General features: G+C 42.8%; 3 protein-coding genes and 1 non-coding gene across 11 annotated transcripts; 1 reads left to right on the forward strand and 3 right to left on the reverse strand.

The window, feature by feature from the left end:
- Window positions 1-1942: 1942 nt before the first annotated feature.
- Window positions 1943-41284, reverse strand: CBX5 (chromobox 5). 3 transcript variants are annotated; one of them, XM_059683127.1, is made up of 5 exons: window positions 41108-41284; window positions 21614-21792; window positions 16391-16577; window positions 12848-12948; window positions 1943-9893 (listed from the first exon to the last, which is right to left on the reverse strand). In XM_059683127.1, exons 2-5 carry the CDS (start codon window positions 21748-21750, stop codon window positions 9743-9745), a joined length of 576 nt encoding a protein of 191 aa, XP_059539110.1. In that variant the 5' UTR covers window positions 21751-21792; window positions 41108-41284; the 3' UTR covers window positions 1943-9742. The 3 variants fall into 3 exon arrangements, with proteins under 3 accessions (XP_059539110.1, XP_059539112.1, XP_059539111.1); XM_059683129.1 differs by lacking the exon at window positions 41108-41284 and adding an exon at window positions 24594-24680; XM_059683128.1 differs by lacking the exon at window positions 41108-41284 and adding an exon at window positions 24353-24576.
- LOC132229048 (small Cajal body-specific RNA 11) lies at window positions 22504-22639 on the reverse strand. Its single transcript, XR_009451618.1, has one exon. It is a non-coding gene; the product is annotated as a small Cajal body-specific RNA 11 (non-coding RNA).
- Window positions 41285-41783: 499 nt separating the features above from the next.
- Window positions 41784-48493, forward strand: HNRNPA1 (heterogeneous nuclear ribonucleoprotein A1). 5 transcript variants are annotated; one of them, XR_009451224.1, is made up of 12 exons: window positions 41784-41917; window positions 42463-42579; window positions 42879-43025; window positions 43151-43361; window positions 43452-43544; window positions 43625-43717; window positions 44237-44311; window positions 44533-44691; window positions 45241-45396; window positions 45622-45687; window positions 48088-48161; window positions 48356-48493. XR_009451224.1 is itself a non-coding variant. In XM_059683124.1 (11 exons), exons 1-10 carry the CDS (start codon window positions 41903-41905, stop codon window positions 45675-45677), a joined length of 1122 nt encoding a protein of 373 aa, XP_059539107.1. In that variant the 5' UTR covers window positions 41784-41902; the 3' UTR covers window positions 45678-45687; window positions 48088-48341. The 5 variants fall into 5 exon arrangements, 4 of the variants coding, with proteins under 4 accessions (XP_059539107.1, XP_059539106.1, XP_059539108.1 ...); XM_059683124.1 differs by lacking the exon at window positions 48356-48493 and having other exon boundaries at window positions 48088-48341; XM_059683123.1 differs by lacking the exons at window positions 48088-48161; window positions 48356-48493 and adding an exon at window positions 45924-46636.
- Window positions 48494-51462: 2969 nt separating this feature from the next.
- Window positions 51463-58841, reverse strand: NFE2 (nuclear factor, erythroid 2). Of its 2 annotated transcripts, none has more exons than XM_059683130.1 (3): window positions 58615-58841; window positions 53935-54104; window positions 51463-52722 (listed from the first exon to the last, which is right to left on the reverse strand). In XM_059683130.1, exons 2-3 carry the CDS (start codon window positions 54046-54048, stop codon window positions 51715-51717), a joined length of 1122 nt encoding a protein of 373 aa, XP_059539113.1. In that variant the 5' UTR covers window positions 54049-54104; window positions 58615-58841; the 3' UTR covers window positions 51463-51714. The 2 variants fall into 2 exon arrangements, with proteins under 2 accessions (XP_059539113.1, XP_059539114.1); XM_059683131.1 differs by lacking the exon at window positions 58615-58841 and adding an exon at window positions 54334-54745.
- Window positions 58842-70680: the final 11839 nt, after the last annotated feature.

The raw sequence follows: 70680 nt of genomic DNA on the forward strand, positions 1-70680 counted from the left end.
GGTTGGAATTAAATATCCAAATTGAAGCTGTTTGTGGAATTTAACGGGGGTGGTGGTGGGGGTAGAGAGAACATGGGGTGGAGAGACCAGAAATGAGAAGGAAAAAGACAGAGAGAAAAACATACATAATATAGTAGACAAAGGGGAGAAACCATTAAAAAAAAAATACAGATGCACAAATACAGAAGCTGAGAGGAGGGAGCCAGCACCTGGAAAGCAAGATGTTCCAGCAGCAGAGGGGGGAGGGGAAGCAGAGTGGGAGGAGGAAACAAAGGCAAAAGAGCCAAGGACCTGAGGACAGACCCTTCCCTTCCTGTGCCGGCAGCTTGGCTGTGACTTTCAGCAGGTGAGTTCACGAGGTTTCTCACTCTGCTGGACTTCTTTCCGCCACCTCTGCTGGAGGAACAGCCCGTGTCCGTGTGCACGCTCACACACCAGTTGGCTCCAGCTTTTGCCTTGTCTGCCCCCCCTCCTCTGCCCCAGGTCACACTCAAGGTTTGAGTAGCAGCTTGGCATGTCCACAGGCTGAACTGCGCCCTCTGCACACTCACATGCAGCAGCCAACACTAGGCTCTCCCCCAGCTCACACTTCCTCACAAAGGCAGAGGCTGCCTGGGGGCTGCTTACTCTAACAGGGCGATTCCCAGCTGTGTGCTCAGTGATCCAGCTAAGCACAGGCTCCCACAGTGAGCCTCCATTTTCCCCAGCTGTCAGTGCTGCATCGATTTCACTGGCTCTGCAGCCCTTTAGTGGAGACAAAAGGGGAGGCAGCACTGCCCAGCTCTGGGCTTCTCCAGAGCTCCGAGTGGCAAGACTCCTGGGAGAAGAGTTACGAGTGATGAAGAAGAGCTCATCTGAATGAGTGCCGTGCAGGCAGACCCCCGACATCCTGGAGGGAAACAAACACCACGACCGCGCTGTTCAGGAGTGGCAGTGCGGGTGTCAAACGCTGGCGTCTCGGATGGGCCCTCGACAGAGACAAAGTGGCGCGAGAGAACTGGAAAGAGATTGAAAGGGAAGGGGCAAGCAGTCCCAGGCTTCAGAGTTAGGGAATAAATAATGTCCAGAAGGTCTGGCTCTCAAGTGGACCAAATGGCTCTCCTACCCCATGTTTATGGGTTCATGGACCATTAAACCAGCCAGTCTACAGATGTCTTCATAAGACTTTACGACATTAGACCGAGGAGACCCTATAACTCAGCAGCAAGAAGGGAGAATTAGATAAGAGATGGTGGAAACAAGAGGGCTCAGCCCTTCGGAGTCACATCTCAGTGGGAGGATGTCTGGGTTCCGAAACCCCTGTCTTGCTCACTTTTGTCTTCTGCGAGTTTCTGCCCATCTCCATTCGTCACAACTGCACCAGGCTTGTATTACCCAGTAAATTCTTGATAATCTACATACTCTTTCCCCCTCTAATCCAACTTCCACTTGCCCCCACCCCCACCATACTCCTGATCTACAATCACTTGGTCCTCAGAGAACAGTTTCTTTGGTATTTATGAAGTAAATCAGAAAGATAATAAAGTTATATTTACAAACACACATTTTGGGATTTTCAAACCTGATTTAGATTGTCAATATGGTTTCCCACAAATTCTAACCAGGAGCTGACTCTTTTAGGAGTCCCTGGATTCCTGGAGGGTAATGTTTATTCTTTGAGCCATTGGGAGCACAGACAAGCAAGGACACCAGGAAGGCATACAACCTGAATTGGTTAAGGGAATTGAGTAAGGAATAGGATACACACATTCTTATTCCCTCAAACTTGCGCCACCCTGTGGCTATTTGCAGAAAGCCAGGGACCAACAATCCTTAGAAAAAAGCCCTTGTTCTCCAAAACTCACTGCTCTTTTAGAAAGACGTGTGACTACTGGCTGACATTGCAGGACCCAAATTACGGAAGGGGTGTACGACCCAGCTCTTCAAACCACCACTCAGGATCCATATTTGAAAAGCAACCAGTTTATTAGAATCAATACAAGAGTATGAAAAGAGGGAAAACAGGAGGGTAGAAGAGGGGGAGAGAATGAGGTCTGCATTGGATGTCAGTTGTGGAAACACATAAATTGCCTACTTTGGAACATTTACATTTAAAAGGTGAACATATATATATATATATATATCACTTATTCTAAAAAAAAAATTAAAAATCAAAAGCAGAAATGTTTGGCTGAAATAAAACCAAGAAACACAACCAATACTCCCCCACAAACCAAAAAGTCCAGAGAGAATTTAATTTTCCATTCAGAAATCTGGCTATAAAGTGTGATTTGTTTTGCTACTCAGTTTTGCTACTGAGAAACCCAGCCTCTTGAGTCGCTTAGAGCCCATCTGTGGGAAGGCTGTGGGCCATGGGTGAGTCAACTCCTGGCTACTTGGCAGGATGTCAGCCAGTGCTCTTCATCCTCCAGAACTCCACAGAACATGTTGCCGCCAGTGCTGGGTGAACAGAGGAGCAGAGTCCACAAAACACGGAGAACCGGAATGTGACGGCAGCAGGCGGCCAGGACCTTGTGCTTTTTCATGGGTTACACATCTAGGGCCAAGGAGGGGAAAGGAGAAAGAGCCCTGTTGGGAAGAGGAGCTGGGTGAGCCCCTAAACTGAGATGGAGAGTAAGGCTCTTGAGCCCACACCTGGGCAAATAGGAAGTGTCCAAAATTCTCCCAAACTACAGGAAAAAGTCAGTCGGGTTCACTGTGGACACTGCGATGCTGAACACAGTGAACTGGATGAAGCTTTAAAGCATAGCAATGCCCAACTCCAAGTATTAAACATGCCTCTAGAAAAAATTTCCTAGTGTGGCTCTTTTGGGGTGGGTGGGTGGAGGAAGTGGTTTTGTTTTTCAAACCAGGTGGTTTCTGTGGGGAGGTGGAGGCTTGGGTACAGGTACCATGAAGGGCTGCAGTGTCCCAGTTGTCTGGGGGTTAGTTTGGGGAGTGATAAGCAACAATATAAATCAAACCCAATGTCTTTACTTTGCTTCTGAGACAGCTCGAGTCTGTTCCAAGTCCCTGGGGCATGGGACCTTAATTCCCAACCTGCAGAGAGAAACAAGCAGTAGCTCCCCTGCCTGGTGATCCCTGAATCCAACGCTCTTGGGTCTAAAACAGCCTCTCTGTGGATGCGAGATACAGAAAATACTAAGTGCCTTCCCCCTAAACATCCTAAGTCTGGACTATTAAGACTCCAACATTCACAAAAACACTGTCAACATCTGAACTAGCAGCTTTGATGAGGGGTGGGGGGCAGAAAACTTTCTGAGCTCCAACCATGGGACAGCTCAGTGAGGACTAAAGCCTATGTCAGGCCTGGACTTAGGCTCAAAGCGTCCTCCATTGAGGACCCTAAAGTATTCTATCAACTTTTTTGATTTACAATGCCTCACAACACCCCTGTGAGGTAGGTCAGTATTATTACCCCCATTTGACAGATGGGGAACTGAGGCATTGAAAGGAGTGACTTGCCCAAGGTCAGCCATTATGAATCAGTTGAGGAGGTTGGCACACACAGTCAGCATCCACTCAATTCTTATTCCACTCCCCTGAGCATCTGCTTTCTTAGAGTGCACTTGGGAGCAAAAGGAAGCCAGTTAAGTACACATCGCTCTGCAAACTAGATCAACTCAAGCAACCCACACATATTAACTGAGGGCGATTATGTATCTAGCATATGTGAGGAACCTTGGAGAAACAAACTGCTTCTGAAAGCCATATGTTAATAGATGTTTTGAAAATAAAATTACATTTAAAACAGTAAGGTGAAGGACTAAGTCACACTGATTTCCCAAAGTTCTGCATCGAGTAATCCAAATTCCTAAAATCCAGAATGAAGCAAGACCGCACTCAACCAGAAAGATTAGAACCATTCCCCCAGCAGTGGTCTTGGTAGTGCTCTGAGCTGCAAGGTTGGTGGGGAAAGGCTAACAATAGTGGTGACAGCAGCCACATCTCTACAGGCTAAACCAGGAGCATAGGAACCCAGCACCACCAACCTCCCTCCTGCAGCTTCTAGAAGACAATTCTAGAAAACAGAATCTTACCAACCTTTCTAGACTCAGCTCATCTTCTGGAATTGCGGCATCTTCATAAACAGCTCAAGATTAAGGATATAAATGGTGACCCCCTACTGTTCATTTCAGAGAGAGGGGATAAAGTATTCTCTATAACTAGTCATAAGACTCTTATAATATTCTTTCCTCCTGCCATAACACTTTAACAAAAAGCAAGCAAAAAACACGTTCCCCCGCTCCGTTGGATTTACAGTGGATTCTGGTAGAAATCATTATGACCCTCTTCCTAAAACTAGGGGGGACTGGGGCGTTAGACTAAATCCACAGCCTGCCTTGGCTTAGAATCAAATACTAAACCCATACCTCCTTGCAGTGGCCAGAGCAGCAAGACCCTACATACATCAGAAGCTCAAAGAATGATTTATCAACACACACAGTATATATTCAGGGATACTCTACTTCCGGGAAGGACCAACCATTCCAAGACCTAAATATAAACCTTTTCTCATTGATTGCTGATCACACCAAGTCCAAATGATGAAGTCCAAGACCAATTAACAGTGGCAATGACAGTTCAGATTCAGTCTGTGTTTGGAACTCCTCAAAGTGTGACAAACTGGCCACTGGGGCCCGGATCAACTGTGAGGGTCACACCTGCCAATGCCAGGGGACATCACACACACAAACACAGAATGGCAAGATTAAAAGTTCATTGCATTCAATTTGACCTAATTTCTTGATAATAGTTTCCTATTAGACTTTCTGATTAATACTGATGGCTCTTACCTAGGCTGTGATAATTAGGTTTTGATCTATTGTGACATTAATGATCACAATCAGTTGACTTTGAAATTGTCTTAATTAATGGCTCTTCCCTTGTAGGCTGCCTCCAGTGCAGTTCTGTCCCGCCTCCCCCCAGCCCAACCCCCGCCTTATTTTAACTCCTTCTCCTACTGATCTGAGACAAATAGCATTTGGAGAATCACTTTCTTTCCATCAACCAAGATTTTAAAACATTTCTCTGAGAAGCAGTATATTAAGTGAAATGAGGATTGGGATGAAAAGGCGAGAGAACATGCTGCCAATGAATAGGAAGAAATCCATCTTAAAAACAGCCAAAGTCAAGCATGTTAGAGGCAATGACAAGTCGAAGTAACTCTAGAAAGACAAGATGAGGTAGTTTAAAATTTAAGAAATCCAGCGCAAGCAAAAAGAAACTAAGATTGTTTTTATGAAACGATCCCAAAAACCTTCTCCCTTTAGTTTTCCAGGAGTTATTCTAATTCTTGGGAATTCTGACTTCTAAATAGTAGCCAATTCTCAATTGTCCAGGCAGAAAAAAATATCTTTTTTTGGTGGTCAGAGCTAAAAAATTTCTCAAGGTCAGACTGTTACTCAGTAAGGCTAGGCCTCACCCAAACTGATTAAACAGAAAATTCCAGGATACGTATGTTCATGGGTTTCCACATAATTGAGACAAGTCTGCTGAGAAATCACCATCTCGCAGTGCTGGATAAAACCACACCGCCCAGAGCAGATGCCCAGGCGCCAACAGGTGTGCCCAAGCCTTCTTTACAGTAAACCTCCCATCACTGTCAAAAATGTCCCTGTTTTAGGCTTAAAGCTAGCCTCGTGTTCATTCCTCCAAAAGAAAAGAGAACATGAAAAAGGCGTGAGAAACTGATTAAATGTCTATGAGGAATAAATGTTACAGAACCCACAATAACATAGCAACTCACAATTGGATCTGCAACACAGTATTCTCCACAATAAGGATTAACTATACCATTACTTTGGCAAAGAGCCTATATTAGGGATCAAAATCTGGGGTTCTCAATCCCCACTCACCTGTTGTTCTCTCTCAGTAATAGCAGCATTTCTAACTAACCTTCAGTTCTTTTTATTTTCTGGAATAAAACAAGCCCTTGTGGTCTATCTATGACCAGTTAACTCAGCTCATCCAAGGTCACAGGTCTTTTCCACATGTCAACCAATTGTTAGCCTCCTACTTTAGGGCCACAAACTGTATCAACAGCTGTCTCTGCCTCCAAATCAGAAATGTGTATCCACTTAAAGCATTTATTACACTGAATATTAATAGTCAGTTTACCCCACACCAGTATGACAGTTCTTTGAAGTCAGGAAGTGCATCTTTTTGAACTTTGTATCCCCTGGGCCAAAAAATGTTGAATGAATGTTGATATACACTAGTGTAGCTGGATATGGATGGCTGAATACAAACCTGCCACTATTAATTGGATAGAGGTACCCAATTCTTAGCATATGCTCTTGGATGCATGGCTTGGTAAAGTCTGTTTTTGAAAACATAACTTTGACAATTAGTGGTAAAGCCAACATGAAATTGGAATACTGGGTCCAGACCTTTCCTTTTTCTGCTTTGCTACAGGTATGCTTGCTTGGTGGTCTGATTACAAAGGTACAGACCTCAACACTAAATTTTTAGTCTAAAAATTTTTAGTCTAAAAATCTAAACCTAAAGAATGGAGTCATGGGTGCAAAATAAGCTTTTCCTTTGACCTAATTTGTGAGAAACAACTTCTACATTTTAAATTTAATGACATAACCCTTCCTGGGGTTCTCATGTCACTTTAGGCCTGTAATGTCAGATGCTAAGGGCAAAGACAATCACTCTCCAACCCAAAACAGATCCCGCTGTATGTCAGGTGAGCTGGTCTAAACACAGATCCAACAAAATCACAGGAAGAAAATCCCAAGCACCTCCTCCAAGGCCCTATGATGTGATCTAATAAATTGAAAGTAAATGGACGCCAGGGTGGCTACAGAACAGGAACAAAAAGTTAAGAATAACTGCCCAGGCTATGGGAACAGACCAACCTTTCATGAAAAAACAAAAGATAACACACAGATATGGCTGGGGGGACAGCCAAGGACCATCAGACTTTTGTGTTCGAGAGCACCACAGGTCCAAATGCTCCCGAGCAGACAAAAACTGCCTGCCTCTCTCTAGGTTAAAAATGGGTGCTTCCATCGGGGCTGATGTTTCTAACAGTTGATCTTAATGTGAGGGTATCAGTCCTGCCCAGAGCTCAGAAAAGTGGCTACACTGACCTTGGTAGACTGCTGGGCAAAGCTTTACTCCATTCTGTGAAAGAGAGATCCTTGAATGTTGATCACTAAAGAAATTATTAGAAAAATGTTTTCAAAGAACTCAACACAGCAAAAACATACTGAGCATCTAAGACCTAGATGTTTGAGTGCTTAGCCCATGGCTATTAACTCTTCTAAGAGAAAACCCCATGAAAACAAGTTTCTGTTTGAGGGTGCAATTCTCCAAGGGCCTGGACAGCTTCTCAACATTAAGAAAAGCTTGAGGCCTAGGAGGGCATCTGGTTTCCTTTCTGCTGAGGGCTGAAAGCAGGACTGGCTTCTGGCTCCCTACATTCCTATAGAAGCAGCTGTGGACAGGCAGGAGAGGGAGAGAACAAAAGTTGTTTTGGTGGCACTCAGTATTAAGACCTTGATTCAATAAACTGTGGACAGAAAAAGGTGAGCAAAAAGTAAGGTACTGAATGTATAATACTGGGGTTGTTAAAAGAAAATCAGATTTTGATAAATGGCTACATGGTTAAGCAGTCATTTTCTCCACCTGCCAACTGAGACCCAGATCACTTCCTCAGGGGCTCTGGCCCACTCTAGTCCTATGCTTATATATCCTAATTGATATCCCCGATTATCAGTATGACAAATCAATTTCCTGACCACCCTTTCTTGTGAATGCCCATCAGATTAGTAGTAACAACTGTCAATTACCTAGCACTTGATCTAGGCCTTTAATTCTTTCAGAGAGTAAAGGAAGATGAAGATAAAACCCTTACCTACTTGAGATATGGGTAAGTTCTTACCTAATCACAATACCATTCAGAAGGATTTTCCTGGATGACTTAAACCAAAATCTTCATGGTTCCAGTCTGTCATGTCACTGCATCAACAGCTGTCTTTTCAACTGTGCAGTATAATTTTTGACATAATTTATAGAAGCACACAGAATTCAATCAACAGCTAAGCAGGGAAGCAATGTTAACAAATGCTATGAATGGGTATATGATTTGCATATTATTCAGCTCAGTTCATCTGTGGACTAGAAGCAATCTATTCATTCCCCTCATTACTCAAAATAACCTAGAAATGGTTGAATACTCCTGCCAGCTATGTTTTAAAAATCAAAGCAACAACAAAAACAACGTTGATGACTGGTGAACTCGAGTTAAGGCTATTTCAAGCATTTATTCTTATTCCCTCAGCTTTGGGCTAGGACAAGGATGCTCAAAACCCTACTATTTCCTTACTTTTAGTTTTGAATTTTTAGCCTCACCCCCCCCCCCAAAAGAAAAAAAGAATAAAGAGAAGTAGGGCATTTCTTAGCAGATAGACAGGTTATCAGAAAAATAAATTCTCAATATAATGGCAAAACAGGAGGAAGCTAAAAGGAAAACGGTTGTGTCAACATGCTAATGCCAGGGCCTGTCATCTTCTGAGGTGATAGTCTTCCATGGAAACACATTTTTAAAAAGATACAGAGTTTTAGGGTGGAAAAAGGAAGAGCATTGGGGATCTTGGCAAATCCAGGAGTCAACAAAGCAGGACATTTATGACTATAAACACTATGAATATTTAAAACTGATAGTGTTGCCAATGGCTCCCCTCCAAGAATTCCTCACTGAAAATAATGGCATACAGGGGAAACTGGTGTCCACTGAGAAGTGAGGGTCAGGTTCGAAGCCTCTTTGGTTAACAGGAATGCTTTGGGAGGCCACAGAAGTTGGCAGGGTTGGAGGGTGCCTAGCACCTTGGCACAAGCAAGCACCAGGCAGTCACTCACACCTACATAAATATATAGTCCAAATGTGAGGAACGGAAGGAAACAATACATATATACCATATGTAATAATAAAGACAACTGTAGCCTACCCCGTCAGCTTCATGTCCTAATAGCTAAAAAGCTCCACAGTTATTAATCTTGTCATTTTATGACAGACTACACCAACTTACAGAAGCAGAATCGGGGATTGCTAAGAAACAAAGCCACAAGTCCTGGGGCTAAAAGGAGTGCCTTGACAAATGTGAATGTAAAATTTCAAGTCCTCCAAGGATGGAGCTACTCTGGGAGGATGGGTGAAGATGAACAACAGAGGGTGGCCCAGAAGACCACACCAGAAACCCTGTATTCTCCTGGGTAGAGCTGAATGAGGTTGGGAAAGCCCCAACAGGTAGGCAGTTGCTATCGGCTATTTAAAAAGACGGGTAACATCTTTTCCATCCCAAGATCTCAAGCAAAGGCTAGCTGGTCATCAACATGTTTTAAGAACCAATTTTACCATCATTGTAACAAAATCCCCCAAATCTAAAAGTGACCAACCCTGAAAAGATCAAGACTCTCAGGTGATTAAAAAGTTAAAACTCATCTTGAGGTCACAGGGGAGCAGAAGAAAGAGATCAGGGCAAAGGAAAAAATTGTGGGAATTTTACACACAGTATGCAAATGCCTGGTCTTCACAGAGAGACACTAATCATGAATCAGACCATCCGTTATGTTACAAGAAAACCAATACCAACATTTCTCCTGTGGAGCACAGTGATAAGCACATTTTTGTATGAATGTGTTTAGGATAGAAGGGGTAGGTAGGAGGGAGAGGAGGCAGGGAGGTGAATGTATTATGTACAAAGAGAAATGACAGAGACCACCCCCTTCTTTAGCTCTTTGCTGTTTCTTTCTCTTTGTTTTCCGCATCCTCAGGATATGCATGCCACGTCAGTCTCTCTTCATAAAATGCTATCACAATCTGTGGACATTTTACATTAGCTTCTTTTGCAAGAACCAGGTCTGCTTCATCTGTGTCTTTCCTGGGGAGAAAGAACAGGAAAGAGACTTAAGAGAAGAGGAAGTAAGATTGAGTCTGTCCAAATATAGGTTCCTGTACTTAGTTAACTTGATTTCCTCTTCATCCTGATTTCAAAGTGAGAAGAAGCCTACCAGTTCAACAATTTCTTTTTAAAATTTTTATTAAATTTATTGGGGTCTAATTCAGTATTTTCAAGGAGAAATTTAAGTAAATTAATTAAATGATGGTAGTCCACCTCTTATTTGTGGTTTCACTTTCTGCAGTTGGTTACCCAAAGTCAACAGTGGTCCACAAATATTAAATGGAAAATTCCAGAAATAAATAATTCCTAAGTTTTAAATTGTGTGCCATTCTGATTAGCATGATGAAATTTCGTGCCAGCCTGCCTAGGATTTAAAATCATCCCTTTGTCCAGTGTATCCACGCTATACATAAAGATATCTTGAGCCCAGCCAGTGTGGCTAAGTGGTTGAGCATCGACCTATGAATCAGGAGGTCATGGTTTGATTCACAGTCAGGGCACACATGCCCGGGTTCCGGGCTCAGTTCCCAGTTGAGGGGGAGAGAGGGAATGTGTGCAGGAGGCAGCCAATCAATGATTCTCTCTCATCATTAATGTTTCTAACTCTCTCTCATTCTCCTTTCCTCTCTGAAATCAATAAAAATATCTTAGAGAGAGAGAGAAAGAGAGAGCACATAAATCTGATTACAGTAAACTGTTCTATTTTATCATAGATTATTGTTGTTAACCTCTTATGGTGCCTAATTTATAAATGTACACTATCATAGGTATGTATGTATAGGAAAAAAACATAGTACATATAGGGTTCCATACTATTTGCAGTTTTCAGGCATCCAGTGGGCAAGAAGGGGGGAGAGGTTGGAATGTATCCACCACAGATAAGGGAGGATGACTGTATTACTAACTATTGCATTAGTGAATATCACTTAACTACTACATCAGACAAAAACAGCAATCTTCACAGCTAGAATTTAGTTGGGAAATAGCAGGTGTAATCAAAAGGCTGAAAATTATATAAATTCTGTTCCCATAATTTTTATTTGTATGTGTGAGCATGTGCACAAACACACAATCAAACCTACATTCACTCCTACTGATTATGCATAAAGTGATCAATCCAGTTTCTGGATCAAGTGAAAGCGTCCTAACCCTCCTCATCTGGTGTCCTTTTAAACATTCTTTATCCTTTTAGCCAGAACTGTGGATTGGAACAATAAGAGAACAGAAATTTAAGTCAGCAACAGTACTTATGACAGGAAGAAGAGTAGGAAAAATGTAAAATCTAGTACTAAAATGAAATGTAGGAATTAACCTGCAAAGTTCAATTATCCAAGTTACATAGGCTCTACTATAATATATAACAAAAAATACAGCAAGTTTCTTAACCAGGATTCCAAATCAAGGAAAAAAATTTGTAATTAAAATTCCACTGAGATATGAGTAAAGACAACTACGTCCTTGTCTAGAAAATGGAAATGTTTAATTCATAAAGGTAAGTATTATGTGTGAGAAGAAGAGGGGAAAACTCATGGCTTAGAGAAGATACTCAAATTTGGACGGTGGTGCAAAGAGCTAGTTAATATGTGACTATAAACCATAAGTAGCACACATGATGGAGTGGGAAAAGCAGTCAACACAGCTCCTTACTTCTGAAAGAGTATAGTGACTCTCCAAAAAATAGGTTTTTGGGTAATTTACCAGCAAAATTTTGATCAAATAGCCCTAGCTGGTCTTTCTCAGTGGTTAGAGCATTGGCCCTCAGACTGAAAGGTCACGGGTTCAATTCTGGTCAAAGGCAGGCTTGATCCCCAGTGCTGTTTGGGGTGAGAGCAGGAGGCAACTAATCAATAGATCTCTCTCACATGGATGTTTTTCTCTTCCTCTCCCCCTCCCTTCTAAAAATCAATGAAGAAAATATCCCTGGGTGAGGATTAACAACAACAACAAAAATGGCCAAATTGCTGCTCAGAGAAAAGAAGAACCCAGGAACTTCGTAGGGGATCATCCCTGGCAGGCAGGCTGGCCCCACCCCAGGATCAAATAAAATGTTACACCTTTTGATTATACATTTAAGATAATTAGCTTCCTAAGTGGTACTAGAGCATGAACCCTCTATTTAGAGACCAAACCTAAATCATAAGCTCAGAGCACTTGGATAGAGAAGGTAGTGGGGCCAGACCATAAAACACCCTGTCTTTTAGAAACCAAATTGAGGGGAAGTAACTACACTTTCCTCTAAGAGCCATTCCCTCCACTGGATGAAATTCTTGTGCTTTGGCCAGTATTATCCTTAATTTTTCTCTTTTATTATTATTTTTCTCTTTTAGACATTATTCAGTGGTCTTGGTCCTCAGTGATGGCAGAAAGCCCACTCGCTCCTATCCTATGGCCACAGGCTCATGGTCTAAGGCAGTGGTTCTCAACCTGTGGGTCGCGAACCCTTTGGCAGTCACAGAGGTCGCCTAAGACCATCCTGCATATCAGATATTTACATTACGATTCGTAACAGTAGCAACATTACAGTTATGAAGTAGCAACGAAAATAATTTTATGGATGGGTCACAACATGAGGAACTGTATTTAAAGGGCCAGCAGGTTAAGAACCACTGGTCTAATGGTAAATGATTCAGAACTGTGTAAAGAAAAAAGTGGTTAGGTCATGTTTATGTTTCCCACCTCAAATCTACCCTTGTCTGGAATCTGGGCTAATATAATTTGGCTTAATACCAAAACTTGAGAATGTCTTGAATTCTTTAATTCATTCCAAACCATAATTCTCATTTAATACAGATAGTTGGTGTCAAATAAAGGTCCTTGACAATCAAAATATTTGGTTGGGAAATACTCAGTCTTCCCTCCCTATCTTCCATACAAATTCAAGTCACTGGCAAAAGAAACCCCACAATTGTAGAGTAATATCCAATCGCTCTCACCATTTCATTAGGAACATTAAATCGCCACAGGAATCTGTCGCCCCAATGATCTTTTCCGGTTCCAGTCCTCTCTCAAAGCCCCGAGCAATATCATTGCTTTGCTATAAACAGAAGATGAAGAAAAGTTACAGCTGGGTAAAAGTTAAAACCTATTTCTCAGCTTAGCAAAGCACAACCTAATTTAATATCACCAGATACCGTTTTTGTAATAAAATTCTTAAAATTTAAGAAATACAATACTGCATCACCCAGTGACAGTGATGTCAAAAGATATTTTTGCAAGAAGATGCAGTTGTCCCGCCAGTATTCCTTCAAGATTAGGAGTGGCCCCTAAAACTCTTTAATATCCCGGAGTCATCACCTAGGAACTCCTCTAATCCAATCTCCTTAATGATATCAATTGCTTCTGAGATGATAAACAAGTCCATGTTTACCCAAACTAGACCCTTTTTTATATTATAAATTTCAAGTATACCACATCTCTCAATCTTTACTTTTTTAGACTTTTAGTTTACCTTAACACTGACCAATATTTTTAATACTTCTTTTCACAAAGTCATCCATATTTATGAAAGAACAGAGGTACGAATGATTCAAGGAAGTATCATAAAACAACAAATTTCTTTCAGAGTTCACACAATGCATTACGCATGCTCTTGAAGAGGCCCTGGTCTGTGCCTATCCGCTCCTAATGTGGGTGAGTCATTAGCATTAGAGAACAGAACTGGAAGTGATTAAAAACAAACAAGCTGATTATTCTCTAGGGGAGTATTCAAATTTGGCCAGAATGCAATCGAGGTAAGGACTACAGGGTCTGATCCAGGTCTGAGGCACTGGTGAGAACAAAATTTTATGCAAAGCAGGTAATTTTTAATTTTGTTCTTTGTTTGTTTCAGAGAGAAGGGGGAGAGGGAGAAACATCAATTTGTTGCCTCCTGCATGCACCCCAACTGGGATCAAACCCAAAACCTGGGTATGTGCCCTGACTGGGAATCGAATCTGACACTTTTTGGTGTGCAAAGTGATGTTCCAACCAACTAAGTCACACCAGACAGGGCACAAAGCAGGTGACTTTAAAAACCTTATTATGGAAGATAAAGACTGCACAAATGAACTCACATCTGATGTCTGATTTTCATAAAATCTCTTTGATCTGACATTCACCTCCCTTGCTCTCTTCTGAGACATACAAACATTCAGGGTCCAGGTGGTCTCCAAAGATACCAGAACCCACACTGGGAAGGAAATTCCATGCATGGATCAAGGGAGACACTGACTCAAAAACATAGCCTTTTTGGGGAGCTCTTAAGGGGAGGAGGTTCCCAGATGTGCACACAGATGGTCACAGCTGGAATGCTGGCACATGAACTGAGTCGTAAATCATAGCTGGCAGCTGAAAACAGTTTGCCACATAAGGAGGGAGGGGAAGAAAAATGTTCAAGCTGCTGAATAGGTGACGAGGCGAGGAAAATGCAAAAATCATCACACAGGCAGTAATCTTAAATCAGGCATAATGCCAACTGACAAATTTCTTCTGCAGTGGTCAAAAGAAAGAAAGGCAATCCCCTCCTGTACCTTTAAAACTTACATCACCTATCTTCCTAGCTGCCTAGATGACAGCCACCAGCACTGTTGAGAATGCTGTTGGGGCCCCAGATGAACATTACAATATGAGGGACGAGTGGGGACTGTTTTCAAGGTCGGCAGCATCAGAACCTGGCCTAGGAACAAAACTCTGCTTTGGCCAGTAGCTCTAAGCCAGACTGTTCCTTTTTAAAAAGTCAGAAACCTTAGGTTGAGGATATAAACACTGTATGTCACAAATGGCTAGTTAAAGTCTTATGCTGTGTTGTTTTCGGTCTCTTTACTTAGCTGGAGAATTAGTCAAATGACAAAAGCCAGAATACAAAGGACTAATAAAAAAGAAGAAGGTATTTTAAGTGTACACCTGAAACGTATATATTAACCAAGGTTACCCCAATAAATTTTAAAAAGAAAAAACCAAATCTTAGCTCCTTAGAGAAAGGCATTCTCAAATTCTTTATCAGCAGTTTATTATAACGATATAGTTTATCACAATGATATACACACCTCACCAGAATAGAGCAGTTTTAAAAATAAGGTAAAAATAAAATCAATGAGGGAAGCAAATAAGGAGACAGCCACAAACCCAGAGTCCTTTTTCACTTGCAGCCTCCAATCTTTCACTCTTATATCAATTCTTTTGGGAAAGCTGGTCTCCCATTTTCTCTAGATCCAACCCACAGAAATTGAATTTAACTGGTCTAGGGTACATTTTTGGCTCTGGAGGTTTTTAAAAGCACACTCCCCACACCCCCGTGGTTCTAATGTACAGCCAGAGCTGAGAACTAATGCTCTAGAAAGACAGGTATCCAAGTAGAATGAAGATAAACAGGGATGCTTATGACATTGATGCTAGAAGATTCAGAAGCAGACTTACGCTTTTATTTTATTAAACTTTAAGGGTATGATACATCCTTCACCACAAAACGCTTCATGACCTTGAAATAAAGGAAAGGAGTGGAAGCTTGAAGGGGGTGTATATGTATATGTATATGTATATGTATATGTATATGTGTGTGCACTGATGGAAAAGATATAGATGAAAAAAGAGGCACTAACACTGCTCATGCTGGTAATTTGAGATCTAAAGCAGCTGAATAAAACTAAAATTTTCTAAACAGACTTTCCAAACTGAACAATAAAAAGATTTCAAAAAGAGATGAAGTCCTGGCAAGTGTGGCTCAGTTGGCTGGAGCATCATCTCGTGCAACAAAAGGTTGTGGGTTCAGTTCCCAGTTGGGGCACATAACTACATTTCGTGTTTGATCTCTGGCCCTAGTCGAGGCGCAGCCAATCAATGTTTCTCTCTCATATTGATGTCTCTCTTTCTTTCTCTCCCTCCCCGCTTCTCCTTTCTCTCTCTAAAAAAAAATAAAAATGAACGTGTCCTTGAGTGAGCAAGGATAAAAAAGGATGAAATTAATTTCTTATGTAAAGTACATAAAAATAAGATCTAAAAAGAATATACATGTCAATGAACTATACACTTTAAAATGGTTAATTGTATACATGTGAATTTCATCTCAATGAAAAAAATGAAAGAATATAAAGGATTGAAAATAAGGGACTATCTTTGGAACAAAAGAAAAAAGAAAGTAAAACAGTAAATGTTTTAAAGCCCTTTTCTATCCTTAAAATTCACCAAAAACCATTCTTCTTTAAGACAGCTTAGCCTTGTTTGAAGACAGACAGTGGCCGAATGTTTTATAGGGATTTAATTTTGCCACCTTAATATAATTCAGTGTACACATATTACATTTCTCATTCAGCCAGGAGGGGGCACTGTCGTTAATCAACATACCTCCCTAGGAGCTCTTTTGTTCAACTATTTTACCTTGAAGGCCATCCTTAGAACAGAAATAAACAAAATGAGGCTCTTTTTTTGGGGGGGGGGGGGGGGGGGGGAAGCACGGGGTGGCAAAAGAATAGTTTGTGGGAAAAGGGGGAAAGAAAACTTACCTCTCTCTTTTTTTTGGATTTGATATCATCAGTACTGTTCGAGAAACTGGATTTCCTCTTGTTAGTTTCTGACTTCTCCCTGGGTTTGTTATTTTCACCCTCCTTCATCTTCTTATACTTTTTCATAAACTCAGAAATTAGCTCAGGGCAATCCAAATTTTTCTCAGGTTCCCAAGTATTGTGCTCCCTGGACAAGAACAGAGAAAAGAATTAGGGGGGAGAGGGGAGAAATCTAATGCCTTAGTTTAAAAAGGACAAATAGCCCTGACCGGTTTGGCTCAGTGGATAGAGTGTCAGCCTGTGGACTGAAGGGTTCCAGGTTCGATTCCGGTCAAGGGCATGTACCTTGGTTGCGGGCACATCCCCAGTGGGGGGTGTGCAGGAGGCAGCTGATCAATGTTTCTCTCTCATCGATGTTTCTAGCTCTCTATCCCTCTCCCTTCCTCTCTGTAAAAAAATCAATAAAATATATTTTTAAAAAAAAATAAAATAAAATAAATAAATAAAAAGGACAAATAGACAAAAGGGAAAGAGATCCTACACTTAAAAGGAACAAATTTAATCCTAGGAATCTATCCAAGAAAAAAATGAAAAAAATTATATACCCACAAAAAAACTTGTACACAATTATTTATAACAGCATTTTAATAGCCAAAAGTTAAAAACAATTCAAATGTCCATGAACTGGTGAATGGATAAACAAAATCTGGTATATCTACACAATGAACTTCCATCCAACAGCAAAAAGGAACACAATACTAATTAGTACACGCTACAACATGGAAGAACAAAACATCAAAAACATTATCTAAGTGAAAGAAACCAGATGCAAAAGTATATATTGTCTGATTCCATTTATATGAAATGTCTAGGAAAGACAACTTGAAACCTTTGAAAGAAAGCAGATCAGTGGTTCCCTGATGCTGGTGTCTGGGTCTTGGAATTAACTAGATATGGGCTCAAGGAAATTTGTGGAGAGGTTATGAAAATTTTCTAAAACTGGACTGTGGTTACACAGCTCTATAAATTTACTTAATAAAAAATTCATGAATCATTTATTTTCAATGAATGACTTTTACAGACTGTAAATGATACCTCAATAAAGGTGTTAAAAACTCAAATATGAACTCTATAAGTGGCAAAATAATGTGATTTCACACAATCATCTATGCAGATTGTGAGAGGACAATCTAATAAATCATACCCCCCCCCCCCAGTTAAATATGTTACTTATATCTTGAAATGTCAACAAAATTATTGGAGGATTGGAAATCGTTATTAAAAAAAAAAAAAGGCAGTTTCAATCATAAGAAGACTCAGAAGTAGGAATTGGAGTGCATTAATTCAATGGTCTGGATTCAAGTCTACTGTTACTAGTCATTCAAAAATATATTATTATATTAATAAGCAAAATAAATAAACCCAAACTAAATAATTGGGTCTAATTAAACTTGAATCAAGGTAGTCCTATTGGGTTATATAGAAAGGACTAGTTTATATTAAAATACATCTGTAAACATACCGGAGAAGCAGTTCCTACAATACTTTCATTGACTTGGGAACATTATTTTATGTCCTATCCATTTTAGATATTTTACTGCTTTTAAAATAAGGTATTTTTAGGTAGGAATGGTTTGAACACATGACATAACTTGATTCAGGTAAGAAGCAGAATGATGAAAAAATTTGAGATATTTACTCCAGACTTAAAACAACTTTCCGCAGCCCAACTGGTGTGGCTCAATAGTTGAGTGTCGACCTATGAACCAGGAGGTCATGTTTCAATTCTCAGTCAGGGCACATGCCTAGGTTTCGGGCTCGATCCCCAGTGTGGGCTGTTTAGGAGGTAGCTAATCAATGATTCTTTCTCATCATTGATGTTTCTATCTCTCTCTCCTTCTCCCTTCCTCTCTGAAATAAATAAAAAAAATATATTTTAAAAAAGATATTTGCAACAACTTTAACATAACACAGAAATATCTGCGGCTGCTATTAATGACAAAGTCATGGGTATTTCTAATTAAAAAAAAAAAAAGAGAGACAAAATTTACTTTTAAATTGTTTGAGCTAGAACTAGAAAAGGCACTTGTTCATAGCCCCTTTTCAGCCAAAAAAGATTCTGTACACAATAGCCTTCCCCATATCCACAGACCATATAGTTTACTATCCCAGAAGAAATTAAGGTACCAAAATCAAGAGGCATGACAACACTAGATGTAGGGGTAGGAGAGTCTCTGTTCACAGCATGAAAGGCCAGTCCTATAATGGGATTATCCCTTTTCCTACCATATTGATAATGCTGTTTCTTTTTTTAAATATATTTTATTGATTTTTTACAGAGAGGAAGGGAGAGAGATAGAGAGTTAGAAACATCGATGAGAGAGAAACATCGATCAGCTGCCTCCTGCACATCTCCTACTGGGGATGTGCCCGCAACCAGGTACATGCCCTTGACCGGAATCGAACCCGGGACCTTTCAGTCCGCAGGCCGACGCTCTATCCACTGAACCAAACCGGTTTCGGCTGATAATGCTGTTTCTACATCAACCAAGGAAGAATCTGACCACTGCCTCACAAGCAGTAGGTATTTAGTTGTAGACAATTCTGAAGGGGCAAAATTCCAGTCTTTAATAAAATCCTGGGCATTTCTGACAAATGCTTATTAATCTGTCTTTTCCTTTTCTATCTTTCTTTAGAAATATGAAGGGTATATTCTGATTGTTGTGATACCTACCTTTATAGCGCTCTATGTGATAGAGATGCTAAGCATCCTATAATGCACAAACTATCCCACTTAAAACAGTGCTCAAGATAAGAAAATTTGATTCATGTAATGAAATAACCTTATGTTCCAAAGGCTCCTGATTCATACCTTTATCCAAAGATACGTCAAAACATTGAATCTTTTAGTATGCTTAAGCCTTACACTTTAAAGCTGTGATGTTCAAATATGGTAGCTACTAGTCACATGTGACTCCTGAGCACTTGAAATGTGACTAATCTGAACTATGTGCTATAAAATGTAAAATATACATCAGATTTTGAAGACTTCATATGAAAAAATAATGTAAAACATCTCAACAATTTTAAAATTATTGTTGAAATAGCATTTTAGTATGTTGTATTAAATAAAATACTACTATATTATTAAAATTAATTTCACTTTTCTTTTATGTGGCCATCAAAATATTTAAAATTACACATGTGGCTTGCATTATATTTCTACTGGATATTACCACCCCAAGGAGCCCAAACCATGTCCTACCAGTTCACTGGAGTTCTGAGAAATCTATTCTTTGTTATCAGACATCCTGAGAAAAGAATTAACCAGCAAATGAGGCAAAATGCCTCATGATTACTAGCTTCACATATTTCACCTTTCAAGCTACTACTTCTATGCTTCAATGTATCTAGTTCTATTTATTCCAAAGAAAATAATAACCTACTTTAGTACTTCAGCATAAAACCAGTTACTGCCTAACAGGCATTCTGGCCATCACTTTAGTACAGGGGTGGGCAAACTTTTTGACTCGAGGGCCACAATGGGTTCTTAAACTGGACCGGAGGGCCGGAACAAAAACATGGATGGAGTGTTTGTGTGAACTAATATAAATTCAAAGTAAACATCATTACATAAAAGGGTACGGTCTTTTTTTTTTTTTTAGTTTTATTCATTTCAAACGGGCCGTAGTTTGCCCCCGGCTGCTTAGTATCATCCTTAAAGCTGACTTAAAAAGAAGGTTTTTAACTGGGTATTTTTCTTTTTTAAAATATATTTTTATTGATTTCAGAGAGGAAGGGAAAGGGAGAGATAGAAACATCAATGATGAGAAGAACCATCAATCGGCTGCCTCTCCACGCCTCCCACTGGGGATTGAGCCTGCAACCTGGGCATGTGCCCCAAACCATGACCTCCTGGTTCATAGGTTGGCACTCAACCACTGAGCCATGCTGGCTGGGCAAATGGGTATTTTTAAAAAATAGAATGTTAGGTAAAGGAATAGATGGATAGGTTATATTAAAATGTTTATTGTAGTTGCCCTGACTGGTTTGGCTCAGTGGATAGAGCGTCGGCCTGCGGACCGAAGGGTCCCAGGTTCTATTCTGGTCAGGGCACATGCCCCGGTTGTGGGCTCGATCCCCAGTGGGGGGCCGTGCAGGAGGCAGCCAATCATTGATTCTATCTCATCATTGATGTTTCTATCTCTCTCCCCCTCTCCCTCTCCCTTCCTCTCTGAAATCAATAAAAAAAAAACTTTATAAAAAATGTTAATTATAGAAACTAGATGTTATGTATCTGAGTGTTCACTCAATTTCTTTGACCTCACTGTACATCTGAAAATTTCAAAATAAATACTTGGGGGCAGGGGGTATGGTGAGGGGACAATACACGGGGCTGTGGCCTCATATTTAAGTATCATTGTGATAAGTGCTTTAGCTCAGTTGGTTAGAGCACCATCCCAATATGCCAAGGTTATAGGTGTAATCCCCAGTTAGGGCACATACAAAAGTCAACCAATGAATGCATAAATAAGTAAAATAACAAATCAGTGCACCCCCTTTCTCTCTCTAAAATCAAATTTTTAAAAATCAAGTAACAACAGAACTGGAAGGAAGGAAGGAAGGAAGGAAGGAAGGAAGGAAGGAAGGAAGGAAGGGGCTTCATCCTAGGGCAGTTCTGAGATCCAGGGATCATTTTGGAAAGCTATGGGCTATAGAATCCATGATGATGACTATTTCTTTATCATCTTCTTCAACATATGTATTTTAGCTTAGTTATATACAAAAGAATAATAACAGTAATAGTTTCTACTTACACTAAGCTTATGTGTCAGGCTCTGATTATCTACCCAACATCTCTATTACAAGTATTATTTCTTATCCCTATTTTACTGAGAAGAAAAAAAAAAGACTAAGGAACTTAACCAAGGTCACCCAGCTCACATCATCATAAGTGGTGGCATAAGAATCTGAACCCAGGCATCCTGGCTCCCAAGTCCATGTTCCTAACCAATTCATTATACTGCCTCTCAAAAGCATTATCATTAGAATACCAGCTCCAAAGAAGGGGAAGACTTTGTTTAGTTTATTGCTGCATCTTCTGACTCTTAGGAAAGGAGTGCAGGTGGGGAAAGAAAAAGACAAAATGGTGGTGGTTTATGGGGAAATAAATCAAAGGTGTCTACCTCTGCAGAGTCCTAAGGCCTAAGAGAAGGCACTTACTCAGAAAAGCCTTTCCACTTCAGTAGATATTCCACTTGCCCCTTAACCACACGCCTATCTAGCACCTTCTCCACGACGTATTCCTCCTCATCCTCTGAAGAAGAACTGTCAGCTGTTCGCTTGGTTTTCTTTCCCATGTCGCACGGTGTTCCACCTGAAGGACTAAGGCCACTAGGTTCCTGCAAATGGGAAGGACATAATGGTCAGAATCCATGTGAGGAGTTAAAATTTGTCTCTTCTTTAAAATCCTCACCTGAGGATATGTTTATTGATTTTAGAGAGAGAGAAACAACAACTAGTTGCCAGGCCAGTGTGGCTCAGTTGTTAAGTGCCGACCCACGAACCAGGAGGTCACAGTTCGATTCTCCATTAGGACACATGCTCAGGGCTGCAGGCTCCATCCCCAGTAGGGGGCCTGCAGGAAGCACCTGATCAATGATTCTCTCTCATCATTGATGTTTCTATCTCACTCTTCTTCTCCCTTCCTCTCTCTGAAATCAATAAAAACATTTTTAAAAACCAAAACGTCAATATTCGGTTGTTTCCTGTACCCTCCCCAGGGATCAAACCCACAACCTAGGTATGTGCCCTGACTGGGAATCGAGCCTGAAATATTTTTTTTAAAATATATTTTATTGATTTTTTACAGAGAGGAAGGGAGAGGGATAGAAAGTTAGAAACATCGATGAGAGAGAAACATTGATCAGCTGCCTCTTGCACACTCCCTACTGGGGATGTGCCCGCAACCAAGGTACATGCCCTTGGCCTGAATCGAACCTGGGACCTTTCGGTCCGCAGGCTGACGCTCTATCCACTGAGCCAAACTGGTTAGGGCGAGCCTGAAATATTTTTGATGCACAGGACAATGCTCCACCTACTGCGTTACCCAGCCAGGTTTCTCATCCTTTAAAAGCCAGCCCTATCCTCAGGGAGGCCCTCCTAAACTGAGAGAGACCTGCTGTGCGTTGTGCTAGACTCCCATTACAACAGAGCACAGGGGAGCAGAGAAAGCATAGGCCAGGACAAGTTTCTGTCTCTTCTTGATGAGATACAAAGCGTATAACACGACTGTCAGGTACCCTTCTCTCAGGCCTTGAAACATTCTACATATAAATCCTAAGAATTTAATGAAAAATGGGTCTATCCCCATTTTCCCAACCACAACTTTCTCTTCAACCAACAGGACCAAAATTAGATGGCACAACTGTCTAACTCCTCTAATTTCAGATTCCTAAAGTCAAGTAGTGTGATATGTCTCGCCTGGCTACTACTGTAATTGTTTACAAGCCAGAAACTAAAATAGCAATGTGGAAAACCTGCAGGTAAAAGAATCATGATAGCCTTAACCGGTTTGGCTCAGTGGATAGAGCGTTGGCCTGCGGACTCAAGGGTCCCAGGTTTGATTCCGGTCAAGGGCATGTACCTTGGTTGCGGGCACATCCCCAGTAGGGAGTGTGCAGGAGGCAGCTGATCAATGTTTCTCTCTCATCGATGTTTCTAACTCTCTATCCCTCTCCCTTCCTCTCTGTAAAAAATCAATAAAATATATTTTAAAAAAAAGAATCATGATAGATAGAACCTTTCCCTTTATAGTAAATAAGGTTCTTTATAAAACTGAAAAAAGAAAAGCCACCAAAATGTAACTTTCTGCTCTGAGCATCTTGACTGGTCAGTCTCTTAGCAGCACAAAAAAAAGGCCTGCACAGGCATCTTTCACCACATTTTCAGTGACTCGGTACAATTCCCTTAAACAAATTGAGCTTGTCTTTTCAGGGCATCCATCAGCTCACAATAGCAAGACATCTCAAACACACTGAGCCTCTTTTTTCATTTGGGGATGGGAGGGAGGCAGGGAGAAGAGAAAAAATTTTGTCCTAAAAATCAAAATTAGTCATTGGATTGCTCAGTAATTCTCAACGCTCAACTAATACAAATAGTTAAGGAGGTACCTCTCTTCTTAACTTGAGTTGGCTTCAGGCCAAAGAAAGAGGAGGAGGAAAGAGAAGTCTGGCCCCAGACTCACATCAACATGAAGCCTCAAAACACAGAGGAACCATTCATTGGCCCAAGGAAAGTTGAAGGCAACACAAATGGAAATTGAGTTAAGCTCAGAAATATGCACAACCAGGGGGTACTCAACAGAGAATCTAGTTTTTTTAAATTCCCACGTTGTTACCATAATCATTTTTAAGAATACTTCTTTAACCATGTTAAATGGTGCCTACAGTCTGGATTATAAATTAGCAGGAATTGTTTTCTTAGCTGAACTCCATATTTATCTTTAAAGATTTGTTTCAGCAATCTCTATAAAAATATTTCCATCTTGACCAAGACCATTCCCAGAATTAGAGAAGGTCACTACTAATCTCAGAATTTTGTTCAGGCCAAGTAGCATAAAAAGTTGCATTTAATTTACTTCAAATAGCAAAATTTAAGGAATTATTCCAAGAGTAAATAGTTGGACACCGTATCTTCAGAACTTGCTAGCAATAGGTCTGCCCACCAAAAAAACTGTCTGTACCCATTACTGCCCTGTAATAAAACTAAGCTTTCATTAAAGTACTTTATTTGGAAGAGGAGGTGGACGGGAGAATGTAAGTATGGGGCTTCAAAATAATTTTTCAGCTTCAAGAAAAAAAAATCTGATTTGATTTATTTAAAATTAAAATAGCCTCCGACCTCACCAGAGACAGGAAATGTCATATTCCAGGGAGAGCACCCCACCCCACCCCCACTCACCTTGGAATTTCCGGGAGCTGAGCAGTTTAGTTCAGAGCGCTGGGGTTAAAACCAGCCCTGGGTTAGATGCATGCAGTTAAGCATTGTGGCCATGGCCTCCCCAGCCTCACAAGGAAAAACAAGGATTTACATATGTGTTCTTCAGTTTGTGGGAGAAAAGGGGAAAATCTCCCTTTACAAATTCATGCAGAAGGGGCTCCCCGAAGGGAGCAGATGAAGGGGGGTTCTCTCCTTTACCTACCGGATCGCCCCACTTCTTTCTTTCCCTCTGGGCTAACAGGAGGGCCTCCCCTCCCAGATCTGGGGCTTGGCGGGCAGGCAGCTCCCCCGCCCCCACCCAGCTGCCTGGGCGCCACTGCGCAGCTGTCCCAGTCCGTTGCCATAGCAACTGGCAGCAGTACTAGACTAAGAGGGGGAGAGGCAAACTGAAAAGTTAAAAGCCTTAACTTTCCTTTTCAGTGAAGACGGGCGAAGAAGTTGGAAGGTACCTACCTTGGCCTCAAGAGCTCAAGGGAATTGGTTCTTGGGTTTTAAATCCAAAACTTGTGCTTATTCCTAAAACCACTGGAAATTAATCAGTAGCATTTTAAGATCATCCAACAGGATTATAGCTCAGCTGGAAGGGGGAAGGGAAAGGCTAGGTTCCTCTACAACAGAATCAGTGCAAACCACCCATCCCCTAATCCAGCCCACCAGAAGCACTTTATACAGGGCCTCTTCTACCATCTGTCACTGAACAGTTAATTAAAATTGCTTGGAGAGTATTTGGGATACGATATAACTGTCCTTCTTTAAGAGATTACCAGATACAGAAACAGAACCCAGAGCTTTGAAGCACTACTGAAGAACTTTTCAACTGAAATTATAGGTAGAAAAAAAAATACTTAATCCTTAAGTACTTTTTAAAAAGTGTAGGGGGAAAAATAAAAATAAAAAAACAAAAACAAAAAAAGAAAAAACAAAAAAAAAAGCATAGGGGAGAGCAGTCCAACCCCAACCATTACTGTTAAAACCGCTTCTCACTAGTTCTTGTAATGTTATATAGAAAATTTTAAAATAATTACTACCCATCCAAAATATATATAGATATCAATAGTCCCTATACTTGAGAAAAGAAGGACTGAGACAAAGAAAAAATACCTAGAAACCTGTAGTCCCATAAATTTGCATTTCTCTTGGTCCTAAAGAACATTTTAGAGAGCTCCAAAATCCTGCTCTGCTTTATAGATACTTGTCTTTAGAGCTAGAAGTGGCTGCCGTAGGCCAGTAATAAAAAAGGGACAATAAAAAAAAAAAAACCAACCTGAGGAAAAAGCAGAGAATGGTGATTATTTTGGTTATCAAACAGAAGAAATTATAGGGTATGACAGCAAAGCAGACAAGTTTTCAACTACAGATTTTCTCAACTTTGAATGAATCCATCATGATATCTGAGTAAAAGTTGCTTTTTTCAACTTTTCCTAACTTTAACTTCGCAGCTAAGGGATGAGAAGAAAAATATTCCAAGATGTTCTAAATTAAAATTACAGCAACCAGAGTGAGAGAAAGAGAACATTAGTCTGGTAATAGCTGTGGACCAAGTCTGAGAAAAAACTTCTCACATTTCCTATGTATCCGTTGGAATTTAGTATTAATTTCCAGGTGGCTATTTCTGTGATTATCCAAAAGGGAAAAGCCAGGTGCAACAGAATCCCAGGAGACTTCGCATCTTATTTACACATGAATTTTCCAATCTACTGCCCACAGCTAATCACAAGAGGAGACATTTCTTCCTTAAGGACTTTACTTGTGCCATCCCAGAACCAGTCCTGTTTTAACTTCTCCCATCCCCTTTGTCTAAAACTAACGTAAATCCTTTCAGAATAATTACATCTTTCTCCTCCTTGATGTATAAAAACGCTTGCAAAACTCTAGGACAACAGACATGTTGTCTCTCCTACCTAGCCATGCTTCTGGTGGTTTAGACACCATGCCCCAAGACCAGTCTTTTTTTTTTTTTTTTTTTTTGCTAGCAATGGCATGATAAACCTATTTAAAAAAAAAAAAAAAAAGACTTGCTTTAGTGGAAACTAAAATTTTTTTGTTTAACTGGTATATGAAAATAATGCCAAGGAATTAGATCAGTGTTCTGATTCTGTGATTAACTTGCCAAGTGTGATCTTGAGTAAATAAATTTTCAATCTAATCCCAGAATCACTAAAATGGGACAAATAAATCCCCACCACCTACCTCCTAGGAAAAGAGTGAGTTAATGTTGAAACCAAAGAGCTGTTCAATCCCCTAAAGAGAAGCTTTTGTAAAAATATTATAGGCCGAATACAACAGCAGCAGGAAATATGACCTTCCAAATTCCTAAGCCATTAAACCATATCACATATGCAGTAACTCCTGCAGCTCAACATGTTAGACAGCAAGAAAGGAGGGACAGTGTCCCTGTTAATTAGGCAATGGTAACCTAATAAACCTTCAGAGGATAGATAGGTATGTTCTCTCTTAAGGGTAAAATACTTATTCTTATGCTTTAAAACTCAAAAAAGCAAAGGAGATGGCAGAATGAAAAGACTAAATAGTAATTCTGTGAAGGGATAAAGGACAGGAAAGAAGATTAACACTTTACCCTTTCAGGGGAAAAACAAGTGAATTCAAGGAGGAAAGGGACAAAAATATTCTGGAGTCCACCCTTCTCGCTAAAATAGCAAGGACTAAAGAGCCAGATCAATTTCCTCCTTCCCACTCTTAAGACCTGCCTAAAGGGCACACTGCTGAAGTCCCTTATTCTTTGGGAAATGGGTTTTGTAACAGCTGACAAATCAAATTGGGCCTAATGCCAGGAGTCAGAGTCCAACCATAATATTCTGTAAAGAATGGCATGCAATTGTCTTGTAAATCTCCTGGACAGTCACAGATCAGAAGCTGGCAAGGATGACGACATAGTTCTGATGGAATGTGTCTTATCTTAACCTTGAAGTTACAGATCTGCTCAGGAGCAGCAGTAAGAAATGAGAAATGCACCCTGACATCGGAGGGGACATAATTCTCCTTTAGACAGTGCGACCCAGTGTATTAGGGTCAAATGAAACACAAAGCCAGACAGACAATTTAAGGGCTAGAGCCTGGACCAGATAAAGCATCAGGACTGGTGGTTCAAGCTGAGCTTGGGAGGAGGGAGCGTTCCAGTATGAGAAATGAGACATGGCTGGCAGGATGATGGAGCGATTATGGTAGAACCCCAATACGATGCAGGAGGAAGAGAGGCTAAGCCTCTGAATGCAACCTTATCCTTGTGGAAATCTCCATGGGAAGGGGTGAGTAGCGTCTCAAATTTCTAGTCTTTCAGGCATAACAGTTCTCACAGACCCTTTCTTGAATATACGCAGGAACTCTCTGTTAAAGATATCAACATCTATAGACAGACTCCAGCAACTTAACTGCCCATAAGGATACAAGAAAAGAGCAGGCCCCACCAACCCTTTATATCAATGATACAAGGCAAATTCACCTTACAGGCCTCTCGATGTCAGGGAAAAGACACCTAAACCAGGGATCTAGTGAGAGTCAGCCTTGGAAAAACATCAAAGAGCACTAAAGTCAGGCACAGTCAGAATCCACATTCCAAGTTGATAACAGAAGACATTTTTAACAGATGAATCTTCCAGGGGGAAAAAGGGGGCACGCGGGGTGGGGAGTGAGGAAGTGAGGCAGAAAGAGAGGAACCAAAAACCCCATTACAAGGATAAAAGAAAAAATGTGTTAAAGCTGCCAACCCCCAGAAATTAAAGAAGAAAGCTAGGGAAATCCAGAACAGGTAATGGTTAACATTTGCATTAACCAATCAATCCTGAAAGCACAGAACCACCCACATTGGGTCTCTGATATGGGTCTGCTCTGTATAATTCAGGCTCTCCTCTAGTCCCTCTTCAACACTACCTGTTTTGGCGGCTTTTCTTAGAGCTTGGTGTAGCAAATTTTATTTTCATAATTACTTACAAGCAAAGGAATATATATATATATATATATATATATATATATATATCATAATACTAAATCTTTCTCTAGGCTTTTTGTGTATTATTTAAAAAGTTATGAAAAATCACTGGTGCCCTAGCCGGTTGGGCTCAGTGGATACAGCATTGGCCTGCGGTTGTAGGTTCAATGCCCAGTAGGGGGTATGCAGGAGGCAGCTGATCAGTGATTCTCTCATTGATGTTTCTCTCTCTCTCTCTCTCTCCCTCTCCCTTCCTCTCTGAAATAAAATATATATATATATATATATATATATATATATATATATATATATATATATATTTTAAAAATTAGAAGAAGAAAAAGAAAAAGCACTGGTAAGTTGCCTCACTGAACTACTCACTTAACTATTTGATGGTGGTAGTCAGATCAAATGTTAAAATGTATAATAATTGAGCTCTCGCTCCCTCTCATATGTATTAATTAAATATGCCACTGATGGGTGACTTTACTAGGCCCAGCCTTAAGAAATTCCCATTTCCTCTCTAAGGCCCTTGGGGAAGGCTAGTGGCCTAGGTAAAGATTATAATGTCAGCTACAACTTGTCTTCAAAGCATCCTCTATCCAGTCTTATTGTGACAAAACAGATGAAAAGAAACCAAATTTATACAACTATTTTAATCGGGTCATGTTCTTTGCTCTTTAGGACCTATAAGTACAAGTGGTTTTAGGTTTGTAACACATACTGCATAAAACTAAAATACCCTCTATAAAGATGCTTCCTTCCACTAGATTTATGATTTCCAAAGTATCAGCTATGTGGCATTTTGACAAAAACACAGCATAGAGATGCACATTACAGCTGTCCTGGCGATCTCAGATTGTGTTAAATGGGCTGATAACTACCATTCCACCTCCACCAAAAGCCCATGAGTTCCCAATTCAAAAGGAGTTAAAAGCTTTTTAAGAGACTGGATTAGAAAAGAGTTGAGAAAAGATTAACTGTCGTCATTAACACCCCTATCATTAACAAGTCACATATAGACAACACAAACTTTATTAATAGAGGGTGTAGGAGGAAATGTTCTCCCTTTGGCTAGCACAGGTCCAGTTTGCGATCCTTTAAAATCAGGCCAAGGCACTGCTTCAACAAGTCACAGAATGATTCTGAGGCCAAGCATTCTGCTTGTTGATTATCCAAGCATCATGTTCCACTGAGTAAGGGAATAAAGGGCCTTTTTCTTTCAGATTAAAACATATACATCACAAATGGAGATAAAGGCTGCCTTATAAATTCGATTTGGCTGCCCTGTCCTCCAAAATCTGAGTACCATTAAAAAATATAATGAGTATGTACTACACAATGTCAAAACTGTTTGAGTTGTAAGTCTGGTTCACTGGTATATTTGCAGTAGCACACAAATTCTTGATATCTCATTATCAGATCACATTCCCACAAAATAAAAATTTTATATGGGATTTGTTTCTTTCCTTTATTAAAATCTACTGAATTTCTTCTCTCAAATGTCAATCTTTGTTAAATTCAGTTAGGGTGCACTTAAACCATCACAAAGCAAGAGATTAGATACCAAGATTTATGAGAAGGTAGAATTCAGCAGCACTATGGGCAAATGTCTTCCAGATGGTACTTTCCAACAACTCTATCCTTGGAATATACTGAACTCATCTCAAAGCACTATGGCCTCAGGTGGGTGTTAAATCTCACACCTACCCTCTCTTAATTAAATGTGATGATACATGAACTAGATCCTGTTATCTTTTGTAAAGAACCTGGAGATTTCATCATAAACAAATCTTAAGAAAAATGAGTAATAGCCATGTTTGAGTACATTACCATGAATCTTATAGCAGAACATGTTCACAAAATATGGAAGGGTTAAAAGAGAACGAAAGAGTCCACCCCCAAATAAAATTATGGTCATAAAGCATTTTTCAAACAGCCATAAAATTAAGGCTTGGTACTTACCGCTCTCATTTGTATAGATTTTAGAATTCAGCAGCTTAAGGGTAAAAAGGCCCTTTCAGGTCATTTTAAACAAATCCTCATTTTAAGGAAGAGTTTCTACTATGTCAGACAATTTATATTCTCTCATAATCTAAGTTTAGTGAAGACATTCAAGAGATATAAAAATTAATTTATATAACCATAACTAAAATTTCTAAAATACCTCTATTTTAACTGTTGAGATGGTATCAGAATTTAAATCAATATGCTAAAATCTGATTAATAGATGCTAACAAAAAAGGGAGGTTTCATATAATTGGAATAAGATATCTCAGACTATAAAATTTCAGGGAGTAAAAGAGAGCACTCATTCAACATATGGGATAATTTTGTGCTTTGCCGTTACCTTGGTATATTTGCAACATGAATTATATTGAAGTCATAGCCTACAATTTAGATAAATAAAATCAAGCCAGTATTGAACTTTTCCCCATCCCATACAATAGAATCCTTGGCAGCTCCTTGGCCATCTATCATGATCTTGACCAATTTCTCTCTGTAGCAATTTAAAAGCTATAAAAAAATACATAATGGGTGATGACAGGAGAAACAAACCCACACCAGAAATTATTGAACCTTGTAGGTCTTTGCAAGTATCTATATTGACATTTAAGTATGAGTTACTATGCCACAATATCATAAAAGTGTGCTCTACACCTCAGATATATTGATAGTTAAATGCAAAGGCAGGCCACCATCAGATAAACGACTACAGGGATGGCCAATCTCAGACCACCCAGCTCTTCCACCGAGTATTCTGATGTGTTACTTAAGACAAATAAGATGTTCCTAACTCTCTTTTTGTCCAGCTTCCAAATACAATCCTGACTCAAATTCTAAAGGGATGATTAACATAGTAATTCTGATCCTTGCTCTAAAATTGTTTGCTTGGTTATGGGATATTTATTGAGGGCTTATTAAGAGTCTAGCCCAGTCTTCAACTCAATGGCTGAGGATTCTAATAGCTTACCCTTGGTTAAGTCAGTGGTTAGCCCTGTCTCCAAAGGTTGTTATAAGAAAACTACTAAAGAGGTAACTTGTTAACAATGGTAAGATTAGGGGTAGGCCCCTGGCTGGTGTGCTCACTTGATTGAAAGTCATCCTGTGCACCAAAAAGTCGCCTGCTTGACTCTGGGTCAGTCTGTATGTACCTTTCTCTCTCTCTCTTTCCTTTCTTCTCTCTCTAAAATCAATAAAAACATATTTTTTTAAATATCAGGACTAGGAATAAGATGTGGGTCCTATTCCAACTAAATCACTGAAAGGTTGAACTGAACAGTTCGCTTAACCTTAAGGATATTAGTTATTTACTCTACTTATCTCATAGGTCTGTTTTGTGAGAAAAATAAAACTAGAAAACATACCCTAACTGGTTTGGCTCAATGGATAGAGCGTCGGCCTGCAGACTCAAGGGTCCCAGGTTCGATTCCGGTCAAGGGCATGTACCTTGATTTCGGGCACATCCCCAGTAGGAGGTGTGCAGGAGGCAGCTGATGGATGTTTCTAACTCTCTATCCCTCTCCCTTCCTCTCTGTAAAAAATCAATAAAATATATACTTAAAAAAACAAACAAACAAAAAACAACTAGAAAACACTTTAAAAATGTAAAGCAAAAGAATTTGTCTGATAACAGATGAAGTTAAAAATAACAAATGCTTTGCCGAAACCGGTTTGGCTCAGTGGATAGAGCATCGGCCTGCGGACTGAAAGGTCCCAGGTTCGATTCCGGTCAAGGGCATGTACATGGGTTGCGGGCACATCCCCAGTGGGAGATATGCAGGAGGCAGCTGACCGATGTTTCTCTCTCATCGATGTTTCTAACTCTCTATCTCTCTCCTTTCCTCTCTGTAAAAACTCAATAAAATATATTTTAAAAAAATAAAAATAACAAATGCTTTGGTAAGTGTTCCCTCCTCTTACATTTTCCTGAGACATTGTGTAGAATTGATATTTCTTCCATGTCTCTTAAAATTCACCAGTAAAGCCATCTGGACCTGGACTTTTCTCTGTGGGAAGGTGTTTAACTACAAATTCTATTTCCTTAAATTCTATAGGGCTAGTGAAGTTCTGTATTCTGCAGTAAGCTTTAGTAGTTTGTCTTTCAAGGAGGTGATTCATTTCATCTCAGACACTGAATATACTGACACAGTTTTTCATAATATTCCCTTACTGGTTTAATGTCTGAAGGATCAGTAATGATATGTCTTCTCTTATTCCTGATCCTAGTAATTTGTACTTTTTTTTCCCTAATCAGACTGGGTTTATTAACTTTATTGTCCTTCTCAAAATACCCACTTTCTCTACTGTTTTTGTTTTATACTTCTATTCCTTACTGCTTCCTTTGGGTTTAATTTGCTCTTCTTTTTCTAGGTTCTTAAGACGGAAAAATAGGTCACTAACTGTAGACCTTTCTTCCTTTTTTTTTTTTTAATCTTCACCTAAAGATATTTTTCCATTGATTTTTAGAGAGAGTGGGAGAGGGAAAGACAGAAACATCAATGTGAGAAAAACACATCGATTGGTTGCCTCCTGCTTGCACCCTGACGAGGGCCTGAGTCAGGGAAGAGCCTACAACAGAGGTACCTGCCCTTGACCGGAATCAAACCCAAGACCCTTCAGTCCACAGGATGAGGCTCTATCCACTGAGCCAAACCGGCTAGGTTGACCTTTTTGCTTTAATTGAAGCACTTAATACTATAAATTTCTAAGCATTGTCTTAGTTACATCTCACAAATTTTGATATGTCATGTTATCGTTTTTATTCAGTTCAAAATATATTCTAATTTTCTCTGTAATCTCTTCTTTGACTCCTGGGTTACTTAGAAGTATGTAATTGCAGATATACATTATTTCAGTTCTATTGTTTTTTCTTTCATACTAGAGGCCCAATACATGGATTCGTGCACTGGTGGGGTCCCTCGGCCTGGCTGCAGGGATCGAGCCGAAACCTGCTCTCCAACATCCCCGAGGGATCCCGGATTGCCAGAGACGGTGCAGGCCAGGCCGAGGGACCCTATGGGTGCACAGTCGGGGCTGGGGAGGAACCCCGGGAGGGCTCCAGGGTGTGTCTGGCCCATCTCACCCAGTCGATCAGCGGGACCCCAGCAGCAAGCTAACCTACGGGTCAGAGCATCTGCTCCCTAATGGTCAGTGCGCATCACAGTGACTGGTCAAACAGTCAGACACTTAGCATATTATATAGGATATTTTGAAACTTTATTATTAGTTGTGCAAAATTTAGGATTGCTGTGTCCTCTTGATGAATTGATCCCTTTATTATCTAACCTAGTGTTAGCTATGTCCCTTACTTACCTCATGCTGCTATGGAAAAAGAACAAGAAAACACTTTGGAAAATATACAGGAAACAGAAGGTAAAACGTTTGATGATAGAGGAAGTTAAAAATAACTTTAATGAATTTTCTGAACTATCTGTAAGTTTTATCTATGCTTGTCTCCAACTATTCATATAAATAAGGTTTGCTTATGTTTTATCAGATCCTTTGATATAATTTATTGCTGTAAAGTACTGAACAAATTAGCAGTATATTACACTCCACATCTCCATCTGAGGTGAGTCTTACTGATTTACTCCATGTGCCCTGATGAGAAACAAGGCACATGAAGTTCAAGTATTTGCCTCAGAAACCAAACTTAAGACAGAGTTCCCAACCTGTTGGTTGACCTCGTTAGCACAGGGCATTTTATTCCAACATAATTAAATTATGCCTGCTGGCTCAGATATAAATTTGCTTTATTCTAAGAAATGTAGATTATAATCAGAAAAATACTTGAATTTGGTTCCTCCTCTCCATGAAGAAATAGATGAATGTGTTATAAAACTTGATCTTGAAATAGTCCTTTCAGCAAATAATTCCATGATTTCTAGTGTCCTTCCTAGCAATGAAGCACAATGCAACAGGAACTGAGTGAGTTTGAAGAATCAGACTACATTTGAAAAATTCTAAAACTAGGCCCATGACCTAGTTTCAGGTAGAAAAATCTGTCAGTGTTTAATTTTGAGAAACTACTCTTACTAGAAAGGAAATCCAGACTACAAAGTCCACAGCCCAGCTAGTCCACTATTCTCTTTTTAGAAAATCACACACAATTAACAAGTACAGGTTTGTTGCCCTGTGTTAATAATACCGCAGGGAGTTGACAACCAGCCAACAATTCAATCTTATGTCTCTCAAATCCTAGGCAAGACCACACCACCAAACTACATTGACCCAAAATATTAGATGAGTTTTTTATTTAAAATTATTGACCTATTGACTTCAAAAACAAACTCTTGGACATTTTAGGAGTCACTTCATGGAAGTGTTATGTCTAGAAGGTTATTAGCTATCACGTACCCAAATTCTTCCATCCTATATAATAAAAGCATAACATGCTAATTAGACCAGATGTCCTTTGGGACGAAGCTGAGGCAGAGGCGACCACCATGGTGGCAGGGGCCGAGCCCCTTGCAAGAATTTCATGCATCAGGCCTCTAGTATAAGATAAAGAAAAGAAACTAAGGACAAAAGAGGAGAAATGGCTCACCCAAGGTTACTATATCAATACTTAATGGCAGAAATAAGAACCCAAGTTTCCTGAGCCTTTCTTCCCATTTGCCTCTCTCATTTGCTTTAAAGTAACCTTTTCTTTCTTGAATTAGCTAAAATTTATCTGGATAGGAGTTAGAGACCCAGAGTGTACGGATATGAATGACTCCAAAAAAAAGATATCCATGTCCTAATTCCTAGAACCTGTGAATATTACCTTATATGTGATTAAAAGATGGGAAAGGAGAATTTCTCTTGGATTATACAGGTGGACCTTAAACGCAGTCACATGTATCCATGTAAAAGAGGCAGAAGAAAATGGTAAGACAGAGCAAAGAGAGATGAGACCACAGGCTGAGGCTGAAAATCACCAGAAGCTGAAAAAGGAAAGAAGGGACTCTCCCCTAGAGCCTCCACAGGGGGCTCAACACTTAATTACAGATTCCTGGCCTCCAGAATAAGTTCCTGTTATTTGAAGCCACTAAGTGTGTGGTAATTTGTTACAGCAGCCACAAGAAACTAACACCCAGGGAGACAAGAAAAAAAAAGAAAGGAAGGAAGGAAGGAAGGAAGGAAGGAAGGAAGGAAGGAAGGAAGGAAGGAAGGAAGGAAGAAAAGAAGAAAGAAAAGAAAGAAAGAAAGAAAGAAAGAAAGAAAGAAAGAAAGAAAGAAAGAAAGAAAGAAAGAAAGAAAATGAAATTAAAACAGGGGAAATAAAAACTTTAAAATCATAAACTGAATATATATAAAACCAATTACTGATACAAAAAAGAAATGTGCTTCAAGTGACCCAAAGATTGCCTAAAACCTCCAATCCCTCATTTCAAAGGGTAAATTGAGGCAATCACAGGATGCAATTTACCCAAAAATTTTGGCAGAATCTGAGTAGACAAAACCAAAAAGGTTTAGTATTTACACAGCTGCTAAGAAAAACAGTGTAGGCTTCCCCTCAACATGCTAGCTGGTAGAGCTCCTGGACAGACTAAACATAGGCAACAGTTGTCACTGCGTGTGTTCTGCCAACAGAAGTGTAAAGTTGTCATCAGAAATGAATATGTGGCTTCAAGTGGCTTACAGAAATCCAACAAATCTGCATCTTGGACTCTGCACAAGCCAAATCTTCTCAGGATGACCTGGACTCCTTCCCATTAGTACAACGATCAGCTAAAGCCATCCTCTATAAGGAGCGAAGGAAAATCAAAATTTACATCAGGAGGAAAAGATAATAGCCCAGAGTCCAAGTTCAGGAATAACAATATGTAAATAGCAGCCATAGTGACTGAGTCAGTTACAAGTGATATTTCACACTATAATTTATTACTTTCTAAAATCACAGTACACAGCTTTAGGCCCAATTTCAGATAAGGTGAATGGAAATAAAAATTGAGCAAGTAAAAGAACAAAAAAGGAAAGAAATGCCTTACCAGGGGTTGTTAACCCGTGGTCGGCAAACTGCAGCTCACGAGCCACATGCGACTCTTTGGCCCCTTGAGTGTGGCTCTTCCTAAGCCTTAGGAGTACCCTAATTCAGTTAATAACAATGTACCTACCTATATAGTTTAAGTTTAAAAAATTTGGCTCTCAAAAGACATTTCAATCGTTGTACTGTTGATATTTGGCTCTGTTCACTAATGAGTTTGCCGACCATGGGCAATAAAATAAATAAATCATGCTATGTGTTTAAATAAAATACTGTACCTCAATAAAGGCAAAGAGCACTTGTCTTTCTCAGAAGTCTTTGCATTCTGGACACCTTTCTCTCTTTTCTGGAGCTACTGTCAGGGCTCCGTAAACCACCAGAACTTTGCTACACATATAAAAATCCAGTCAGAGGTTATGTAATTTTTCCTCAACCATCATTCTGCTCACCTATTGATGGGTTTTCAGTAAAGATATGTTATTTTCCCTTTTAGGTTTGGCTGCAATAGTATGCCTCTAAAGACTGAGCACAGTGCTTGAAATTTAATTTTTGTAATATAAGCTCAACATTTTGTCTTGTTAACAACCAAGCCAGGTACTCCAAAGGCAAGAAAAAAAGCTCCGGCTGGGTAGCTTAAATTGGTTAGAGCAGTGGTTCACCTTTTTTTGGCCATGCCCCACCTAAGCAACTCTAAAATCCTGAGCCCCCCCCACCCCGTGCCATATAATTCTTATTATTCAAAAAGTGAGCTCCTATTCACGTGGAGGAAGCCTAGAAGGTCATTAACTTGGTCTAAACAAGCTTCCAAAGAACATGGCATCCATGAAAAAGAAAAATAAAAGAACAAAAGGACAGTTGTATTGAGGAAGAAATCACTAAGAAATTGTTTTAAAAAAATAATAATATGAAGTGATATGAAAAAATAGCAAATAAAGTTTCAAAACATAACAGAAATGCATAGAATACCCAGTCAAGTGAGTGCAGGAAACAATGGAACAGTGTTTCTCTGTCTCTCCCTTCTTCTCTCTGAGATCAATTAAACTGAATGATAAATAAAAAAAAAAAAGAAATGCATAAATAGGTGACAATATATACTTATATACTGTATATGAAGCCCCTAGAACCACAAGAAATGCATAAATTTCACTGTTAATAACTCATTCTCGAACTGCCCCCCTGTGGGGCGTGTGCCCCACATTGGGAACCACTGGGTTAGAGCATCCTCCCCATATGCCAATGCTGCGGGTTTGATCTCTGGTCAGGGCAAATACAAGCATCAACTAATAAATGCATAAATAAGGGGAAAAACAACTAGATTTTCTTCTCTCTCCCTAAAATAAATAAATAAATAACTTTTGAAGGCAAGGGAAAAATAAAAGGCCTAGCATTGGAATTTTCAATGTGATACTCTCAGAACATCAATGAAAAATTACCCACTGCCCTAGCCGGTTTGGCTCCGTGGATAGAGTGTCAGCCTGCAGACTGAAGGGTCCCAGGTTAGATTCCGGTCAAGGGCACATGCCCAGGTTGCATGCAGGAAGCAGCTGCTCAATGATTCTCTCTCATCACTGATGTTTCTCTCTCTCCCGTTCTCTCTTAAATCAATAAAAATAACATAAAATCATTTTTAAAAATTACCCACTAAAATTTCCCCATCAGAGAAATGTTCATCAGACCTAGTAACTATGACACTGTAAGAGAATTCTTAATAAGACAAGCAATTTTTACTTGCACACCACAGTAAACCAAAAACTCCTATTCGAATCCTGAAATCTTTCAAATTAAAATATATAAGAAGCATCAAATAAGGGTTCACTGATCATTTTGTTTATAAATCTAAGTAACTTGGGCTAGAGATGGGAGGAATTCACTCAGAGAGTAATTTAAGGTGGCATAATTTGGTTACCTATTCTATAGATCAGTTGTTTTTCTTTCTCTAAACCAGGGGTGGGCAAACTTTTTGACTCGAGGGCCACAATGGATTCTTAAACTGGACCGGAGGGCCGGAACAAAAGCATGGATGGAGTGTTTGTGTGAACTAATATAAATTCAAAGTAAACATCATTACATAAAAGGGTACGGTCTTTTTTTTAGTTTTATTCATTTCAAACGGGCCGGATGCCCATGGCTGCTCTAAACTGTAGGTCAGTACACAGCTGTGAAATCAGTTCAGTAGAAAATGACCCACGTTTTTAAGAAAATGAAAGTGTACTGTAGATGCAAAAAATATCAGTGTTTGCACTTGTATTTGTACAGCGAAAATTGTTTCATTGTATGCACAGGGTCAGAATAAATGTGTTTCTTATTGAGGATCAAGGTAAAAAAAGTTTGAAACGGATCCAAAAGAATCCCAGTACAGAGGCTTAACTCACATGAAATGCAAGAAGCATCTAGAGCAAGTCTACCTTCTTAGAAAACATATTTGCCATTACTTTTGGAAGCCAAACATAAGATGCAATCAATGATAAAAAAAAAACTTCATGAGATTTTCCCTTTATCCATATCTGAAGAGATAATCATTGGGATTTAGTGATCCATTTACCAAAGGCCACTTCCTAAACACTTCACCCATCTTCTCCCTCAATTTCTAATTGGTAAAAGACTTTGACAAGAAAATCAACTCTAGCATCTGCAATTTTATTTTTTTAATCGCCTGAGGATATGTTTTTATTGATTTGAGAAAGAGAAACATCGATCCTTCGCCTCCCATACACGCCTGGACCAGGGATCAATGCTGCAACCTGGGTATTTGCCCTGACCTAGAATCAACGCCAACCCCTCAGTGCAAGGGAGGAAGGATGCTCAACCAACTGATCTACCCGGACCAGGGCTAGCATTTGTCATTTTAGGTCAATAGTTTTCAACTGGTGGAGATTTTGCTCTAATACCCCCCAAGACATCTGGCAATGTCTGGATACATTTTGATGGACACAAAGGGGGGTAAGGAGAGGTGAGATGCATTCCTCCTACCAGAAATGTCAACAGTACTGAGGTTGAGAAATCCTGTAGATCAAGACTGTAATCTTTTCAAACCTAAAGAAATCACGGAAAGATATCCTGAACCTATAGCCCTTTAGTTTTTATAAACTAAGCAGCTATATTATTAGCATACCTACAAATAGTTCACAACCGAATATGAAATAGGTTTGTCCTTTTGCAAGTGCCAGAGAACGTGGAAATCCCTCCTCTGTTCACTATAAGCTCAACTAAAATTATCTGTCTTTTATGTTAAAAGGTCTCTAATCATAAGGGTACTTCATATGTAGCTGAACCTGTTACAGTATTTAAACATTTTTCCCTCGACCCTAAATAAATCAGTGACTAGAGCAGCATATATTCTGATATAGCCAAAATGTAATGAAAATTTCTATATTTTGCTAAAAATCTTAGAATAAGCAAAATGGGCATTACCAACAGGAGATGGACTACAAGTAAACACTTTGAAGGAAATATAATCAAAAGACAATAATCTAAGTGATGAATGAGTCCTCCTGCCACCAACAACCTAAATATCACCCTCCTCAAGCAGCTTCCTTCTTATCCAAATTCAGACAATCTCAGAGAAGTAGCAAAAAGAGGATTAGAAGCTCTTTAATGGTGTAAAGAGACATATGTGGTGGGAAAAGTTCCTCAAAGAAAAAGGCAATGGGAAAGATGAATATTTCTTGTAAAGGGCTTAGCATGATGCCTAGCAGATACTAAGCACTCAAAAAAGTTACTTTTTTATTTATATGTTTTAAACCGAGAATGGCCTTAGTTCCTAAGGGGAAAACAGCACTCTTTCGCGGTGAAAGGAGAATGGTGGTGAGAAGTACGCGATTATGAATGGAAACAAACAAACAAAAAAACTTGACTTTTTAGCTTAATCTTAATCACAAATTCTTATAATCTCTGCAAAGATTTAAACATTAGAGATACAACTTGCCTCGATCCCACTGTATCATGAAGCTTTCCAAAACTTTCTCTATGTTTTTACAAATATTGAGTTGCCCGTGGAAAGAGGCATCATGTAGATTTTTTTCGGATGCCTTTCCACAATACATAGAGCTTTATCCCATTCATTCTAACACTTCAAGGAAGTCTTCCTAATGGAGCTAGTCTCAAAGTCAAAAACCTCCCTTGGATGGTGGGAAGTACAGAGGTGGGAGAAAATGGCAAACTCAAGGTATCCAAGAGCAAATGCAGTTTCCCTACCAGGGAGGTTTATAGGATGGAGGCCTAAAGGCTTCGTTAGAGAAGTCAGTGTGGACAAAACACCCACCCCCGACGCGCCATCACAGGCATTGAATACCCTTCCTCGCCACCCCAAACCTAAGACCTCTGTCTTTTGGAGCCCTGATTGGACGACCAGCCGAGCGCTCTCCATAGGATGTTTTACTGGCTCCAGATTTGGTCCATCCATTTAACCGCCCGACTCCCTCATTCCCCATTGGAGTCAAACCGCTGCCTCTGGGAGGAGCCCAACCTACCGCGCGCTTCGTGCTCATTGGCTCAGTGAAATGCTGCTCAGGAGGAGAAAACCCGCCTCCCACATTCCGATGGCCCAAGGACCGATCAGTCTGCAGCTAAAGACAGACTCAATTGGTCTATACACATGCCAGTCAAATTCTTCGTGGGCAAAGCTCCACAGAACCTGCGGGGGTAAAACATCCGCCCCAGTCCTTCCATTGGTTAGCCAGACCCACCGCTCCCCCTTCACTAGCCCCCACCCCGCAATCCATTCATTTCACACAATAACGGGCTCAATTGGAGTCGGTTCGAGACCTCCCATCGGTAGGCAAGACTGTCCGCCACTTACCCGGGATCGAGACCGATCTCTCACGCAAATGTCTTCTGTTTCTCTGTGATGAGAGCCGGACCACAAGCCACCGCTGCCGCCGTCTTCTGCGCAACGCCAACCGCCCGCCAAAACGGATCCTTCCCTGCGCCTGCGCTACCAATCCTGGGACCAGACCTTTTCTCCGCCCATTACGCCTGCGCAAAACGAGGCACAACTCCCGCCATTACGCAGGCGCTGTAGGTTCGCCACCGTCTCCCGCCCGCCATTTCACGTGTTTCTTGAGCCAGGCGGAACTTCTTAATGCGCCTGCGTGAACTCGCCATTTTACTACACATGCGTTCAGCTGGCGGTTGTTGCAAAAAATAACATTGTCACATTCTACTTTTTGATACATAGTATTAACCATGCTTTGACAACTGAGTACAATGTAACATTTGCAGCGTGGAAGATTAGAATGTTATTTAAATACCCTAGGTACATTTAAATATGAATGATTGGTTGGGTAGCCAATCAGACGAGTTAAGACTAATACTACTCGGGAACCAATAGTCTCCGAGGGGTGGGCACTGCGTAGAACGCCCAAACGGGTGACGTTACAGCAATGCGGCACCACAGACCAATAGGAGCAGGAAGCTATGTCAGTTATCCTATCAGAGCTACCAAGGGGCGGAGTCTACCAATGCCGCAAGGGAGGAGGCGGGATAAAAAAGCGAGGCCGAAAGTAGGCTGGCAGATACGCTCCTTAGATCACTCCTTTCTGCTGGTGAACGCCGCGGAGTAAGCATCGTTGGAATTTTCCCTGTAGCAGTCATCATGTCTAAGTCTGAGGTGAGTTAGACGCTCTCTACAACTTCACTTTCTCCCTCGTCCCTTCCTGAGTTCTATGGGATGCAGTCTGGATGGGCTGCTTGCACCAGCCCATTCGGCAGTTCTTGGGTCGCGCCCAGGGCCTACCCCTCCCGAAGTTCAGGTCGCCATTTTGTCCTCGTCGTGGCCATGAGCCCGTCGTCCTGAAACCCTTAGTTATCAGCCGCTCATTCCTTCCAGTAAGACTCTTAGACATTACACCGATTTTTTTTTTTTTTTGCTTTGTCTCAGAGGCGAATTTCTTAAAAGCAGCTGTAATCTCTTACTGGCAATGGATCCCTCCCACCTAGTCCTTTTGTTGCGCGTGCGTCGGGAAGCAGGGACGCATGCGCCCGCGGTTTCCCAGCCTCAACAGAAGGTCTCCCCCACGGGGAGAAGCACGTGGCCAGTTGCGACCCGCGGGAACAGTATGAGTGCTACCACCGTACTGTCTAGTTCTGCTTCTCTTACGGGAAAGGTGTTTTGTGTTAAGCGCCCACTTAACGCTCCCCCCCCCCCATTCTTAGTCTCCCAAGGAGCCGGAGCAGCTGCGGAAGCTCTTTATCGGAGGTTTGAGCTTTGAAACAACTGATGAGAGTCTGAGGAGCCATTTTGAGCAATGGGGAACGCTCACGGACTGTGTGGTAAGGCCTGGAAGAGACAAAAGGGCAGTGGAACCAGTCAATTTTCCGGGGCTTGTCTTGCTCTAGTTCTGTCTGAATGCTTCAGAAAATTAACAGGATTACAGTTGCAGATAACTTGGGCGGGAAGGTGTGGGCTTAAGTGATTAAAAGGCTTTTATTCCTAGATTTACACTAGGTGGGTAATGGGAGCTGCAGGGCTTTGTAAAAAGGGCCAGTATAAAGTTTCCTGTACCTTATTCAAGGTGGAAATGTCAGTGGCTTTGGGGATCTTACTGTGTGTTAAATGAATTACATCTCAGGTGATGAGAGATCCAAACACCAAGCGCTCCAGAGGCTTTGGGTTTGTCACCTATGCCACCGTGGAGGAGGTGGACGCAGCCATGAACGCGAGGCCACACAAGGTGGACGGAAGAGTGGTGGAACCAAAGAGGGCTGTCTCGAGAGAAGTAAGAGATGCTTTTTCTTTCCCCCTGGAAGTGTGCCGTTGGGTATACTAGGGATGGCAAGAAACTTCGATCCTAATTTTGGGATAGATCCTGCTTTAACTTAATTGGGGCCTTTTCCCTCTTAGGATTCTCAAAGACCTGGTGCCCACTTAACTGTGAAAAAGATTTTTGTCGGGGGTATTAAAGAAGACACTGAAGAACATCACCTAAGAGATTATTTTGAACAGTATGGGAAAATAGAAGTGATTGAAATCATGACTGACCGAGGCAGTGGCAAAAAGAGAGGCTTTGCTTTTGTAACCTTTGACGACCATGACTCTGTAGACAAGATTGTCAGTAAGTATCAAGTGACATGTTTGCTAAGGGTTCTGAAGGCTGGGTTGTGTTCTAAACCCTGAGATACTGTGTTTTTATCTTCAAATTTAGTTCAGAAATACCATACTGTGAATGGCCACAACTGTGAAGTAAGGAAAGCTCTGTCTAAGCAAGAGATGGCTAGTGCTTCGTCCAGCCAAAGAGGTGGGTTTTTTGCTTTTGTTAAACCTTAAAAGTCCAATTCTAATTTGTATGGTTCAACACTTAAAACTTTTCTTGTTAAGGTCGAAGTGGTTCTGGAAACTTCGGAGGTGGTCGTGGAGGTGGTTTTGGTGGAAACGACAACTTTGGACGTGGAGGAAACTTCAGTGGGCGAGGTATTGGATTATACTCCACTGTTACCAACTAATAGTAAGCTTGTAATTTAATTAACGCAGATAACTTGCCCTTTATGTAATCTGTGGCAGTATTGTAACTACTGGTCAACATTTCCAAAGTTACATTTTATCCAAATGTTCTGACTTCTCACTAACCAGAAGTTAAAGACTCTGGTATGGAAATCATTATTATTTTTTTTTAATATATTTTATTGATTTTTTTACAGAGAGGAAGGGAGAGAGATAGTTAGAAACATCGATGAGAGAGAAACATCGACCAGCTGCCTCCTGCACACCCCTATTGGGGATGTGCCCGCAACCAAGGTACATGCCCTTGACCGGAATCGAACCTGGGACCCTTCAGTCCACAGGCCAACGCTCTATCCACTGAGCCAAACCGGTTAGGGCGGAAATCATTTTTATAGTGCAGGAACTACTTCCTAGAGTTCATACTTAACAAGGCTGGAATTTGTATGCAATTTATATACTTCAAACCTTTAAAATTTTGCTCTCTTACAGGTGGCTTTGGTGGCAGCCGTGGTGGCGGTGGATATGGTGGCAGTGGAGATGGCTATAATGGATTTGGTAATGATGGTAAGTTTTGTTCGTTGTTTTAGGAATTAGACAAGTGAGAAGGTTTTTTGGCTGTCTACAGAATAGATGGGTAGAAACTAAAACTTGAGTGCATCTAGTGCATGACAAGCTAAACTCTGACCATAACAGCATGATTCAAGCAGGCTGTTTCCCATCAGCCGTAAAACAGATTTTGATTGTTGAATACTTTTGTCTTATTGAGAAGAATTGTATTCTTGTAGGTGGTTATGGAGGAGGCGGCCCTGGTTACTCTGGAGGAAGCAGAGGCTATGGAAGTGGTGGACAGGGTTATGGAAACCAGGGCAGTGGCTATGGCGGGAGTGGCAGCTATGACAGCTATAACAACGGAGGAGGCGGAGGCGGCTTTGGCGGTGGTAGTGGTAGGTATCCAGTGATCCAGGTACTTGGTGCAGTAGCTAGATTAGTCTTGTAGAGTTATGCCCATGTGGGGATTAGATGCTCTTAAAAGCATTATGTGGTACACTGCATGGTACTTTTTAATGGGCTTGCTATGCTACCTCCTAGCTTTAAGCTGGGGCCGCCTCACTCCCAACTAGTTGAATAAGTGGATAGTGGCGTGTTCAACTGGAACTAGATTAGATGTAGTAGGATTTAGTGTTTTAACTTCTTTGGGACCATAGGCACTTAGTTGATGTATCCAGCATCTGTTTGCAGTGCCCCTGGATGGATAAAGGCCTTCAAGGCTAGAGAATATGCTCTGTTGTCATGGTGAGTTGGGTACTTTTTTTTTTTTTTAAATACTGGATTATTCAACTGAATGCCTTGTCCAGAAAATATAAAATGCAAAGATAAACGTTGGAGCCGTCCGAGTTTGGGAGAAAGAAAGGCAAGGCAGGTTGTGCAACCTCGTTTTTTCCCCCCCAACTCAACACTAAATAGATTCAGTACAGCCCTCTTTCCATTCCTAGGAAGCAATTTTGGAGGTGGTGGAAGCTACAATGATTTTGGCAATTACAACAATCAATCTTCAAATTTTGGGCCTATGAAAGGAGGAAACTTTGGAGGCAGAAGCTCTGGCCCTTATGGTGGTGGAGGTCAATATTTTGCCAAACCACGAAACCAAGGTAGGGTGGATGTATATGTTGTATTAGAGGGCTAAGTGTATTTCTAACTGGTACTGGTTATAAAAAGCTGACTAAAGCCTTCAAAATACTGAAGTGATTGGTAATTTGCAATCAAATTGAAAATATCATCTGAGCTTAAGCTCAGATTTTAACTTTATTGCTTCAAATATAAACGCATCACTATAGATATTTCCAAAAGTTTAAAGGAACAATCCTTATTCTTAGGTGGCTATGGCGGTTCCAGCAGCAGCAGTAGCTACGGCAGTGGCAGAAGGTTTTAATTACTGCCAGGTAAGTAAACATCTTTTTGTATTTTGGCTTAGTTTTCATAATTGATAATGAACCCAGTAACCCTAATGTAGCTAAGCAGTGCAACATAGTTAACATTATAACTTCAGTAAAATTGTGGATATTAAGCTAATAATTCAGATCAGCAAAATTTGTGGGAAACAAAACTTGATATTGGATTGTAGCCTTTAAGTCTTAATATGTTTAGATTAACAACTTTATTCCATATTGTTCAACAGGAAACAAAGCTTAGCAGGAGAGGAGAGCCAGAGAAGTGACAGGGAAGCTACAGGTTACAACAGATTTGTGAACTCAGCCAAGCACAGTGGTGGCAGGGCCTAGCTGCTACAAAGAAGACATGTGTTAGACAATACTCATGTGAATGGGCAAAAAAAACTCGAGGACTGTATTTGTGACTAATTGTATAACAGGTTATTTTAGTTTCTGTTCTGTGGAAAGTGTAAAGCATTCCAACCAAGGGTTTTAATGTAGATTTTTTTTTTTTTTGCACCCATGCTGTTGATTGCTAAATGTAATAGTCTGATCATGACGCTGAATAAATGTGTCTTTTTTTAAATGTGCTGTGTAAAGTTAGTTTGCTCTGAAGCCATCATGGTAAATTACCCCAACAGTGTGAAGCTAGAATTCCTTCAGGGTGATGCCAGGTTCCATTTGAAATTTATTTACAAACTGCTTGGGCACAGAAGCCATTGTCTTCAGAAACTTCGGTGTAGTTGAATTGACAGTTACTGTGTTGTGACCTGGAGTTCACCATTAAAAGGGTCACCCAAGCAGAGTCATGGAGTTTATTTGGTTATTAATGATTGTTGGCACATCCTATGCAATATATCTAAATTGAATTATGGTACCAGATAAAATTATAGATGGATATGAAGCTTGTGTATCATCCATTATCATGTGTAATCAATAAACGATTTACTATCCTCTTGAATGACAACTGTATGGATTTGGGACTGGCAGAGCTTTGGACTTTCCCTACCCACTACCCCTGATAATGTTGAATACTTCAATCACAATTCAAGTTCAAAGCTTTGCCAGAGAATAGAAACCAGCTGCTGGCTAATGCCACCCCAAAAGTCAACAGATTTAGAGTATTTGGGAGATGTTTTTTAAAATTGGCCAGCACCAGTAAAAAATTCTTACTCCTACACAAAATAGGCTTACATTAAAGGAAAACTGCAGTTTCCTTTGTTCTGGTTGGGTGGGCCTTTATAGAGGTTTATAGATTTTAACCACACTAGTTGCCTATTTGGAAACAAAAATTATGGGCATGTTTAGGAACCATACTGCTTACAAACATGATAACTGCAGTTTTCCTTTAAGCATGGCACAAGATCACACAACCATCCTAAAATGTTAATTGTATGGAAAATGGTTTCTAAATCTTTTAAGTTACATACTATCCAGTCATTGTTATTTGTATATAGGTTCTTTTGAGCCCTCCCCTTTGATATTTTCAGTGCCATTGTACTTACCTAGTAGCATAGAGATTTGTTTATCACTAGGACTGTATTTCATCCCATGGGTGTGTTACTTGGAAGTCTGGGGGTGGGGTGGTGATGGGTGGGAGGTGGAGTGGAGGTGGGTGGGAAAGCATGGATGGATGATACAGTTCCATGGGTTTGATATTGGCTGAGTTTGCAATGGCAGGTGGAACCTTAACTATTGAGGGAGTTTGCAGATACCTCAGGATTCCTGACAATGCCTTTAAAGATCCAGGAGAGATGTTCAGCTACTAGGAACTGCTAGCAAGCATAGCGCGAATGGCTCCGAGCTCAGACACTCTACAGCTGAGAGTAGACACTTGTGGTATGTGGAGTACAGATAAGCCAGGGGCAGGCCACGGCACGCTCCATGACAGCTAGGAGGGAGTGAATTTTCAGTGACCATCGCAAGGAAGGAGGCAGACAAAAGTAAGGCACACCTGACTCTTAGGACTAGCAGTCAGAACCAGGAGGAAAGGTTTTATTGCTATGCTGGTAGGTAAGAACAGATTTTACTTACATCCATATAGTTATGTAAAATCCAGTTTTCTGTTATATTTCCTTATTATATTGAGCCAAAACTAGTCCAGTTAAGCTGAACTTGGTTTTTCTGGAGATGGATTGTTTTAAAATGACACCCTAGCCTTGGTGGATAACAATTGAAGGAAATGAGTGCTTTAACTGTATCTACTATGAATAATAAATTTTTGGCCTTTAATTTTATTTCCTACTTCTTTGACCCATTTCCTTAAAACAATGGCTCAAAGTAATGCATTAGACTCTTCCCCAAAGTGATGGTGGGAGGGTGGGTGGACCATTAATTGGGGGGTGGGGGACTTAGCCTGAGATGGGACTTTATCTCAGAAAAGCTAGTTCTAAAGGTTGTTTGCTTTTCTAGGGAGGAGTCTGGTACTACAGGCTTATCAACACGTCTTAAACAGAAACTCATCTGTCCAAGCTCATGGCTAAAAGGTAAATTTTTATAAAGCAATGGTAAGCAAATGATTGGTATTGCCAAAATAGAATGAATCTGCCTCAGAACCAAAGACTTGCTAATCTGATCTAATAGAAATCTGTTAATAAAGCAACTGGGTTCCCAGTAAAAAGAATGGGAATCTTGCATCTGCTTGTGTAAATACTTGGTAACTTTTTTTTTCTTTTTGCAGGACGACCTTATGAGGACGACCTTTATCTGAGCCAATGTGTACTTCATTTTCACTGCCATGCAGTTTTCGTTGGCTGTGTTGCAGCTTGAATTATTCAGTTTTATGAATGGGATTTTAAATAAAATGCTTTTAACTTTGTTTCTTACTTTTATTTTCTCCTTTTCATGATACTTAGGGTAAACTTGACACTGTACCCCTCAAGTTTGAGAATGGGAAATAGAGGAGGTCATGATATACCAGGTGTCTGCTAAACCAGAAAACTTACTAGCAGGATCAATCTAAAGAAGCAGGGCCTCATGTAAAAAGTCATTGCATTTTGAACCTAGCAGTTAAGGTAAATGTTTTAAATCACGGGCTGGTGTTCAGATTAACAAGGAAGGATTGGGTTGTGGGAACTGAAATCTGAGAGGCTGGGCTCCCGCTGCAGGGCTGAATTGTGACCGGTAGAAGTAAGCTGGTAACTGTTGCTGCACTTGAGAACACATCTTTTTTTTTAGTTCTCCTGGCAAGAGAGAAGTTGTAAAAGCCAGAGCTGCCCCACTCGTCTCACAAGAGCTATGCTTATCCGTTAAATTCTGGAGCGCATAGTGGATGTCCTCTTTGGTGAACAAGTATGTATTGGCCAGGTATCTTAGGCAATTTTAGCAAAGGTTTAACATTTTTCCCTGCTATTTTTAGGAGGTCATCCCGCCTCAGTTTTAATCAGCTAAGGCGGGGTGGGGTAGCGAGTACGTTATCTTGCTGCTTAATCTCCATTTGTGACTTAAAGTTGCTAGATGTGGTTTTTCACATGGTGGTTTGGTAGGATAGTTTACTAAGTGCGTTTTTATTTTTTTAATTTCCTGGGATGACTGGTTAATAAGAGCTAAAAGCATTCTTATTGAAGAACTTCAACCCTGTCCAGTGTGGCTTGGTTGGCTGTTGTCTCATACACCAAAAGGTGGTTATATTCCATTCCCAGTCAAGGTACATGCCTGGGTTGCACTCTCAGTCCCAGGTAGGGGGGCATGCAGGAAGCAGCCAATCAATGTTATACTCACATTGACATTTCTCTCCTAAAAATAAAAACAATTATATTACATTCTGTGTACTTGGATGGATGCTTTACTGATGCAAGTTAGAGGAGATAGACTCGAGGAAGATAATTACCTTGTGCTAGTTCTTCAAAATAGGTTCACACCCAGTTTACTCTCCGAAAGCCTATTCCCCCTGCTTTAAGCACTACCAAACAATGTATATGATGGTCTTCATGGCAATGTGTACATAAGCATGGCATTGTCCTCACTATGTCTCATTCTTTGAACCAGAGCTTATTTGGTGTTCAGTGAATTGTTGCCTTTATGAGCTGGATTAGAATGAAAACGTGTCCCTTAGGGCAGCCTGCAGTCACCAACCAGTGGTCCATGAGGTCTGAAAGGTTTGCAACCACTGCCTTAGGGGAGTAATAAGTTCCTGAACAGTTAACCCCAGGCCCTGCCCTCTACAGCTTAGTCCCACATGTTCAATTTTTTGAAAGAACAAAAGTTGCCAGCACCGGTTTGGCTCAGTAGATAGAGTGTCGGCCTGTGGACTGAAGGGTCCCAGGTTCGATTCCGGTCAAGGGCATGTACCTTGGTTGCGGGCACATCCCCGGTAGGACGTGCAGGAGGCAGCTGATCGATGTTTCTTTCTCATTGATGTTTCTAACTATCCCTCTCCCTTCCTCTCTGTAAAAAAATCAAAATATATTTTAAAAAAAAAAGTTGACAAGTGTGGACTCTTCAGATCTATTAGGAATAGAAAGCATTACATTACTTTCAATTCCCTAAACTTGGACATGTTTTGCAGAACATGCAGATACGAAGATTTCACATCTTTGATCACTTTTCTGATTTTGTCTCACAACTGTAGTGTTGCTATCAGAATCTGGAGGTAGCCTTTGCCTCTGGCTCAGTGGACAGAGCGTCGGCCTGCAGACTCAAGGGTCCCAGGTTCAATTCCAGTCAAGGGCATATGCCCAGGTTGCAGGCTCAATCCCCAGTGGGGGGGGGGGGGGGGGCATCATCAATGATGTTTCCCTCTGAAAGCAATAAAAATATATTTTAAAAATAAATAAAAAATCTGGAAGTAAGGTTTCCCCATTGGAATGGAGCTAGTAAAGTTGAATAGAAGTATAAATAGAAGCAAAATGCCAAAATAAGTTTGTGTAATTCAGTGCCTGAGAAGATTGGGAACCACCCAACTCCAAGGATATGAAAGTGTCAGGGAGAACTTAGATATGACATCTGAAAATTATTGTTTCAAGAAAATTCTATTGAAAAAAATTCTATTGAAAAAGTACACACTAATAAAAGGCCTTTGGTCTTCAAGGATCTAGAAAAGGGTGGGGAACAAGAAAGTGTCTAACAACTAGGGAGAGAGAAAATTTCACAGGCCCTGGCTGGGTTGGGGGTTTAATCCCCAGTCAGGACACGTGCAGGAATCAACCAATAAATGCATGGGTTGGTGGAATGGTGGGTCGATGTTTCCTGTTCTAAAATCAATAAAAATTTTAAAAAAGGAAAAGTTCACCAAAATGCATATGGTGCTCTACTGTGGAGCAGGTTTTACTCAGACTTGGGTTTGAAATCCCCTAAAACAGACATCCAACCAAATTCTCATTCCAATCAAGAGTTGCTCACTCGGTTGTCTTAGGGAGCTCTGGAATATTACCCCGCCGGGTTGAGGGACTCCGAGGGAAATAGGCAGGAGGAGGGAAATAGAAAAAAGGCCTGTGGGTATTCTAGGCTCCTGTATTCCAAATATTGAGAGAGGAAAAGCCTAAATAAGCCTCAGGGACCTTGCATAGGAACTCTAGCCAGCGTTGGCAGCAATCTCAGCTCTATAAATGGGAGCCACCAGGGAGGGTGGAGTTCCTCAGATCATTCACGGCCCCTGGCTCTAAAAAGGATGAAGGTGGTAGATCGCATACTGCTAGAGCCAAAATTGTGCGTGCCACTCTTACAGAGAGCTGTAGGGGAAAGAAATGAGCGTGGCAGGATTTCCTCCCCCCAAAACCAAGAAATGAGCTCTGAGGAGAGCTCCGCTTCATCACCCTCCCTGGAGAAGGAAGACACAGTGGAAAACTATTTCTGTAGAGTGCTTTATAAACCAAAGCTCAAACAAGAGGTGGAGGTTGGAGACCTGGGGAGCTGAATCACAGAAAGATTCCAGCCTTCCCCTCACACACTTGTCTCACAGCAAGCCTCATTGAACACACCTTGGACCTAACATGTCAGGTTTTTCACTGTTGTCCTCTTCTGGGCCTCGGGGCCGGGGAGTTCCTTTATCAGAAGGGAATGAAGGGACTCTCCATCACCGCTCCGCCCAGCTGGGCCAGCTCAGTCTGAGGCTTCCATCTTGCTTCCCCGGGGCACGAGGAAGATGGCCCCATCAGCAGCCTGTTGCAACGCATACTCTTCAGGGGAGTAGTTGTTGCCAGCTTCATCCCGAAGGTGCTGGAAAATGTCACGGTACAGCTCGGCCAGCTGTTGGCGCATAACCTCCAGGGTCCTGTCGGCCTCCCCACGGGCCCTGAGCAGCCGCTCCCGCTCACTGCCCAGCCGCTCCAGCTCCCGCTCCAGCTGCACGATGGTTTCCAGCTTTCTCTTGCGACAGTTCTGGGCAGCCACCTTATTCTTGCCCCGCCGTCGAATGTCCCGGACTAGTGCCAGCTGGCTTTCTGTCAGCGGGTACCGTGCCAACAGCTCATTAAAGTCATCTACCGGCAAGTTGACAATCTTGTCCGTAGGGAAGGGGATCTTCATGGCCAGGGCCCGACGCTCATCCCGACTCCCTGCCTCCCCCCGTGCCGTGGGCTTGGCTCGCACAGGGCCTGAAGAGGGCTCTAAGGCTAAGGGGGTCTCAGCAGGTGGCAAGGCATAATTGGGGTGGGCCAAGGCGTTGGGCATAAGTGAGTAGGGGTACTCCACCGGATACATCTCTACGTACTCGCTACGCCGCCGACCAGCCTCTGTCCCCTCCAGCTCAAGAGATTCAGCATCACTATAGTTAAGGGATAATCCTGAGTCGGATTCTGGGTCTTCTTGAGGCTTGGGTGGCTCCGCTGGCAGCCCAATATCCAGGAGGGCTAAGGGGTCTGGGAGGGGTTCACTGAGCAGGCCTGAGAGAGTCAGTGGCTTGGAGACTGGGATGGCCATGTTGCCATAAGAATATGGGGGGTCTGGGACATGAGTTGAGGATACTGGGAGCTCATAAGGTGGTGGAGGAAGGGGGAAGCCAGCATCTGGGTGGATTGAGCAAGGACAGTAAGTTGGGAGTGGTGGGGGCCCAGGGTATGGGGCTGGGGCTGGAGGCTCAAACGACGGCTCACTTGGAGCATTTAGGCCCTGCAAGAAAAGACATAAAAAGAGATTTGGAGACAGGCTGAGGAAGAGAACCAGCTCTCTCAGGACCAAGCTCCGTCCTTCTGAAAGACCCAGTGAGATAACAACAAAGGAACAAAAAGGCACTAAAAATCATTGAAAGCGTCTTGTAAAGTTGCAATGCAAGTCTTCCAAGAAGAAAGCAGTTTAAACAGGAATGGATATCACTGAGGTCGGACTTCAGAAAGAACTAACATATGGAATCTCCTCCTCAGGAATTCTTACTGGGTTGAATTGGCTCATGTTTCTTTATTTCTTTCAGGAAGACAAGGAGTTCTTATCCAAGATGACCCCTCAGAACGCTTTCCTGCTGTGGTTATCTAGGGTCAAAGGGTCAAGTTCAGGTCCTGGCCATGCCCTGGGTGCCCAGCAGAGGGAGCTGCTGTGTGGGAGCAGGGCTTAGGGCAGATCCCAGGGGCCCGTGCCTAGTGGTAGGGGAGAGAGGGTCAGGCGCAGAGCCAGTTCCATCTCACCCAGCTCCGGAGTGGGCAGCTGTGTCACCCTGGGGGCTAAGAGGCACTTTGGGGAGTCCGCGCCAGCTCTACCCTCCACTCTTCAGTCCCTCTGCCCCTGCCCAGGTGCAGAGAGGAGGAGAGAACATGCTAGAAACAAGGCCCCCAAACCACATTGGGGAGCCACCCTGTTCTAGCCCAGCTGGGGACAAAGACCTTATTGTTAGGCCAACAGATACCCCTTTGTCCACTAGCAGGAGGAGAGGACCCTGGCATAGACTGACCCCCCTTCCTGAGGCCCTTGAACTACTGCTCAGCTACCTGGGGGAAAGGGGCCCAGCTGCTGAGGGCAGGGGGAGAAAATGAAGGGAGAAGATGAGCAGGATTGGAGGAAAGAGAGGTCAGAATAAAAGAAGGTGAGGAAGGGAAGGCGGGGCCGGAGGTGGGGTAGAGAGATGTGTGCAGAGTGGCTGCTGAGAGCATACATTCCCCAGTCAAATCCTTCCTTCCCCACCACTCCTGTCCCCTGCTCTTCCACACCCCTTCCCCTACTGTTCTGTTCTAACATCCAGATCTCCCTTCTACTTCAGCCCTTCCTTTTCCAGTGCCTGGAACATTTCCAGCTTGAGACCCTGAGCCCTCCTTGTTCCAGCCCCCTGCCTCAGTCCCAGCGAGACTCTCTGCTTCTCTACTCTTCCCTCCCCGCGCCCCCAGCTCCACTCACCTGAAGCTCAGTGATGGACATGATCTCTTGCCAAGTCAGTTCCATCTCACCCAGCTCCGGAGTGGGCAGCTGTGTCACCCTGTTCCTGCTCTGCTGGGGAGGGCACGGGGGCATCCTACTGGGCCAGGGCCTGGTCCAGGGTCCCCCAAAACCCAAATGGCCCCAGCAACCTGTATCAAAGGAGAAATGGGGTTAGGGCTCTCCTACTAGGGGGCAGCAATTTTATCCTGCCCGCCTCCAGAGAGAGGCTCCTTCCAATGTACCCGAGAGGAGGGACCTCATCCCCTCCCCCTCACGCTAGATTCATCAACCAGCTCCTCAAGCTAGAATGTCTTTTTCTGCAGTGTGACCTCCATCTCATCTGTAGTCAGTTCCTTTGGGAGCACATTAGGTCTTTACCTTTTTTTCAGACAAGATGCCTTCTCTTTACCCTATTTCTTTCTCCCCAAAACTGTATCACTGGCTGGGGCAGAAGTCACGTCTTCTGGATTTTTCCTCCCCATTTTCTGAGGCAACATCAGGGATCACTCCTGCTTTCCTCCTCTGTTCTCAGTTTTAGGATCTCAGCCTCTTCTTCCCAAGATGAGAGCCAGTGCTCGGGGATCCCCAAGGAGTGTGTTGTGGGAAGAACCACGCAGACAGTCCTCCCCTTCTCTGAGATATGGCCCAGGCCTGGTGCCTGATAGCTGCCCTGCCCTCTCCTCCTATCCTGGCCCTGGACTCCCCTGCCTGGGCCAGATAAGAGGTTTATCAGCTGCAAACAGCAGAGGAGGAATGGTCTCTGGAGTCACTGGACCTGTGCCCTGTGTCCCTGCAGGGTCATCTTGTCCATACCCCAACCCACAGCCAGGGACCTTTCCTCTTCCAAAGTAACAAAGATGTATTAAGCTTTTGTCAAGAACTGTACTAGTGTCTTACAAGCATTCGTTTATGAGGCTGATTTTCACCAAGATCCTATAAGATCCATTCAGACATTGAAACCCAAGCTGGAAAATAGCAGAGTCAGGTCTGGAACCTCTACTGACTGTCTACTCGCGGCTAGTCTAATAGCCTATATCGCCTTCTAGGTGCCTTCTCACCCTCTGTCTCCATACCCCAAGCCTTTACTAGTGGTCTACATCATCGATTCTTTCTGTGGGATCTCAGTCTCTTTTTTCCTCTTTTAGGGAATATCTCTTTAAAACAGTGGTTCTCAACCTGTGGGTCGTGACCCCTTTGGCGGTCGAACGACCTTTCACAGGGGTCGCCTAAGACCATCCTGCATATCAGATATTTACATTACGATTCGTAACAGTAGCAACATTACAGTTATGAAGTAGCAACGAAAATAATTTTATGGTTGGATCGCAACATGAGGAACGGTATTTACAGGGCCAGAAGGTTGAGAACCACTGCTTTAGAGTCTTGAATACATTTTCCCCTCCAGCCCCTTTTCTTTTCTTTTCTTTTTTTTATATATATTTTATTGATTTTTTACAGAGAGAAAGGGAGAGAGATAGAGAGTCAGAAACATCGATGAGAGAGAAACATCATCAGCTGCCTCCTGCACATCTCCCACTGGGGATGTGCCCGCAACCCAGGTACATGCCCTTGACCGGAATCGAACCTGGGACCCTTCAGTCCGCAGGCCGACACTCTATCCACTGAGCCAAACCGGTTTCGGCTCCAGCCCCTTTTCTTTTGATCTGGGCTCTAGCTGCAAGTCTGCCACAAAGTAGCTGTGTGATGTTGGGCAAGTCATCGCACTTCTCTGAGCCTCTTTCCTCATTTGTAAAACTAGAGTGTTGGACAAGTGCAACTTGGAGGTCCCTTTCTGCTTGGACAGCTTAACTTTCTCAGCAAACCCTCACCTCTGCCTTCATCTTCTCTCTGTCAGTCTGCTCCTCATCCTACCTCCCTATTCCCTGTCACCCGTTTTCCCTGCATCTGTTCTCCCTGCCTTCGGCAAGAAATTCCAAGTAAATTTGGCAGGGACCTCCTGACCTCTTAAGGCCGGACATGACTCCCTTCTCCTGTCATATAAGTAGAAGCAGTCAGGCTAGGGGGAGGGGAAACATAGAAGAACAGAGGATGGGACGGAAGGACCTCAAATTGCATGACCTTAGATTACCACAAGGATGGCCTGTCATAGCTATTTGGTTATGGAGTCCACTCTTCGAATCTCACAACATAATTAGAGAGAGCTGCAAATTATTCTTCAGAAAGAGGACCTCCTCCAGCCCCTGCCCCTACCCCCTTGTTCTATTGCCATCCCCAGAGCTGAGAGTTGGTATAGGCACAGGTCCCTGGCCATTGGGCAGAGTGGGTGGGGTGTTTATGTCTGTCCAGGATGCCATTTCAACACCGGAAATCCACCCTCCCCCACCCAGGTTCTGAAGGAAATTGCCCAAAGGCAAAGTGAATGGAGAAGGGGTTTATGGGGCAGGGACATTAGCTCTTGCCTCACAGTCCTTCACACACCCACCTACCCCCACCCTTTGTCTCTCCTTATATCTTCCTAGGCCTGGCGCTTAGGTGCAATACTAAGATTCTGCCCTAGGAGGCAGGAGAAAGGTTCTCTGGGCTTCCAGATGCATGACCTTGGGCAAATTGCTTCTCATTCAGTCTCTTCCATTTAATGGAAACAGGATGAAGAACCTCCTTGCTGTGAGAGGCAGTAGATTACTTCTAGCTCAGGCAGTCACAAACTGCATTGTGCACCACATTACCTGGGTACTCGTAAACACAGAATCCTGAAAGCCACCCCAGACCTACTGAATTGAATTCATCGGTGCGGGCACCCAGCAATCAGCATTTTAACAAGTGCCCTGGTGTTTTCGAGACACACTAAACTGGTCCAACCGGCAAGTGGTCTCCAGGCTTCTCCTAGCTTCCAATCTTTGGCCCCGGCAACACTGGGTTCTGACTGCCACAATGGCTGAGACTAGATATCAGCCTCTTCTCATGAAGACCAGGAGTTCAATCTCCACCTCCCCCTAGGACAGGGAAATGAGAACCAGAGGGGAGCAGAGAGAAGCAAGAAGTTGGGGAAGGGGGAGGTGAGAGAACCTCGGCATCAGCTTTCTGATACAGTGGCAAGTTTGCACCAGGCCAAAGGGGAGGAGTATGTTTTTCCCTAGACACTCAGTGATGGGTAGTGGCCTATATACCAAGCGTAGGCCCCTTGAGTCTTCAGAGCCTACTCTCCTGAGGATCAGCCAGGGTGTAGCAGCCAGTGATATAAACCGGGGAAGAGAGTACAGTGAGAACTGGATCCAAAAGAACATCACACACACACACACACACACACACACACACACACGAACATCACAGAGGGTGCAGAAACTAGAGAATACTGGGAAATGGAGTGGGACTCTCTGTGTCCCTTTTCTTCAGTTTCCACTTCCCAGTTTAGTGGTCACACAGCCATCTTACTCCCCAACATTGTGTATCAGGTAGGACTGGAGCCATCTCCAGGGACTATAATCCACCCTCTTTATTCTCATCCTGATGGTCCTGATGGTCGTACCCAGAAAGCTCTCACCACGGTCCCTGAGTGCTCACAGAATGGTGCCACCTCTTTGCTTAGGGATACAGGAGGACCGTGTAGGGAGGGATGCTGGGGAGAGGAAGACATTTGGCCTCAACTGCTGCCTGGAGCTCTAACTGCCTTGACAAGGCAGAGGGGCACTTGCCTCTAGGAGCCTCTTTTGAGGCTAACTAGGCCACTCTACCTTTCCAGGTGTCAACAGAAGCAGTGAAAGAACGAAGAGAGATCAGTGAAACTTGGGGTGTGGAGTAGCCAGTGAGCAACCTACTTGGAGAGATTAGGAAGAATCCCCGAAGAGGGAGAGGGACACACAGATGAGGGAGAAACAAAGGGAATGGAGGAAAAGGAGATGGAGTTGATCAGAATGAGATTCAATCTCCTGGGGACATACATAACTCAAACAGGTGAACGGGAACAAGGGGGAGAGGGACAAGCGTCTGCCATCCTGTCACATGGTCCCTAGACCCCAAACTGCAGTCCTTTGGCCAATGACTAGAGTCCCAGCCCCAGCCCCTCTCCCCTTCCACTGCTTCCCTGCCCACTCCCCTTCTGGTGCCATGACTTCCAGTTACGAGGAACTACACTGGGGATGGGACGCTTCCCCTCCCCTCCAGCCCAAACTGATCTCTATTGCCCAGAGAAGAGAAGGGCAAAGGGAGGCAAGAACTAGCACCCCACCCTCCCACCAGCACATCTTGCTGCAACAACACTTCCAATGTCTCCAATTCCTCAGCCTCCACCAAACCGTCCCAGCCGGCTGGACAGGGCAGCATGATGAAATGGCGAGGAGAAAGAATGGTACTTTCTCCCGGGAGTCTACGATCTTCTCCAGGGCAACTAGCCTGCTGAAGGGTTACTCGGGGTCATTCTCCAGCCCCTCAGGGGTGCCTCCGCGGACCACCGTCTGGTCCCCATCCACAGCCTTTCAACCCAAGAATCCCAGAACACTTCAGAAGCCATCTAGATCTTCTCCCGGAGGAGTTCCCAAAGATGTCAAATTCCTAAACCAGGGGCAGCTTGGGAAGGTCTGATATCTCTTAAGAACATGCCAAAAGTTGGGTATTTCCTCCCTCTTCCTCCTCCGCCCCCACCCCCCTCAGCCTGTCCCTGGATCCCACTAGAATCCCCCTCCCACCCCGCCCCTCAGGCACCTGTGGCAGGCTCCAAGTTGGGTGCAGAGAGATGAGGCTCCAGGTGCTGTCTCTGGGGAGGCTGGGCCTGGGCTGACACCTCCTTCGCGAGGATCCCTGCTACCTCTGAGAACCTGGGAGGTCTGTGCCCCGCCCCCTGGCCATTGCTGAGCGCTGAGTCTGCAGACTGAGCACTGAGTAGGGGAAGCTGCTGGGCGGTGCACCAGCCTCCTCTATGAAGCCCTCGGCAGGAGTTCTCCGTCCTTCCTCCAACCCTCCCCTTTCCCTGTGGCCCTCCTCTTCTCCTGCCCCTTCTGGCCAAGGGAGGAAACTTGAGCCCGGTGTGGTTTCTGCCCACACCCCACCCCCACTCTGATCCCAGCCAGCAGGGGCACACATGGCTTCAAGCCTCTCCCAGCCCTCCTTTTGAGCCCAGGAGTCCAGCCAGGTCTGTGCTTCTCCCATGCACATAATGAGTTCCAAGCGGAGGCTCCACTCCAAAGGGACCTCTAAACATTATACAAGCTGTAACCTCCTTCCCTCTGCTCCCTTGACTCTCTTAGGGACAGGGAAACTGAGTCATAGCCAGGTGGAAGGGTGCTGAAGAAAAGGGCCAGGACTCTGTGTTCCGGCTGTTTAGGCAGGTGGGCATTTAGGGCGCTGCTTTTATTTAAGGAACGCCTGGGTTCTGGGAAAGGGGTAGGGGAGCTATTTGGGGGAGAGGCAGCGGCTGCTTTGATGTGTCCTTTCACCTGTAGCCTTCGCCCCTCCCCCTACAGCCTCAGATGTCCTAGGACAAAGGCCTCTTTCTTGGCCAGGTTTGTTGTCAGTGTGAGGGGAATTGGTGTGTGTGTGTGTGTGTGTGTGTGTGTGTGTGACATTATTCACTTCCCTTAAAGGGGACCCCAGGTGCCCTCTGTCCTCCTTTCTCCCAGGCAAGGCACCCCAACCACAAAGCAGCCACATACCCTGGGCAGGCCAAGGCATGTGTGTAGGATACCAGCTCTGTGTCAGGTCAGAAAGTACCCCTAGAAGTCACTCTTCATCCCTTTGCCTTCAACCCGCAACCCAAGTCCCAGGCCAAACATCTCTCTCCAGAGACTGTGAGAAAAGAACCTTGCTTCCTCCTAGCTCTTAGTGGCTTTCAGCTCTAAGGAAAGTCCTTCCTATGTCTAGCTTCAGTCCTTACAGCTGCAACTTACCCTTTTCTCTAATTCTTTTTTCATATGGTGCTCAAGTTAAATTGGAAACAGTTAAAGGCTGGGGAGGCAGACAGATGCCACCCCAAAGTAGGTCTGGCATTCAGCCAGTATTCTCTGATAGGATTGTGTTCACTGTTAAAACAATGAAAATGTTCTGCCCCAGTTGATAAAGAATAGCTGCTGGGAACCCTCCAAATATTCCCCACCACCACATCAGCCACCCCAGTTCTCTCTCAGGACCCTCCACAACCCAGCAATACAACTAAGCAATTCAAGAGGCAATGCAATAGCACCTCGTTTCAGCCTCCCTGCAGCCTGTGTGTGTGGAATGTATCAATGCTCATGCCACACCTATGGTTAAATGTTTTGAATTCCATCCTTATCCCAGGAAATCATGATTCTACATGTATGATCTATGTAGGACAGGAGGTGACCCAGGGCTTCATTGCATGTTACGTGTGGGTTCAGAATCTCTTGATGACTTGGACATGAATCTGGGTCACAAACTCGAACATTCAGATATAGCTCTCTCACTTGCATACTTATTTGGGCACCTCACAGGGGATTAGGAGTGGTGATAGTCACACTTATGGCTGATTAAATAATGATATCAGGTTATAGCTAGTCAACAAACATTTATTGAATGAAAACTACCAGTCAGGATACTGTGGCATTGTAGATACAACTATGGATACACAAACCTATTCATTTATTCATTCATTCAACAAATATTTATTGACTGTCTACTGTGGGTCACACTCCAGGATCACAAAGATGAATAAGACAGTCCATGTCCTCATTCATAGTCTAGCCAGGGAATTACACTAATAAAGTTCTGTAGCCCTAGCTGGTTTGGCTCAGTGGATAGAGCGTCGGCCTGCAGACTGAAGGATCCCAGGTTCGATTCCAGTCAAGGGCACATGCCCGGGTTGTGGGCTCGATCCCCAGTGGGGGGAGTGCAGGAGGCAACTGATCAATGATTCTCTCTCATTGTTGATGTTTCTATCTCTCTCTCCCTCTCCCTTCCTCTTTGAAATCAATAAAATATATTTTTTTAAAAATAAATAAAATTCTATAGAAAGTACTATGAAACTGAATTTCTGTTTGGTAAAATTCAAAGAAGACTTCACAGAGGGGGTGAACATGAAGCTGAGCTGTGGAGAATGACTAGGGGTTCACCAGGCAGAGAAGGGGAGAAGGGTATTCCAAGCAAAGGTGTGAAGGCACAGAGGCATAAAACACAGCCTAGTACTTTGGGTGGGTGTAGGGGTAAGATGTAGTAGAAGATAAGCCTGGGAAGTTTGACGGGCTAGATTGTAAACTGTCTTGAAAGTCAAGCTAGGGAGGTTGTATTTCATCCTGTAAGCAATAGGCATTCATAGAAGCATTTGAAGCAGTTTACTACTTATTAGGGGGACAGACATGGACAGGTAGGCTGAGCGAAGTGAATAAGCAGCCTTTACTCAGGCAACGAGTCCGCTGGAGGTGTCTCTCCCACCTTCCCCTCACTCCCCTCCTGTTAAAAGAGGCCGTTACTGCGGTTCCCAGGCTGTGTACTGCCTCCAAACACCCTTTACAGCCCTTGGGGTGAGAATAGCTCCTTTAGCTCCCTCCTCTCAGATTTCTGGTGTCCAGAGTCAACCCCCTTCTACCTTAAGTCTCCTTTGCCTAATGTAAGATTAACAGGGGATTAGGAGCCTGAATGGGTTGGATAGTGCCTGTGGCTTGGCAAGGTACGATACCTAAGATTTTCTTATCCCTCAAGATTCCCCCTCTTCAGCAAAGGTAGCAGAGACAGAACATGGAGAAAAATGTGGCCACGTATCTTTACTACTATACCATTCCCCATCCCTGCTACTCACCCACCCTCCAAAGACTGACTTCTTGTCATACCCCTGCTCCATCCACCCCCACCCTCACCCAAAAGCGTGTGCACACCACCGCCAGCATCAGGTCAAGCCACAAGCAATGTTGCCAAACACCCCAAGGGGTTATGCAACCAGCTTCCCGAGTAGGGTAGGGCGGGTAGAGGTGGAACCAGGGGAGGGCTCGGGTCCCAGAAGGAGCTGGCTGCCTTGCCTGCTTGCCTGCTGGTCTGACCGCAGCGGCCCCAGGGGGCGGGGGCAGGGCTGTCCCTTTATCAGTGCCCTGCAGTGTTGCACCCGCCACCCCCTGGCTTCCTCTCTCAACAGACGGAAAGAGGAGGCAGCCACAGGGGCAAGGGGAGGGGTGGGTGTTATCCTAGGCAGCAGAGCCTGGCGGTTACCCCGATGGCAGGAGTAGGTAGTGGAGGAGGTCTGGGACCAGGGAATAGTGAGGCCCCTCTTAAGGAAGTAAGTGGTGGGGGAAAGAGGGGATATAAACTGAGGCCCAGATGGTGGGGTCAGACCTCCTAAGCCATCCATTGTTTTTCCCTTGTGTTCTAGTTGGGTAAGGGTAAGATAGAAAAGTCATTGAGGAAGTTCCTTTCCACAGATAAGAATTCTTAGAGGATTGACTCAGGAGTTGAGGGGACACTGAGCCCCACTCTCAGACCAAAACAGCTGGCTGTTGTCAAGAGTCCAGGGAGTTGTAGGATTGAGGTCCCCACATCTGGTATTTAAGAGTTATGCCCTGCTAGCAGAGCCCAGCACTGAACCTAAAATAGATGAAGACTGATAGATGAGTCCAGAATAACCCAGAAGAAATAACCCCTTAACTCTAAATCTGGAGAGAGAAGTAGGTTGTGTGGCATATAGTAGAACGAGAGAGGACCAGATCTTGAATTTTAGGACCTGAGTTTGAATCCCTGTATTTATTAGTTATGTGGCTTTGAGCAACCCAACCTTTCTGAGTTGTTTCCTCACCTGAGAAATGGAGATAGTGATGTTAACACCTATTTAGTGGAGTTGTTGCGAAGATAAAATGAAATCAATGAGAAAGTGATTCTAACCAGGCTGGTGCTGCTCAGTGATTGAGCATCAAGCTATGAACCCCGAGGTTACCAGTTTGATTCCTGGTCAGGGCACATGCCTGGGTTGCGGGCTTTATCCCCAGTATGGGGCATGCAGGGGGCAGTCGATCAGTGATTCTCTCTCATCATTGATGTTTCTATCTCTCTCTCCCTCTCCCTTCCTCTCTGAAATCAATTAAAAAAATATATTTTTTTAAAAAAAGAAAGTGACTCTTATGATTTAGATGGAGGCTTATAAACCTGGAGGCCAGGGTGCCTCAGGGGCTTGAGGAACTGAGAATAGTCTATCTGGAAGCCAGATTCTGATAGAAACATGCTTGGGACAGACAGAACTAAAGCCAGTGGGCAGCTAATTCTGGGAGAGAACCAGCACTAGAATGCAACAGTGTTGGGGGGCCATGGGGTAAGGACGGTCGCAAGACTTCCAGGAACCAGCCCTCAGGCCATGGTTCTCCCACCCCAGCAATATTGGGCAGGGCCGGTTTTAGCCACACAACGGGCACAGTGCCAGCCTTATGGGCTTCAGTCATCTTCCAGGAACCCCAGAACCCCTACCCTCACCCTATCCTGTTGCAATCCTCTGCAATGGGCAGAGCTGCCTAGGAAGTCCCGCCCTCTGCTCCATAGAGCATAGAAGGCTTGATGCCTGTTTATTTCCTCCTTTTCAAGGCATCCTGTTTATTCCAGCCTATCTTTGCTCCTGCTGCTCCCTCCACCAGAATACTCGCCTCGGCCCTATCTACCAACCTGAGGTCATATGGAGTGGAAGAGAGGTCTGGGTTTGAGTCTCAGCTCTCCTCTTAGCAGTGTGGATTTGGGCAAATTATTTCACCTCTTTGAGCCTCAGTTTCCCCTTGGTTTCCATCACAGGTTCCTGTGAGGGATCAGATGAGACAATGCACATACTGTGCTTATTCAGGAAGTATGCTCATGTTGATTCCCTTCCTCTGATCCACTCTCCAAGGCCCAGTTCAGTTCAACTTTATCTTTGCAGCACTTTTACTGGCTACCTCAGGCCATACACATATTTCTCTTGTCTAACTCCTTTTGTAATTATTATGTATACCAGAGAATTAATGACCTCATTTAAATATTTTCTTTTCTAATTGAACCATATTGTGTCTTATTATATCATCCTGTAATAGTGACAGTATAAATTGTATTGTACAAAATTTGTCTCAAATACTATAGTATAATGGTTAAGAGCATGAGTTTTATAGTCAGAAAGGCCTGAACTCAAATCTTGGTCACTTTGAGATGTCAAGTTCTTTAATATCTCAGGACTTATTTTTACCCATCTGTAATTTGGGGATAATAATAATAATAATACTTATCTTACGTGTTATTGTGAGAAGTAAATGAGTTAAAAACTGGGTTTGTATGTTTAATTCAGTGATTCAGGGCCTTGGATATAGTAAGCATTGTTAAATGGCACATACAGGGTGGGGCAAAAGTAGGTTTACAGTTGTTTGTATGAAAAATAATGTAATAATTAATAAATAATAATACAAGAATAACTCTGTGGCCCTAGCTGGTTTGGCTCAGTGGATAGAATGTTGGCCTGTGGACTGAAGGGTCCCAGGTTCGATTCCGGTCAAGGGCACATGCCTGGGTTGCAGGTTCAATCCCCAGTAGGGGGCATGCAGGAGGCAGCCGATCAGTGATTCTCTATCATCATTGATGTTTCAATCTCTCTCTCCCTCTCCCTTCTTCTCTAAAATCAATGAAAATATATTCTTTAGCCCTGGCTGGTTTTGCTCAGTGGATAGAGCGTCAGCCTGTGGTCTGAAGGGTCCCAGGTTCGATTCCGGTCAAGGGCACATGCCTGGGTTGCAGGTTCAATCCCCAGTAGGGGGCATGCAGGAGGCAGCCGATCAGTGATTCTCTATCATCATTGATGTTTCAATCTCTCTCTCCCTCTCCCTTCTTCTCTAAAATCAATGAAAATATATTCTTTAGCCCTGGCTGGTTTTGCTCAGTGGATAGAGCGTCAGCCTGTGGTCTGAAGGGTCCCAGGTTCGATTCCGGTCAAGGGCACATGCCTGGGTTGCAGGCTCAATCCCCAGTGGGGGATGTGCAGAAGGTGGCCTATCAATGGTTCTCTCTCATCATTGATGTTTCTATCTCTCTCTCCCTCTTCCTTTTTTCTGAAATCAATAAAAATATTATTATATTCTATATATATTTAAAAAAGAATAGACTCTGTGTTTTGTGTCCTTTCAACTGTAAACCTATTTTTGCCCCACCCTGTATATGGCACATTGCTATTAAATAATTAAATAAATAGTAGCCGAAACCGGTTTGGCTCAGTGGATAGAGCGTTGGCCTGTGGACTGAAGGGTCCCAGGTTCGATTCCGGTCAGGGGCATGTGCCTGGGTTGTGGGCACATCCCCAGCAGGAGATGTGCAGGAGGCAGCTGATCGATGTTTCTCTCTCATCGATGTTTCTAGCTCTCTGTCTCTCTCCCTTCCTCTCTGTAAAAAATCAATAAAATATATTAAAAAAAAATAAATAGTAAATATATTAAATTAAATTGTTTAATAAACTTTTAAAAATATTTTTTTTTTATTGATTGCAGAGAGGCAAGGAGAGAGAAATAGAAACATCAATGAAGAGAGAGAATCATCGATTGGCTGCTTCCTGCACACACCACACTGGGGATGGAGCCCGAAACCCGGGCATGCGCCCTGACTGGAATCAAACCAGTAACCTGTTGGGTCATTGCTCAATGCTCAACCACTGAGCCACGTCAGCCAAGCTATTATTATTATTTTAAATTTATTTATTTTAGAGAAAGGAAGGGAGAGAAAGAGAGAGAAACATTGATGTGAGAGAGAAACATCGATGGGCTGCCTCCCATACTTGCCCCTAATGGAGATCAAACCCACAACTTGGGCCCGAACTGTTTTGGCTCAGTGGATAGAGCATCAGCCTGAAGGGTCCCAGCTTCAATCCAATCAAGGGCACATGCCAGGGTTGCGGGCTTGATCCCCAGTAGAGGGCGTGCAGGAGGCAGCCAATCAATGATTCTCTCTCATCATTGATGTTTCTATCTCACTTCCGTCTCCCTTCCTCGCTGAAATCAATAAATATATATATATATATTTTTAAAAAAATATATATTTTATTGATTTTTTACAGAGAGGAAGGGAGAGAGATAGAGAGTTAGAAACATCGATGAGAGAGAAACATCGATCAGCTGCCTCCTGCACATCTCCTACTGGGGATATGCCTGCAACCCAGGTACATGCCCTTGACCGGAATCGAACCTGGGACCTTTCAGTCCGCAGGCCGACGCTCTATCCACTGAGCCAAACCGGTTTCTATATTTTTAAAAACCCTACAACTTGAATATGCACCCTGACCTGAATCGAATGGTGACATTTTTAAAATATAGATATATATATTTTTAATTGATTTCAGAGAGGAAGGGAGAGGGAGAGAGAGATAGAAACATCAATGATGAGAGAAAATCATTGATCGGTTGCCTCTTGCACGCTCCCCACAGGGGACCCAGCTGGAAACCCGGCCATGTTCCGTTGGCTGGATCGAACCCAGGATCTTTCAGTCTGCAGGCAGATGCTTTATCCACTGAGCCAGACCAGGTAGGGCTTAATTTTATTTTTTAAATAATCCATCTACTTCCCTTCATGTCCAAAACTACAAACTTGCAAACATTGTTAACTTACTTGCTTCCCCTCCATTGAATTTTCTTAGAAAAAAAACACACAAAACAATTTATGTTAAATCCAAAAATTTAGTTTCTCCACATCTATACCTGGGCAGCTAAATATTGATGGAGAAAAATCTCAGAATCTTGCCTGCAACCCTGGCATGTGCCCTTAATTGGAATTGCTGACTAGTATCACTTTTCAGTTTATGCTACCAAAACTCAACATTTCCAAATAAGTCTACATTTTCCTGGCAAATTCTCTTTTCTATTCTGCTCAATAACTATTTCACACCTTCTTTATTCTAAAATTTTCAACACCTCCTCCACTTCTCTCTCAGCAGATGACCTTGTCTCATATTTCATTGATAAAATAGATGCAATTAGATGAGACTGCCTTATTTAATACCAAACCCATCAGCTTACTTGCATCTATTCCAGCCGTGGGCAAACTATGGCCCGCGGGCCAGATCCGGCCCGTTTGAAATGAATAAAACTAAAAAAAAAAAAAAAAAGACCGTACCCTTTTATGTAATGATGTTTACTTTGAATTTATATTAGTTCACACAAACACTCCATCCATGCTTTTGTTCCGGCCCTCCGGTCCAGTTTAAGAACCCATTGTGGCCCTCGAGTCAAAAAGTTTGCCCACCCCTGAATTATTCCCACATGCTTGGCCTTCTACCTTATCAAGATGAAAGAAGTATCCCAAGCCCAGCTGGCATGGCTCAGTGATTGAGCATCGACCTGTGAACTAGGAGGTAGAGGTTCAATTCCTGGTCAGGGCACATGCCCGGCTTGTGGGCTCAATCCCCAGTGTGGGATCAAGTGTGCAGGAGGCAGCTGATCGATGATTCTCTCTCATCATTTATATTTCTGTCTCTTTCTCCCTTCCTCTCTGAAAACAATAAAAATATATACATGTATTTTTAAAAGTATCCCTGTTCCTGAGTAAGGCCAAATCCTTTTAGCTCTGTAAAGAGGTGAGGAAATTAGATTCCTGTGAATGCATAGCTAACATTCAATTCCACACCACAGAAAGGTTGCTCTCTATACAGCTGACAAGGTGGGTTCAGTGCTGAGAAAGAGTGAGAAAATAATTCAGAGGTAGCACTGAATCACAAGGTGCAGTCTTAAGAGTTCATCCAGGTAGAACTCCCAACCCATTCCCTCAGATGGAAGCAGCAGCTATACACCTTAGGAAGCTTCCTTTTTGTGGTCTTAAGTTTCATTGTAGTCATATGTTGGGGAGACACTTCTATACCTCAGAGATAAGGACAGATTGCTGCTAGGTCAAAAGATGCTACCTTCTTCTCTTTTCTCCTGAAGTCCTACTTCACTGTTAGCGACTGCCCCATTGAACACCCAAGACTTAAGATGTCCACACCAATAGTCTCAGGGAGGACATGTGCCCACGTCTCCAGGCCAACAGCTGTAGTTGCCAATATTCTGCTGTCTGTGATTACCACTTTTTGTGCTGTTTCCCATTCAGTAATCTATGATTATTTAGCAAGAATCTACTATTCTTTAGCAAGAGGCAGAGCAAGCAGGGGGAGGGGTTAGGGTTGTTCAGTGGTTAGCACCCAATCTAGGTGAACTGTATGTGGCCCTAGGCAACTTGAAACACTTCTGAGTCTCTGGATTCACCCTAAAGTGGAAAAACAAAACAACACAAGCCTCCCTTACTATCTCTGTGGGTATCCTATCTAACAAAGAGGGAATATGCTAATTGACTGTCATACCCTCACAAGATGGCAGTGCCCACAGTGACAAGATGGCGGCACCCAGTCCCCTCAGCCCCCCAGGGAAAGGCAGTTGGGGGTGATCAGGCCAGCAGGGGAGCAGTTAGGCATCAATCAGGCTGGCAGGGGAGCAGTTAGCGTGTGATCAGGCTGGCAGGCAGGCAGGCGAGTAGTTAGGAGCCAGCAGTCCCGGATTGTGAGAGGGATGTCCGATTGCTGGTTTAGGCTGGATCCTGCAGTGGTCCCAGATTGGAGAAGGTGCAGGCTGGGCTAAGGGACCACCCCCCCTGCCGCCACTGTGCATGAATTTCATGCACCAGGCCTCCAGTATATGAAATAAGGCTCCTTCTACACCTGGGTTGATGGGTTGATGGGTTAATGTTAGGGTTAAGGTGACCAGAGATAGAAACGTTGGTTTTTCTTCTTTTTAAAAAATCTTTAATTGTTGAAAGTATTACAGATGTCCCATTCCCCCCCCCCCCACCGCCATTTGACCCCTTCTAGCCTGCACTGCCCTCCCCACCCCCCCACCCCCCAGGCCTTCACCACACTATTGTCTGTGTCCATGGGTTATGCATATATGCATATAAATTCTTTGGTTAATCTCTTCCCACCCTCCAACTCATTCACCTATCCCCACCTTCCCTCTGAGATTCTACAGTCTGTTCCATGTTTCTATGTTTCTGGGTCTATTTTGTTCTTTAGATTCTGTAGTTTCCACTTAATCCGCCACCATTTCTGATTTTTCTTCTTTAAGAAGATCTGACTCTTAGCTTGAATGCTCAGAAGTTGATTTGGTCAAATAATTTATCTTGTGAGAAATCATTTATGCTGACCAAACTTGAAAGAGCATATGGTTGATTTACATAAAACTTCCAGTGGCCTAGAAAATCCGATTGGCTGATCAAAATATTTGACCATTTGGAAGTCATATATAATAATTATATTATATTTAATTGGATATAATATAGGATTGTCTATATTATATTCAATATAATAGGATTGTCTATCAGACCATCAAACCTCAGAGGGAAGGCAGGGGAGGGTGGGGGGAAGGGGGAGAGATCAACCAAAGGACTTGTATGCATGCATATAAGCATAACCTATGGACACAGACACTAGGTGGGTGAGGGCGCAAAAGGGAGTGCGGGGGGAGGGGGGGCAAAAGGGGGATAAGGACACACATGTAATACCTTAATCAATAAAGAAAAAATTTTTTTAAATATATTTGACCATTTGGAAGTCAAATATAATAATTAAAAGGTTGTTTAGTGAACAATAGGAATTAGTTGGATTTTTTTAAATCCTCACTTGATATTTTTTCATTTATTTTATTTTACTTTATTTTAAACTTAGCTTTACTTTTTTAAAAGTATATTTTATTTTTAATATATTTTATTGATTTTTTACAGAGAGGAAGGGAGAGGGATAGAGAGTTAGAAACATCAATGAGAGAGAAACCGATCAGCTGCCTCCTGCACACCCCCCACTGGGGATGTGCCCGCAACCTTGGTTTGTGGGCACATGCTCTTGACCGGAATCGAACCTGGGACCCTTGAGTCTGCAGGCTAGTGCTCTATCCACTGAGCCAAGCCGATCAGGGCTTAGCTTTACTTTTTTTAAAAAAAAATATATATATTTATTGATTTCAGAGAGGGAGAGAGAGAGAGACATCAATGATGAGCCAGAATCATTGATTGACTGTCTCCTGCATGCCCTCATACTGAGGATCGAGCCTGTAACCCAGATATGTGCCCTTGACTGGGGTTGAACCCGGGACCCTTCGGTCCGCAGGTTGATGCTCTATCCATTGAGCCAAATCAGCTAGGGCTAGTTGGATACTTTTAATGGCTAATAGAACTGCATCCACATATTTTATAAATATATAAAACTAGGGACCCAGTGCATGAATTTGTGCACCTTGAAAAAAACTGTGGACCATGAGGCTGCGGTGGGCACAGTGGCGGGTCTTGGCCCATCCTCCGTGCCCCCGCCTGGCCCTCCCGCCATGTCCCCAGTCCCCTGTCTGCCAGCAGCCACGCTCCTGCCACCATCCTCCCATGCGCTGCCGGCACTGGCCCCACTCACATCCGCTGACAGCGCAGAGCAATTGGGGCTGGTGCCAGCAGCAGGGGTGAGTGGCAGTTGCTGCCCCGATCGCCCCTCAGGAGCAGGGGGAGGTGGAGAAGCCCTTAGGGGTGATCGGGACCAGCAGCCATTGTTCGCACATGCTGACAGCTCCAAGCGATCAGGGCTGGTGCTGGGCGCCAGCAGTAAGGTGGGGCCAGCACTGACAACAGGTGCAAGATGCAGGTGGAACCGCGGCACGCGGGAGAGAAGAATTTGCAGTAACCATCAGAGGCTCCCCCTGATGGCAGTGACCAGTGCCCCACCTTGGTCTGGCGCTACCGCTCACCTGCTCCATCATCCCACTGCAGTTGATGCCCACCATGTTCTGTGTGCGCCCCCTGGTGGTCAGTGCACGTCATAGCTAACAGTTGTTCGGTTGATTGGCTGTT

The sequence above is a fragment of the Myotis daubentonii genome, chromosome 2 (genome assembly GCF_963259705.1).
Source record: "Myotis daubentonii chromosome 2, mMyoDau2.1, whole genome shotgun sequence".
Taxonomy (NCBI): Eukaryota; Metazoa; Chordata; class Mammalia; order Chiroptera; family Vespertilionidae; genus Myotis; species Myotis daubentonii.

Excerpts from the sequence above, each read along its gene's own strand:
- HNRNPA1 (XM_059683124.1), top strand. Across the intron at positions 42,580-42,878 it reads GAACGCTCACGGACTGTGTG|GTGATGAGAGATCCAAACAC; the intron begins GTAAGGCCTGGA and ends ATTACATCTCAG. Across the intron at positions 43,362-43,451 it reads CTCTGTAGACAAGATTGTCA|TTCAGAAATACCATACTGTG; the intron begins GTAAGTATCAAG and ends CTTCAAATTTAG.
- NFE2 (XM_059683130.1), bottom strand. The coding sequence starts at position 54,048 with ATGCCCCCGTGCCCTCCCCAGCAGAGCAGGAACAGGGTGACACAGCTG. Across the intron at positions 52,723-53,934 it reads TGTCCATCACTGAGCTTCAG|GGCCTAAATGCTCCAAGTGA; the intron begins GTGAGTGGAGCT and ends CTTTTCTTGCAG.
- CBX5 (XM_059683127.1), bottom strand. The coding sequence starts at position 21,750 with ATGGGAAAGAAAACCAAGCGAACAGCTGACAGTTCTTCTTCAGAGGAT. Across the intron at positions 16,578-21,613 it reads AAGTGGAAAGGCTTTTCTGA|GGAGCACAATACTTGGGAAC; the intron begins GTAAGTGCCTTC and ends GTTCTTGTCCAG. Across the intron at positions 12,949-16,390 it reads AATCCAAAAAAAAGAGAGAG|CAAAGCAATGATATTGCTCG; the intron begins GTAAGTTTTCTT and ends TTCTGTTTATAG.